Source organism: Phascolarctos cinereus, unplaced genomic scaffold (assembly GCF_003287225.1).
Source record: "Phascolarctos cinereus isolate Bilbo 61053 unplaced genomic scaffold, phaCin_HiC Scaffold_2;HRSCAF=192, whole genome shotgun sequence".
Classification (NCBI taxonomy): domain Eukaryota; kingdom Metazoa; phylum Chordata; class Mammalia; order Diprotodontia; family Phascolarctidae; genus Phascolarctos; species Phascolarctos cinereus.
Window position 1 is genome coordinate 105657692 of NW_027555625.1, and position 72089 is coordinate 105729780.

The following is a 72089-nucleotide window of genomic DNA, read 5'->3' on the forward strand; positions in this document are numbered from 1 at the left end:
AACAATTCAGGAAAAGGTAAAGAAAATTCAAAAATGGCAACTTGATTTTAAAGAATTATGGAATTTAAAAGTAGTGAAGGTTCTGGAAGGTTATCTGCAATAGGTACATTTAGCAAGTGCCTGAGGAAGGAAGTGTAACTAGTTCTCTTCTCCGCAAGTGTAAGACTCTATCCATCATGCCATGTTGCCTTAGCTGTTGACAGCAGAGGTTAGTTGCATTGGGAAGAAGAAAGATAAGTAAGATATGAACTAGACAATTTTTCATTGCTCCAACATTTCCCTTTAATCTTAGTTTAGTTGACTAGATTTGAGTCCAGAGTCAGGGGTTTGAATCAGACTCTGAAAGTCATTAGCCTGTAATTTCAGGCAATTCAATTTAACAAACATTAATTAAATGCCTAATGCATGTAAGATATTATTCCAGATATGACTAAGCATAGTCAATTAACTGGCCAAGACAATCTGAATTGTTAGCACTCCAAAACATTCTCCCATTCCTCCAACTGAGAAAGGAATTAGCATTTTAAACCAATATAGTGCAGTGCATGATTTAGACTGTATTGACAGGAAATTCCTCAAATTACTGAGTATTTTCCCATTGGGATTTTTATATGAAATACTTCTGTTATTTTACTTCAATAAACTTTCCCAGAAACAATTAAAAGGTATAAAAATCAAATAATCATAGAATTTTAGAGCTTGAAGAAACCTATGGTTTACTCACCAGGTCTAGTTGGCTTTGAACATTTTTTTTAATAAAACACCCTTTCCTTCCAGCAAACAAACAAAAAGAACTTACATCTCAATATATCTATTGGATATGTGTATTTATGATTGCATGAATATTTGTATGTATGTAGATAGATAGCTATAACAATAAAATGTTTTATATATGTATATGTAGTACTGTACAAATATATTTGATAAAACTTTTGAAGTAAAATGTAAAAGGATTCAAATGAGATAAAATAATATATTATTAATTTTTATTACTTACGTATACTCTTCTGTGTTAATAAAAAGTACTTAAAATTATTGGAAAGAGTAATATGATTTACTATCCTTTTAAAAAACTCTGTTCATCACTTTGTGAAATAGCAATTCAAAGTCTGGTTCTAAATTTAGAAGATGCAGGAGCTTGAAGAAGCTTGCAAGAAGTTGGCCCAGATCCAGAAGCAGCCTGACAAATTCCTGCCTTCAGAGCTGTGGTGTGAGGGATAATGCTAAGAGCAGGAATTCCTATTTAGATTACACCTAGGCTGGACACTGTACTCACAAGAGCCCACGTCCCAAAGCCTCTTGTGGCAAGAGGGGTTTGTCTTTAGTGCTCCTAAAGATCCTCTAGAGGTGGGCCTTGCTTTGGACCTCTGCATGTGTCCTTACACCTTTCCTGTTCAAGCACCTTCTTGGTTTACCCCTTTGATCTTCTAAATGTCTACCTATTTTCATAGCAATTAACATTTTCTCTAAGAGTATTAACACTGATGGGCCTAGCACTACTGGAGGCTGCAATATGGTCTAACCTTCAGCCTCAGGGGCTCTCATGCATTTCCTATCAGTCTGGGCTCCAGTCACATTTTTTTTTTCATCCTGTCCCCTTTATCCTAAGCCATGTGGTGGTGGTGGGGGAGATGCAGCAGGGGTCACCACCTTCCCATCTGCCACAAAACAGTTAACTCCCCAATAAAGATGATCTGCCCAAACAAAATGGTAAAAACAGATTCAAGAGAAGCATGATTAGAATCAGTTTTTCTGACTCTCATCTCAGTATTCTTGCATCAATTAACTTGAAAATAATAGTCTACTAGAAGATAATTGACAATTCAGAGTGAGAATATAGTTACAAACTCTTCATACCTACACCAGTTTTATTTATCTAAAGATAAAGTCAAAGAAAACGGGGGTTGCTGGTGGTGGCACTGGTAGTGGTGGTAGTGATGCTTGTGGCAGTGATGGTCATGATCACAAAAGAAAATCTCTGGGTGATCTCAACATCATAACTACAAATTTGGTATTTCTGGGTTTGAAACAGAATAGTAGATTTAGAGCCAACAATGAATGTTAAGATGATGTAGTTATGTAAGGAAATCTAGAAATGTGAATGAGGTAGTATAATGGTATAGAATGTTTGAGGAAATCATTGGAGGCTGGCTTCCACTTGCCCAATTCTGATTTTCATGGAGTCATTTTCTTCCCTAAGATTCTGGATCTCTTTTTCTAATTGGTGGAATTTCTTTTCATAATCTTACTTTTCTTGGATTATTCTTATTTTTCTTTTTAGTTTTTCCTCAATCCCTCTCATTTGATTTTTTTAACATCTTTTTAAAGTTCTTCAATGAATTCTTTTTAGGCAGGTGATCATTCAAATTACTCTTTGGAGGTAGGAGAGGGTTTCTTTGCTTCAGTATCTTCCTCTGAAGATGAAACCTGGTCTTCTCTATTCCCATAGTAGCTCTCTGTGGTTGGATTCTCTGCACATTTTTTGTAATAGTTTAGTTTTTATAATCATCTCTACTTCTAGGCATATGGGGGATTGTATATCTGGCTCAGATTCTCTTTACTTCTCCCCTCTGACCTTGAACTAAAACCAAGACTTCCAGCCTCCTGTAAGTGACGACAGCCAGTGGCATCCAGCCCCACTGCTTCTGCACCCACTGGGCATGTGTTGGTTTCCTCTCACCCCTCCTCTCATATCTGTGCAGCACAGCTAGGTCTGGTGCTCCTTATCAGCAGAGGCTTCCCTAGATCTTCCCCAGCTCAGATGCCCAACTCCCCTCACTGTCCCAGTGGTAAAAAGTTACTATGACTGAGGCTGAGGCAGTCTTCCAACCCAGCTAAACCCAGGGCTTGCTGCTTGTTGTTTAATCAGTCCCTAACCTGGAGGTATTTACTCTTCACAGGGACAAAACTTCTTCCTGGGATTTTTCTTCAGATCTTCAATTGTCTCAGGAGGACCCTATTTTGCTTCTACTCTTATTTATTTTCAACACTTTATGTTTGCCCTGAGGCATTATTTTATCTCTTTTGTTAAGGAAAATTATTGAGAGCTTGAAATTTTCTGACCCACTCTGCCATCTTCCCAGAATCCTCTCCCTCACTAGATATTTACAAGGCATGTTTTCAGTTCCAGAAATTTTGGAAAATATTGGGGAGAAAGAAAGAAAGAAAGAAAGAAAGAAAGAAAGAAAGAAAGAAAGAAAGAAAGAAAGAAAGAAAGAAAGAAAGAAAGAAAGAAAGAAAGAAAGAAAGAAAGAAAGAAAGAAAGAAAGAAAGAAAGAAAGAAAGAAAGAAAGAAAATGTCCCTGCTCTTAAGCAGCACCAAATGGGGTCATGAACAGTCAAACATGACTGAAATTACTGAACAACGACAAAGGAACTTACAGTCTACTGATGGAGAGAAACTATCCATGCATAATTATATGTAAAATAACCATGAAATAAATACAACGTAGTTTAAAGATAGAAGTCACTAACATTTAAGAGAATGGGGGAAAAACACACAGTTGCATGAATTGAATATTGAAAAAATAAGAGATTCTGTCAGGCAGAGGTACAGGGGAATACATCCCAGGCATGCAAGACAGACTGATGTGAAGACACAGAGATGGAAGATGGAGAGCTGTGTGTACAGAAGAGTAAAGACAGGTTAACAGACTATAGGGTAAAGTAAGCTAAGAATAATAGCATAGAAAATTATGATAGGGTCAGTTTATTCAGGGTTTTAAAAGCAAAACTGATGATTTGATATTAAATTCTAAAACAAAAAGAATATATTTGGATGTATTGAGTATGGGAGTTAAGGGTGTAAATTGGTCAGATCTATGTTTTAAAAACATCACTTTCCCCCTCCTTAAATAATAGACTTAAATTGTTTTTTTTTTTTTCCCTTTTAAGCTCTCCCCCCTTCATACTCTTCATTCCAGTGTTGGGGCTTTGGCTGATAATGACCAATTCCTTACTGATTTTCTCATCTCTCTTACTCCCCACTAGATTCTCTCCCTGACCCTCTTATTTCCTAGTTGAATTTAATATATTTCTATGTTAAATATTTAGTGTCTATATGTATGCTCCACCCTTCTTTGGTTCAAATTAAAATTCATGAGATGCCTACCCCCCACCTCTAGCTTCATATTTGTATATTTTTCATCTTAGGCAAATCTATTACATGATTTAGTAAGTTCCTTTCTATACTTCTTTTAATTTTGAGTGTATTCTTTTTTTCCTTCCATTTTCTTTTATTTTCTCTTAAAAAGTACTAAAATATTAAATGATATCAACCTGTGGCCAACTTGGTGATTGGTCATCTCTTGCGTAGAAGTGTAGCCATGCTGCTCATTTACATGCTGTCTCACATTCCACAGTGGTTTACTCCACTCCCCAATATCCAAGGATGACTTCACTCTGAGAACAACTCTATTATTGAGAAGTTCTTGCTCAGAACTACTGTATTATGAGAAGTCGCAATCCTGCTACTCACTGTCCACACTAGATGCTTTATCCCCATGTGAATACTTCCATCTACCTCTTCTTTCCAGTTCTCTTTTATTATCTTTCCAAATTAAAATGTAAATTCCATGAGAGTAAAGATTATTTTCTTATTCTTGCACCCCTGGAATTTAATACATTACCTGGCACATAATAAGCCTGAATAAATCTCTAGCTATGTATGTATGTATGTATGTATGTATGTATGTATGTATGTATCTATCTATCTATCTATCTATCTATCTATAATTAAATCATTACCAATCATGAAATCATCATAAATCATCAAAGCAGAATGAATCCAGCCCTAACCATCATATAGCCCCTTTGCAATAGTCAAATTTGTTTGCCTTTCTGGTTTTCTTTTGACTCCTATGTTCCCAATTAAGAACTTCTGTTTATTTCTGGAATTTTCATTGAAAATTTGAAAATCCTCCCTTCTGTTAAATTCCACTTCCCCAATGGAATTAGACTTAAATTTTCAGGGTGATTTATTTTTGTTTTTAAAGAACATATTATCTGTGTATGTATGTATGTATATGTGTGTGTGTGTGTGTGTGTGTGTGTGTGTGTGTGTGTATTTCCTTTTTGAATATCACTCCAAGATTTCCTTTTCCTTAGGTGGTAACTGTCAAGTTTTGTTGGATCCTGGCCATGAATCCTGTATAACAGAACTCCTTCTTCTGGTAGCTTGTAGTATTAAAATATTTTTATTGTCCTGGAAGCTCTGAATTTTTGTTGTAATGTTGCTAAGGGCGTTTATTTTGGAGTTCCTTTCAAGTAGACAGTAGCGGATTCTTTCTATTTTCATTTTTCCTTCTGGTTCTAAAAGACATAGACAATTATCATTTGCTGTTTCTTGGAATACACTATCCATGTTCATTCACTTATTTGTGTATTCATTCATTTACCTTTTTCACTTGTTTATTTACTTACACATATTCTTTTTTAAATTAACTTATTTTTAGCTTTCAACACTTGCTTTTATAAGATTTTGAGTAATAAAATTTCCTGCTTCTACTCCTTCCCCCTTCCCAAGATGGCATTCAATCTAACATAGGGTATACATATATGATATTATTAAATATATTTCCACATTAGTCATGTTCCGAAAGAATAATCAGAACAAATGAGAAAAAAAATGAGAAAAAAAGAAGAAAAATAGTATGCTTCTATCTGCATTCATACTCCATAGTTCTTTCTCTGCATGTGTATAGCATTTTCTATCATGAGTCTTTTGGAATTGTCTTAGATAATTGTATTGCTCAGAAGAGGTAAGTCTAACAAAGTTGGTCATTGCACAATTTTGCCCTTACTGTGTACTATGTTCTCCTGGTTCTGCTCATTTCACTCAGAGTCAGACCATACAAGTCTTTCCAGGTTTTTCTGAAGTCTGCCAAGTCATCATTTCTTATGGAACTATAGTATTCCATTACATTCATATACCACAACTTGTTCAGCTGTTCATCATTTGATGGGGATCCCCTCAATTTCCAATTCTTGGCTACCACAAAAAGATCTTCTATAAATACCTTTGTACAAGTGTGTCCTTCTCCCACTTTTATGATCTCTTTGGGATACAGACCTAGAAATGGTATTGCTGAATCAAAGGTTATGCACAGTTTTATAGCCCTTTGGGCATAGTTCCAAATCATTTTCCAGAATCATTGGATCACTTCCCAATACCACCAATAATTCATTAGTGTTCTAATTTTCCCACATCTTCTCCAACATTTATCATTTTCTTGTTTTGTCATGTTACCGATCTGATAGGTATGATGTGGTAGCTCAGAGCTGTTTTAATTTCCATTTCTCAAATCAATATTAAATGATCAAATATAGCTTTTTTTCATATGACTACAGATACCTTAAATTTCTTCATTAAAAAAACTACCTGTTCATATCCTTTGACCATTTATCAATTGGGGAAACTTACATATTTAATTATTAGTCATAGTCATCACATGGTTGGATTCTTAGATTCCTCTTCTTCATCTTTGCTCCAGGTTAGTTCTTTTTTATAGCATATCATTTGTAATTTTTTGCTGTTTTTTTAACAATATTTTTTATTTTGTTTTGGTACTTTTTTTTGCTCATGAAGTAAATGCTTTCTCTGTGGCTATTTCCAAATATTAGAATTCAATTCTTTGTGTGTGTGTGCCTTCTCTGATTTTATTTTTTTATTTTTTAATCAATTTATTTTGAATTATCAACAATCACTTCCATAAGCTTTTGAGTTTTAAATTTTCCTCCCACTCCCTCACCAAGATGGTGTGCAATCTCATATATACTATACATATATATTTCTATTAAACATATTTTCACATTAGTGGTGTTGTAAGTAAGAATTAGAACCAATAGGAGAAACCACCAGAAAGAGGAAACAAAACACAACAGAAGAGGGAAAAAATAGCAAATAGTATGCTTTGATCTGCATTCAAACTCCATAGTTCTTTCTTTGGATGAGGATAGCAATTTCCATCATGAGGTCTTTGGAGATGTCTTCCATCCTTGTACTGCTGATAAGGGTTAATTCTATTAATATTAGTCATCACACAACATGGCTGTTACTGTGTACAATGTTCTCCTGGTTCTGCTCATTTCATCAGAGGCAGACCATACAAGTCTTTCCAGGTTTTTCTGAAGTCAGCCAGCTCATCATTTCTTATTCCACAATAGTATTCCATTACATTCATATACCACAACTTGTTCAGCCATTCCCCAATTGACGTCATGCTCTCAATTTCCAATTCTTTGCCACCACAGAAAGAGCTGCTATAAATATTTTTGTACATGTGGGTCCTTTTCCCATTTGTATGATCTCTTTGGGATACAGCCCTAGAAGTGCTGATGCTGGGTCAAAGGGTATGCACATTTTTATAGCCCTTTGGGCAGAGTTCCAAATTGCTCTCCAAAATGGTTGGATCATTTCACGACTCCACCAACAACATTTTAGTGTTCTAATTTTCCCACATCTTCTCTAACATTCGTCATTTTCCATTTTGGTCATGTTTGCAAACTTGATAGGTATGATGTGGTACCTCAGAGTTGTTTTGATTGCATTTCTCTAATCAGTAGTGATTTAGAGCATTTTTTCATATGAGGATAGATGTCTTTAATTTCTTCGTCTGGGAACTGACTGTTCATATCCTTTGACCATTTATCAATTGGGCAATAAATCGTATTCTTATAAATTTGACTTAATTCTGTATATATTTTAGAAATGAGGCTCTTTTAAGAGACACTGATTTATAAAAATTCTTTCCCAATTTTCTACCTTCCTTCTAATCTTTGCATTGGCCTTGTTTATGCAAAAAAATCTTTTCAATTTAATGTAATCAAAGTTATCCATTTTGCTTTTTGTAATGTTCTCTATCTCCTGTTTGGTCATGAATTCTTCTGTTCTCCATAAATCTGATAGGTAAACTATGCCTTGCTGTCCCAATTATCAGCCTTTATATCTAAATCATGAAGTCATTTTGACTTTATTTTGGTATATGGTGTGAGATTTTGATCTATGCCTAGTTTCTGCCATATTCTTTTCCAGTTTTCCCAGCAGTTTTTGTCAAAGAGTGAGTTCTTATCCCAGAAGCTGGGGTCTTTGGGTTTTTCAAATATTACTACAGTCATTGACTACTGTGACTTGCATACTTAACCTGTTCCACTCATCCACCACTCTATTTGTTAGCCCGTACCAAGAAATTTTGATGATTACTGCTTTATAATACAGTTTAAGATCTGGAATGGCTAGGCCACTTTCCCCCTCCATTTCTTTTCATTAGTTCCCTTGATATTCTGGACCTTTTTCTTCTAAATGTATCTTGTTATTATTTTTTCTATCTCTATAAAATAATTTTTTGGTGGTTTGATTGGTATATCACTGAATAAGTAAATTAGCTTTGGTAGAATTGTCATTTTTACTGTATTAGCTTGGCCTACCCATGAGCAACTGATGATTTTTTTCAATTATTTACATCCGACTTTATTTGTGTGAAAAGTGTTTTGTAATTGTGTTCATAGATTTCCTTTTTTTTTTCCAGAGGTAGACTCCTAAATAATTTATAATGTCTACAGTAAGTTTCAATGGAATTTCTCCTACTATATCTTGCTATTGGGCATTGTTGGTAATATAAAGAAATGCTGATGATTTTTGTGGGTTTATTTTATAGTCCACAACTTTGCTAAAGTTATTTGTTATTTTAAGTAATTCTTTTTTACTTGATTCTCTAGGATTCTCTATCATCATATCATATGCAAAGAGTGATAATTTTGTTCCTTCTTTGCCCATTCTAATATCTTCAATTTTTTCTTCCTTTATTGCTAAAGCTAATGTTTCCAGTACAATATTGAACAAGAGTGGTGTTAATGGAAATCCTTGTTTCACCCCTGATCTTGTTGGAAATACTTCTAGCTTGTTCCTGTTACATATGATTCTCGCTACAGGTTTTAGGTAGATGCTATTTATTATTTTAAGGTGGACTTCATTTATTCCTGTGCTCTCTAGTGGTTTTAATAGGAATGGGTGTTGTATTTTGTCAAAAGCTTTTTTCTGCATCTATTGAAATTATCATGTGGTTTTTGTTAGTTTTGTTGATATAATCAATTATGCTGATAGTTTTCCTAATATTGGACCAGCTCTGCATTCGTGCTATAAATCCCACCTGATCATAGTGTATTATTTTTGTGATACACTGATGTAACCTATTTGCTAATACTTTATTTAAAATTTTTGCATCTATATTCATTAGAGAAATTGGTCTAAAATTTTCTTTCTCTGTTTTGATTCTTCCTGATTTGGATATCAGCACCATATTTGTATCATAAAAAGAATTTGGGAAGACTCCTTCTTTACATATTTTCGCAAATTATACAGTATTGGAATTAATTGTTCTTTAAGTGTTTGATAGAATTCACTTGTAAATTCATCTGGCCCTGGAGATTTTTTCCTAGGGAGTTCATAAATGGCTTGTTCAATTTCTTTTTCTGAGATGGCGTTATTTAAGCATTTTACTTCCTCTTTGGTTAATCTGGGCAATTTATATTTTTGCAAATATTTATCCATTTCACTAAGATTGTCAAATTTGTTGGCATATAGTTGGACAAAATAATTCCTAATTACTGTTTTAATTTCCTTTTCCTTGGCAGTGGATTCACCTTTTTCATTTTTGATACTGGTAATTTGGTTTTCTTCTTTCTTTTTTTTTTTTTTAGTTAAATTAGCCAAAGGTTTATCTATTTTATTGGCTTTTTTTTTTTAAACCAGCTCTTAGCTTAATTCATTAGTTCAATAGCTTTCTTAATTCAATTTTCTTAATTTCTCCTTTCGTATTCAATATTTCTAATTTGGTGTTTAATTGAGCAGTTCTAATTTGTTCTTTTTCTAGTTTTTTTTAGTTGTATGTCTAATTCATTAATCTCCTCATTTTCTGTTTTATTCATGTAAGCATTTAGAGATAGAAAACTTCCCCTAAGAACTGCTTTCGCTGCATCCTGTAAGTTTTGGTATGTTGTCTCATTATTGTCATTCTCTTGAATGAAGTTATTGACTGTTTGACCCAATCATTTTTTAGGATTAGATTATTTAGTTTCCAAATATTTTTTACTATATCTTTCCATGGCCCTTTATTATGTGTAATTTTTATTACATCATGATCTGAAAAGGATGCATTCATTATTTCTGCCTTTCTACATTGGATTGTGATGTTTTTTATGACCTAGTACGTGGTCAATTTTTGTGTATGTGTCATGTATTGCTGAGAAAAAAGTATATTCCTTTTTATCCACATTCAATTTTCTCCAGAGGTCTATCATACTTAACTTTTCTAATATTCTATTCACCTCCTTAACTTCTTCCTTGTTTATTTTGTGGTTAGATTTATCTAGTTCAGAGAGGGGAAGGTTGAGGTCCCCCATATAGTTTTGCTGTCTATTTCTTCCTGTAATTCTCTGAACTTTTCCTCTAAGAATTTGGAAGCTATATCATTTGATGCATATATGTTTAGTAATGATATTACTTCTTTGTCTATGGTGCCTTTTAGCAGGATGTAGTTTCCTTCCTTATCTCTTTTGATAAAATCTATTTTTGCTTTTGCTTTGTCTGAGATCAGGATTGCTACCCCTGCTTTTTTTACTTCAGCTGAAGCATAATATATTCTGCTCCAGACTTTTACCTTTACCCTGTGTGTGTCCCTCTTTTTCAAATGTGTTTCCTTTAAACAACATATTTTAAGATTATGGTTTTTAATCCATTCTGCTATCTGCTTCCATTTTATGTGAGAGTTCATCCTATTCTCATTCATAGTTATGATTACTATCTGTGTCTTTCTCTCCATCCTTCCCCCTCCCTGTTTATGCTTTTCTTTCTCCTTTCTCCTTTTCCCTCCTCACTAGTGTTTTGCTTTGGACCACCACCTCTCTCAGTTCTGCCTCCCTTCTACTAGCCCCTTCCCTTTTCTTCTACTTTACCCTTACTACTTCTTCCCTCCTTTCTATCCTTCATCCCTTTTCTTTCCCCTTTTCCCTCCTACTGACCATAGGGCTACTTAGATTTCTATACCTAACGGATTATGTTATTCCCTTCTTGAGCCAAATCGGATGAGAATAATGTTCAAACAATTCTCATCTCCTTCCCTACTTTCCCTCTTCTGTAATAAGTTTTTGTGTCTTTACCTGTAATGTAACTTAGCCTTGTTTGTCTCCTCCTTTCCTTTTCTCTCAGTACGAATTCTTAGATCAGATTAATCCACTTACTTGGTTCCATTTAACTCACTTGATTAGATTTTTTTTTATCATTACATCAAAGCCAACCTATATCTGCTCCCTTTATACCCATTGAACATGGTGTAATAACAATACAGTTCTCCAGAGTTACTAGTGTCATCCTTCCTTCTAGGGATGTAAACAGTTTGTTCTTATTAACAACATATTGATTTTTCTGTCCCATTTACCTTTTTAATGTCTCTTTTGAGTCTTGTATTTGAAGATCAAATTTTCTGTTAGGCTCTGGTCTTTTTATCAGGAAGGTTTGGAAGTCCCCTATTTTGTTGAATATCTATCTCCTCCCCTGAAAGATCGTGCTCATTTTCACTGGGTAGTTGATCCTTGGTTGTAATGCAAGCTCCTTTGCCTTATGGAATATTATATTCCACCCCCTGTGGTCTTTAACATAAAAACTGTAAGGGCCTGTGTAATCCTGACTGTGTTTCCATGATATTTAAATTGTTTCTTTCTGGTTGCTTGCAGTATTTTCTCTTTGAGCTCATAATTTTGGAATTGGGCTACTATATTCCTTGGCGTTTTCAATTTGAGATGTCTTTCAGGTGGTGATTGGTGGATTCTTTCTATGGCTATTTTACCCTCTGGTTCTAGGACCTCAGGGCAGTTTCCTTGATGATTTTCTGAAAGATACTGTCCAGGCTTTTTTTTCATTGTGGTTTTCAGGTAGACCAAAAATTTTTAAATTATCTCTCCAGGATCAATTTTCCAGGTCAGTTGTTTTAGAAATGAGGTATTTTATGTTTTCATCTATTTTTTCATTCTTTTGTTTCTGTTTGACTGATTCTTGCTCTCTCATAGTCATTAGCTTCCATTTGCCCAATTCTAATTTTTAATAAATTATTTTCTTCCATTAGATTTCATCCCTCCTTCCCCATTTGACCAATTGTATTTTTTAAGAACTTGCTTTCTTCAGTGTACTTTTTTTCCAGTTGGCCAATTGTACTTTTTAGGGATTTCTTTTCTTCTGTGTACTTCTTTTTCTAGTTGGCCAATTGTATTATTTAAGGACTTGTTTTCTACAGTTAATTTTGTGCTTTTTTCCAAGCTATTGACTATCTCTTGTCTTCCTCTCATTTTTTCTTCTATCTCTCTCATTTGACTTTTAAAATCCTTCTTGAGCTCTTCTACAAAGGCTTTTTGGGTTTCAGATCAGTTAATATTCCCTTTTGAAGTTCCACATGTGAGTTTGTTGACAGTGTTGTCCTCTTCAGAATTTCTGCCTTGATCTTCACTGTTCTCATAATATGAATCTATTGTACATTTCTTTTTGCTCGTGGTGTTTGCTTATTTCCTGGCCTTTAAAGAGATTGAGCTCTCCTGCTGGGGAGCAGAGGGTACTGACCCAAGCTTCTTGTATTGGGAGCCTAGGGCCTGGTCACTGACTTTGTGTGCTGGGGCCTCTTATGTTGGTAGTCGGAGGTTGTAGAGTTCTGGCAGCTGGTATTAGGCTGGAATTAGCAATGCTGCAACTTTAGGGCAACTCTAGGTTTCCTGCTCTTTCTTTCCTTTCACTTTCTTCAGCTCCTTTCAGATGGATATTGCCGGGTGTTTATCCACCTGGGGCCCTTTGTAGTGCTGCTTCCCTTAGTTTTGCTGACGCACTGGGAGCCCTGGTTGTGGTAGAATGCTGAGGCACCTGGTGGTTTTCCAAGCTGGTTTCCACCAATTTCCCAGCCCTCACTGGGGCACTTATGGGTCCAGGTGTTTGTGTTTGCCTGCTCTAACACCTGGGTTTTAAGATGTCCTCCTGGTATGCTGAGGTGGGGATTTCTGCTAGTTTACTATATTGCTTCCCTTCCCCAAGGGCAAGAGGGGCCTTTCCCTTTAATCCCACAAGCTACCTGGGCTGCAGGACTGCTGCACCCTGTTTTTCTTCTGGTTCTGCTGTTCTAGGGTTTTTCCTTGCATGATATTTTCTGGGCTTTCAGAGTTTAATGAAGGAGGGTAAGAGCAACTTACTTCTTACTCCACCATCCTGCCTCCCAGAAATAGAAGTCTAGAATTCAGTTCTTGATAAGGTCACCAGCTTCTGTTCTAAACTTTTAAGTTTCTTCCCATCCTTTCTTCTCCTTCTGTTCTTTCATTTAAAATAACTTTTTGTATCTCTTTGTTCATTTATTGTGGATATTCTTGTAGTTCTTATAGTAAGGTCATTCATTTCTATGATATTCTGTGTATATTGTGAAGCTAATTTCTTTATCTAAGCTTACCTCTTGGTCTTCTTTCTATCAATCTATAATATTCAATTATTGTATTTGGCATTTTCTTCTGCTTAATATTATCTCCAGTTTGCTGACTAGGGCTTTTGGCTTGGCTTACTCTCTGCTCATTGCTATTCTCTTGGATAGTAGGAAAAGACTCTTATTTGTGCTGGATATTGTGGATAGGACTCATCTTGATCTTCAGTAGGAAGTTTGGCCTCAGGTTCCTGGCAATTGATTTGAGTTCTGACTATTTAGTTTCCTTTTCCCCTCTTATAGTCTTTAACTCAACTGTTTACAGTGGTTTGACCCTGTCTACTGTTTTGGTGGCTGGATATGCTGCTTGATGCTGATCCATCCTGGTCTTTTGCTCTGGCTTGTCAACTTCTATGTGTATACTGTGCCTTCTTCCTACCCTAACTTTTCTCTGCTTCTTAGAACATCCACATATTTCTCATAGTTTTGTGTGTGTGTGTGTGTGTGTGTGTGTGTTGTGTGTGTGCGTGTGCATGCTATATTAGACTAGATGGAGGTGCATATATCTTTGTTTATTTATAATGTTCCTTCTGGTGCATTTTTAGAGCTTTACTGATGTATTTTTTTTTTGATCCTTCAAGATCTAACTTGCCACTTTCTTTGTAGTAGGGATATTTTTTTCAAGTTTGGATTGGATAAGACAGTGGCTGAGAACAGTTTTGACTGTATTTCTGTGATTCTCAAACCCAGATATGGGCAGAACATAAGATCATAAGCAGACCACTTTTATCTTATTCTTTTGGTAAGCCTTAGTAGGTGAAAGGGGGAAAATTTCTCCAAAGTCATGTCTGTCCTTTTGTTTTTAAAATCATTCCTTCTCTTATACCAGTGCTAGACTATGCCTTATTATTTTTATAGACACTATATAATGACAGAACATTAATGTAGAGATCTTCTGAATATTCTTTTATTTTCCATTAGGAATTATTTCCCCAAATGCTATAAACTAATATCCCCTAAACTTATATGTCTGCTTTTAATAAAAGAAGCTTTGATGGCTTCAGATTTCTTTTTTATTCTTTTTTTAATAACCAGAAAACTACCCTACCTGCTTCCTCAGTAGAGAATACTATTTAGCAAGGTTAGTTCTAAATTCCATTTGAAATTGCCACCTCAGGGCACATTGTAATTTTATAGAAATGCAATAGAAGGGGAAAAAAGACTTATTAAAAGAATGTGTTTAGAGTGAGATTTTTTTTCAGCACAAGTCTAACATGGAAAATGTCATTTTTTTAGTATTATCACATATATCAGAATGTATTGCTCTGTAGCCATTCATTACTGGAGAAATAAAAATATTAGGAAAAGAATGAGATGGCCTAGCAGTAGGAAAAAAGGGATAGAAGTATTTTTTTTTATTAGAACATTGTCATATTGGTCAGACTCTTCAGGAGTCTGAACATGAGTAAGCAGTGGCTAGATTATAAGAATCTGAGCATCTTAATGGTGACAAGATGAATCTTACATACAGAATGACTGTGGGAGGGATCTAGGAGTGGCTAAGTAGTCTATGAGGTAATAGAATTCCAGGGAAATGGAGAGGGAGGCAAGATAATGGAGGGGGGATTGGGTGTAGCCTCAGTGAAAGGCCAATTGATGGGATTATAGCCTCAGGGGAATGTCAGAAATTTGGACATCTAGGAAAGTCCAGGGTTTTTCCTTTCTGGGGCCCAGATCCCAACCCCCCTCAAACAAATGGGACCCAAATTCTTTTGGAACAAAGGGCGAGGGTCTCAGCTTCTGAAACTGCTTCCTGCTAGCAAGGGGCATAGAACTGTCCCTGCTTCGAGGGGCTTCCAAAATGGAGGTTGACTAGAACCTAGCACAGGCTGCATCCAGGGAACAATGGGAAACATTGGCTGGTACTTGCTGTTTGCTACCAATTGTAGGTGAATGGCCTGTAGTCTGGAAGACACAAATCTGATAGAAAAGACTGCAGGGCCCAGCTATAAAACACAGATTAGATTTAGGGCCCAAATGAGAGAATAAAACACCTTTGTCTCTATTTGGATTCAGATAATTCAGTTTTCTAACCATGCAGTATCAAATCCACTTCATAGCCAGACTCAGAAATAACCAGGTGGGTAACATTTCTTTTCAAAGGAACATAATGGGGAAACTGAGCCAGTAGGATACCATCTTAGACTGAGGATAAAATTGTCTTCTCAGCTTTTCCCAATGCTGACTTCCCACCAGTATCACCTTTGAATAGCTTGTGGCATTTCTCTCAGATGGTGGATTATTGATTATCAATGGATTATGACCCATCAGGCAACTCAAAATAAAATCCTATGAGCTTTTACCTCAAACAGCAAGTTTTACTAATCACAACTTAGGAAAAACTTTTCCAGGATTTACATCTCAAACTTAAATTTGTCCTGGTGTAAAAAGCCAATCATTAGAGATTACTATATACTTGCAAATTCTCAGCAAGCCATACATAACCCAAACAAATTTTTTGGCAAGTTTACACATGAAACCAATAACCAATAATAGCTAAATTATTTTAGCAGTAACCAAATTATGAAAAGTTGCTTGGCATAACTGATGCAGAAAGTTCACCAATTTGAAACTTGAATCAAACACATTAACAATCAGGTGACTTCAGTTTTGTTAAATGCACTTCCAAATTACTTTACACAGAGAATCAACATCTCGTCATTAATAGTTAAAACTACAAATTTAAGAGTGTGCTTGCCCAAATTTGCAGGCTAGCTTCATTACCTTGAGCAAGATGTGCTGTACCTGGGTGATGCTTCCAGGCAAAGGTTGACCTGGGGCCCACGGCCGTTGCCAGGGGGGCCCATGCTGTAGCTGCTGCCTCTCCCCCATCCTTCCTTTCCTAGGTGGGGGAGGGCAAAATCAAAGGTGAGGGGTAAAGGGTGAAACTCTCTTCTCCTATGAGAGGGGTTAACAGATACCCTCTTGATGCAAGGGAAGGGAGTGACCAGTTTGTATAGGTGTTTCAAAACTCCTTAATGATCAGTCACAAAACCTCCAGAATATATTTTTGCCTGTTTGAACTTTCCCTGTAACCTCCATAAAGGAGGATTCAGAAGTGCAGAGGGAAGGGAGTAAGTAAGCCTCAGAGAACCAAAAAGCTATTGCAGTTTTCCCCAATTCCCTAGCACCAAGGGAATTAACAGAATTGAATATAAATTTCCAGATAGGGTATCCATCCTTGTCCTCTATGCTGTGGAAGGTGCACCCAGGTCCATGGCCTTCAACCCACCCAGTGGACCAAGAGCCAGAGAGCATCAGGTCAAGTGCGAGACAGCCTCATAACTATCAGAAAAGCACATCCAAGTCTTGGTGCTTGGAGAATGACCCCGAATGCAGCAAGAAAGGAGGGGAGGGGGAAGCTTACATAACTTCCAGTTTTGGCTGGAGAAGAACTTGGGGTTAGGCAGTTTCCCTGTACGGGACACCAAAATGATGTGGTTTAAGAGTTCAGGAGTGCTAGGGCCCCAAGATCATAACATGTGGGTCCTGAAAGAATTCAACCCAAGCCTTCTTTCAGCCAAAGACAAGGTTTATTAGAACATTGTCATATTGGGCAGACTCTTAAGGAGTCTGAACATGAGTAAGCAGTGGCTAGATTATAAGAATCTAAGCAGTGGCTAGATTATAAGAATCATAGCAATGGCTAGATTATAAGAATCTGAGCTGATAGAAGTATTTTCAAGCTGAGATTTTAATATTAGGAAATTTTCATTTACTTTGAGACTTTCATTATTTAGAGAGGTATCTTTATCTCCATGCAAAACAATTCTAATGAGTATCAGCTAGTGTGCCCAGATGAGAACATGTCTTACACAATATCATAACAATCTAAATGTTTTATGTTACTGATAGAGTGAGATGGAATGATATTGCTACTTCCATATTACATATCCATATTAGAGTTAGGACCATTAAGCACTTGATTGTATTGCAACTACATAACTATGTTAGAAAAGAGCAGTTTGGTCATTAGAATGTAGAATATGTATTTTATACTGTTCAAATATGAACCTTGGAAATATCATTTAAGTAATTAAAGAATATTGAATCAATGATATCAAGGTACATAATTTAAGGCTGATACATGATACTGTTTTTTATATATATTTGCCATGTTTTGGGAAATTTTAGAAAAATACAGATTGTGCTCTTATTCTTTTCCGTATGGCATCACATAAATATAAGAAACTTCAAGTGATTGGATAAATTCTAGGCCACTGACATGTATCTCATTCACTTGTTAACAACCCTATCAAAAAAGAAATAAAATTAGTCTGGAATTATTTTGTTTCTTATTCTAACCATTCTGGCATGCTGGAATCACTATTTCCTTATCTAGGTGTTTACTAGCCATTTTTTATGATACATTCAAGAAATTTTCTAGGACTTGTAGTCAAGATCACTTTTTTTAGATTTTATTCTCCTACTTTAAAAAAGGGATATTTGCCTTCAGTGATGCTTCTCTCATTATTTACTATCTTTCAAAAATGATTGACAGTACTTCAGCTGTCACATTTATCAGTTCTTTCAGCAGTTAAGAATATACTTGCTCTGTGACAGATGACTTGAGCTCATAACTATATTTTGGGTATCATCCAATCCCATATTAGCCATATTTGTTAATTCTTTTTAGTTTAGTGGTCATTCTCCCTGAAAATGAAAATAGAAGAGAAAATAGAAGGAAAATAAGATGTTATTAGCTCTGACTTCTTTCTGCCTTAATGGCAGTAATGTAATTTTCAGTCCTACTTCCTCTCTTTAGCTAAATCAATTCTTTGTTATTTTTAGTTTTCCTCAACATCAGTGATTCATTCTGAGATTTATTACTCCTGACAGTAATCTCACAGTACTATTTTTGCTTTTGTGTTTTTCTGTAATTTGTACTGCCTACAGTTTCAGAATATGTCTTAAAATCTAAGCTTTCTGGACTTATATGTACAAAAATATTTAATAGCATCTCTTTTAATGGTGGCAAAGAATTGGAAATTGAGGGAATGCCCATTAATTGGGAAGTGGCTGAACCAGTAGTTTTATATGATTGTGATGGAATACTATTGTGCCATAAGAAATAAGAAGCAGGATGCTCTCATTAAAAAACAAAAACAAAAACAAAAAAACCTAGGCAAACTTACGTGAACTGATGCAAAGTGAAATGAGCACAACCAGTGGAACATTACACACAGTCACACAATATTGTATGATGATCAACTGTGAATGACTTAGCTTTTCTCAGCAACACAACGATCAAAGACAATTCCAAAAGACTTATAATGGCAAATGTTATCTACCTCCAGAAAAGAATTGATGGAGCCTGCATGCAGATTGAATGATACTTTTCCTTTATTTCCTTCGTTTTTCTTGTTGTTTTTTTTCTGATCTGTATTTTTTTTGTCACAACATGACTAACATGGAAATATGTTCTGCATAACTGAACACATATAACTTTCATGAAATTTCTTACCTTCTCAATGAGAGGGAATGGGAAGGAGGGAAATGATTTGGAACTCAAAAAATGTAAAAGGATATTAAAATTATTTTAAAATATAACTGGGAAAAATAAAATATTAAATCACGGAAAAAAAAATCTAAGGTTCTTAAAAATTTTAAAGTTCACTGTGCATCCATATTGGTCCTTTCAAGAATCTTCCTTTTCAAAACTTTTTCTACTTCTATCCTCAAAAATTTCTTTCTTAAAAAATCTTCCTATCCTTATTTCATTAATTATCCCCTGAACAACTTCAGACAATGGGATCTCTGCCTATACCCCATTTTCCTTGTATTTATTTTCATTTTCTGTGCATATGTAGTTCAAGTTAAGACAGTTAATCATCAATTTCCACTTAACCATAAGCAGTGTAATCTGCAAAATATTCCTGGTCAAATTCATTGACTGTAATATCAGATGATTGGAATAGATGCTCTCTCTGGTCTCTTCTAGAAATAAATCTGAAAATCTAACATGTACCACTACTGGCTTGTGTGATTTTACTTCCCTAGGTCTCCATTTTTCTATAAAATAATGGTATTCACTTAAATAATTTATATTTCTATTCATAGCTCTAACATTCTATAATACTCTATCTACATATACCCACAACACAAAATAGAACGCAGTAAGACATAAGAGAACAATGGCATGTAAATGGCAATAGAAGAGAAGAAGACTTGGATTTAAAAGACATATATTTAAGTCCTGACTCTGCCAAATGATCATGGAAAATTAATCAAGTATCTTTGACCTTTCCTTTCTTCATCTGCAAAACAGTTATTGTTATGACAGTATATAAATTTATAGTGAACATACTAATACTATCATAGTGCTTTTAGAAAGAAAACATATAAATACAAACAATTACTACAGAGAAATAGAAATTAAGTGCTGCATTGAGAAACTCATTTTTTCACTCTGACTTCTCACTTTCCTCAGTTTCCAAGAGTGCTAATGGTCAGTAAACATTTATTCAGTGCCTAACATATGCCATGCAGTATGGGAAATTCTCAGAATATAAAAAGAGGCAAACAAAACAGTACTTGCCTTCTAGGAGCTCACAGAAAAAAAAAAGGGAGAAAATAAGCAAACACGATATGTACAAACAAGATATATACAGGATAAACAGAAAAAAATAACCAAGGAAGGCACTATCATTAAGAGAAGTTGGGAAGGGATTCCTATGGAAGATGTATTTTTAGTTGAGACTTAAAGGAAGTCAGCAGGTGGAGGGGAGGAGGTCGAACATTTCAGGCATTCAGATGAGCCAGAAAAATGCCCAAAGATGAGAGAATGAGTATCAGCTTAGATTGTTTTTTTCCTGTGTCTTCCTCCAAAACTTCCCATCTGGAACGTGGGCCTATTACTATCAATATAAACTTGAATTTCCTTTGACTCAAGGATATCTCTAATTAAATATTCTACCTCTTCAAACAGTCTATTTAAAGCAGAGCTTCTTAAACATTTTCTACTCATGACCTCTTCAGCGCTTTTTAAACTATGGATCATAACCCCATATGGGGTGTGAATTTTAAAGAATAATTTCCTACTTAATTGGCCCTATTATCTAAAACTTTGCCCATATTAAATAATATGCATTGGATTGTTTTCACCTTTGAATTTGCTTACAGTTCAACGTTATCAATTTCTTTCAACTCAATTTTTAAAAACCATTGATGTGTTTGGCAAATGGAAGAAAGAGTTCTGGGTACAAAAGAGGCAAAGGCACAAATAAAATGGTGACAGTAATCAAGAAATACTTATTTCACTGTGAAGATATAGCATACATACATAAAAAGTATAGATAAACTAATAACTAAGAACTTGTGGGATTAAGGAATATTTATCCATGTTGGTGGTACCTAACCTGAAACTTGAAGGACTCCAAGAGGAACAGTTTGGGAGACAGTACCTTTTAGGCATTGAGGTGACCTTAAGTAAAAATGTGTTAGGATAAGAAGCGAAATGTGGAATTCAGGTAAAAGCTAACATATCAGTTTGGATTGAATGTAGAAGACATGCAATAGAATGATGCAACATAAAGGCATAAAGGTGTGTTGTAGCAAGCCTTTGACGGATGTTAATTACCACATTGTGGAGCTTATAATTTACCCTAGAGGCAACAAATAGCAACTGACATTTTCTGGGCATTGAAGAGGTAATAAGGGCATGAACAGGTGTGGTAGCTGTAAATTTGGCAATGGATGTGTTTAGAAATACATTGGCTATGTAGGAAAGTGATAGAGGAGAAAGAGTCTAAGATAATTTAGAACTTATATCTCAGATGGTTCACTGGGGACAGGGAAGATTGTGGTGTCCTCAGTGGAAATAGGAAAGTTTGGAAAAGAAATGTATACATTAGAGAAGGGTGCATGCTCCATTCTAGATTTGCTAGATTGAGATGCTAACAGGATATGAAAGTAGAAAAGCCAGTAATTAGTTTATAATAAAAAAAATTGAGTTTATTTATTTAGTGAGGCAATTGGGATTAAGTGACTTGCACAGGGTCACACAACTATTAAATGTCAAGTGGCTGAAGCTGGATTTGAACTCAGGTCCCCTTGACTTCAGGACTGGTGCTATATTCACTGTGCCACATAGCTTACCTATGTAGGGGTGAGTATTAAACCCAAGTGATCTAATGAGACACTAAGGGAAGTAATGTAGAAAGGAGAAAAGTTCTAGGGGTAAACTCTTGTGGGGCACCCAAATATAATGGCTAGGATATAGATAACAAACAAAGAATACTGAGAAGGAATGCTCAGACATGAGGAAAACTCATAATGAGAAGGGAAAATATATATCTGGAGGCAGTGAGTATGAAAATTTAACATTGTATGTCCCAAGTGCCCAAGCCTCTCCTCCCTCTAAAAAAAGTATTGATTTGCTATCCTCCATTTGGTGGATGAACTTGGGGCCAGAGAGCTTTGGAGAAGTACCAAAAGCCCACCTTCCCAATCTTTTGCATATCCTGACTCATTTCACTAAGGCAGATGATTTGGGAGATGCAGTATCTTAAAGTAAACCATCATTATGTCACCGAAGACCAGATTTAAGAAATCTAAAAATTGACTGAGAGTGGAAGGAGTCAGACTGGCTAGTTTTATTCTATTCTGTGCTCTGACAATAATCCCAGGTCTTCATTTCCACCACTATAAAATGATTCAGTTGAACATAGTAGTCTCCAAGATCACTTCCAACTCCAATAATGTGTGAATATATTAGGGTTATATTAGCATGTTTGGACTCCATTTTACTTCTATCTCAGCTCTACTTCAATTTCAGTTCAGTTGAATGGGGATTCTCTCCTCCCTGTGACCTTGGACAAAGCACTACCCTCAGACTAGCTGTGGCCCTAGTCAAGTCACTTAACCTCCCACAGGTTCAGTATCATCAACTTTCAAATAGGAATAATAATAGCCTACCTCAGAGGGTTGCTATGAGAATAAAATATTTTTAAAGCACTTAGCATAGTGCTTGGCACACAGTAGGCACTTACTAAGTGCTTGTTTTCTTCCTTCTTTCCTTATCTTTATTCCCCTCCTTTGTAAAATGAAGTAGGTGACTAGATTGCTAAGTTCTCTCATAACTCTAACATTCTGTTACAGAATGAGGTTTATGAAGTGAGTGAAAGAGCAGGAAGAAGAAATTAAATTGGTATCAAGCACTTCACTAGCTTCTTACCTAAAATATCTAACTTTATATTATAAAAGTTACCACTATGCTACAGTCCCCTAGGAATCAGGCTTCTTGGATGGCAAGTATTAAGGAACAGCCAACTTTGGAATTTAGTCATCAATGATAAAGTCGGAAGATACAAAAAAGGTCAATGTCCTCTTCTCAATGTATCCTCCAATAGGTAATGGTATCCTGGAACATTTATCCCTGTCTAGGCTGATATCTACACTACCCATTAACTCCCAGTGATTTTATACCATTTGGCCCAAGCCAAAATTTTCTTAAAGCAGATGACCAAGTCATCCCTTCCATCCTTAATTGTCTCCAATGACTCCCTGTTATCTCCGACTTTTAAATTCTTTACAGCTTGTCCCTTTCTTACCTTTCTAATCTTCTTACATGGAAGTAGTATATGTTTTTCTTTGTATACAATGCTCCATTTCTCTTCTCTCTTCCTTTGCACTGACTGTTCCACATGCCTGGAATTCTCTCCCTTCAGGGCCTTTGCCTCATTATTTCCTTTAGGAGGGCTTTCCTGGTCCCCCAACTTCTAGAGTTTTTCCTTCCATTCTATGTGTATTTGGTACATTTTGATTCATGTTTATTCTTCAATATTTAAATGTGAGCTGCCTGAGAACAGGTGCTCATTTTTATTTTTCTCTATCCCAAGTGCTAAGTCCACTGCCTAGAATATAGTAATTACTTAATAAAAAAACATGTTGATTATTGATTGCTTGCCTCCGATGCAAAACTTCTTAATCTCAGCTGTGATATCTACGAAGAAAAGGCTTTTCAATAGAATCAAAACTTGAGACTGGGTTAAGGAGGACAAATGTTGGAAAACATAATTCAATTGTTCACAGAAGAGAGAATCAACAACCTTTGAGAGAGTAGTGGTGGGGTGAAAATACAAATTGAAAGGGTTATAGAGGCAATTTGGTCATGAGAAATGAATCAAAGAATGGTGTAATAGCTTAAGGATATGGAAGAATGAAGTGAAAGAGAGGGAAGATGTCAAAATTGTGTGTACACAGCATTTTCAAACAATATTAATGGTCATTTCCTCCAGGAAATCTTCCCCAAATAAATGTTCTATCAATTTTCTATTTTTTTAATGTCAGCTAGAATTAAAAGTGGGTTTAGGAAACATTGTGGGTAGTAAAAGTTTTGTTTTAGGTATCCCAAAGTTTCAATATGTGGCCCTCATCTCTGTTCTCTTCGGTACACTCTCTTCTCCTAGATGATCTCCCACTCATGGCTGGCCTTCCTTTTCCTCAGTTATCCTTATTCTATCCAGGGTTCCTTATTGTACTGCTAGGTTTATACCTTTTGTGTCTGTTTGGCATCCATTTTTCCTAAAAAGTCCTTCACTCTTTATTATCAATACCTTCCTCTTATGTCTGATTCCCTCAGGACCATGATGTGATTTGGTCATGTAATGCAGAACATTATTTTACCATTTAGGTAGTAGAACCCTTTAGGCCATGGCAAACTCCAAATTCCTTAGCAAGACCCTTATCTGGCTGCTCAGGCTCCAGCCCTCAGATCATATCTCTGGAAACCTCCAAATTCCTTAGCAAGACCCTTATCTGGCTGCTCAGGCCACAGCCCACAGATCATATCTCTGGAAGCCTCCATTGTGAGAAAGTTTGCACAGCATTATCATATCCACACAGAGGGAGAAGGGTGTCCTTGACCAGCCCCCCAAAAAACCTCTTCCTCTTGCCAGACTTCAAAGATCCATCCCCCTCCCTGTCCTATATACTCCCTATATAAACCCTAGCTCAACCCCTGATGGGGGCTGCTTGATTTGGATGTGAATATCCCTGGCAGCTGTGCGCTAATAAAGTCCACAATTTAAAATTAACCTGGGTGGTCAACTCGCTAATTTCTCGGTATAACAGTCACTTGTGTAGATAAATTAATTTCTGATAAAATATTGAATACTTTCGTGTGTTATCTTTCCACGAGAAAATTTCAGGCTCTCTTTCAGACCTAAGATTGTATTATATTGTGTGTGTGTGGGTGTGGGGGTAGCTTCCTTCTCTGGCTATTCCCTGGACCAGCTCCCCACCAATTCTTTGACCCTTCAGTTACTTAAATGGCTCTTGAAATCACAAAATCTGCGTGTTGATTATATATTTGTTTTTTGTTACTTTATTATATTGAAAATTCCGTTAAAGAAAGTACTATGCCCCTTCTAAAGAGGTAATATGCTTTTAATGACATTACTTAAGTCCCTCAACAAACATTAGAATTGTTTTGCCAAAAGGATAACACATACTAACAGTAGAGAGAGATGTAAAGGTATATTTGAGATATAAGAGTCCTTCCTTGGACACTAAGTTCTAAGGTATCCTGGACACTATATATTGTTTTGATGCCTAACTTAACAAAGCAACAGTGATAGAGGGGATCTTTCTGCCTCCTTTGCCTACCCCAACATATGCTAGAATGGCAGGCACATGACCTTCCTAATCATAACTCAAATTTTACTTTAAATGCTATTCACCAAGGAGTTATTTTCCAACCCAGAAATCTGACATAAGTCTTAAGACTGGGAATCAGCTTCTAATTAATCAAGGGCATAGTGAGGTTCTGGTCTTTATTACCCATAGTAATCTTTCAGAAATTAGCATTATGTTGATAATCTAGAGAAATACCAGGCTTTGATTTACTGCTGGGGCAAAGTGGAACAAAGGCAAGAGACTGCTGGAGGCAGATTGAATTGACTCAGGTGAGCAGATTGTAAAAATTTCAATTTACAATTCTGAAAGTGAAAAATGCTACAAAACAAGATTTGATTTATTGTTTTATTTTGTTTTGGTTTTGGCCTAGGCTTAAGAAAGTGATATAGAAAAAGGAAATAATTCAGATTAAACTTAAAGTGTTATGAATACATTTTTCAGATTGCCACTTGTCAAACATTGACAAGCACATCATTAGACAAAGACTACAAATGTCTTCAGTCTTTTCCAGGATAACTTAGAAGAGTCCAAGGAAGAACTCCGTTATGTCTCAAACATACATTTAAATCCCTCTTCATTAGTATTTGTTAACCCTTTATCAGTCTTCTCCAGTAATTTTCATTTACATAAAATAGAGAATGATGGGAAATTTTTGAAAGCATTTTACTTACTATAGGTACACTAAACTCATTTTTCACCTGAAGAAATATAAACCTGAGAATTGCAATTTAGCACAGTGCCTAGATTAGCACAGAAGATACTTAATATGCTGTTTTAGTTGATTAGTTAATTGATAAACTGAAGAGAATCAAAAGGAAGGTAACAAGTATAATGAAGGACTATGAGTCTATGGTATACAAAGATTGGTTAAAGGAATTAGAGAATTTTTAGACTCAAAGAGAGAAGAGTCAGTGGGATACGATGGCTGTCAGAGTATATGGACTGTCATGTGGTAGAGGTATTAGACTTGTTCTGTATGAAAACAGAAGACTGATATAGGAGCAATAGGCATAAATTGCAAAGAGGAAAATGTATGCTTTATTTCAGGAAAAAAAAATCCTAAAAGGCTATACATAACTGGAATAGGTTACTTCAAGATGTGGCAAATTACCCCTCTTCAGGGTAATGATAGCAATCTCTAGGGTAAGGAAGAGGGGAGGAGGGAAAAAAGTGAGAAAAAAAGAAATTTACATGATAACTTCATAATATATTTAAAAGGAACAGCAAGTTGTACATAATAGATTTACAGATTAATATGCAATCATCTTTTTTTTTTTTTAAATTATACTATGTTGGAGCAGCTAGGTGGTACAGTGGATAGAGCTCTGGCCTTGGAGTCAGGAGGACCTAAGTTCAAATCCAGCCTCAGACACTTGACACTTACTAGCTGTGTGACCCTGGGCAAGTCATTTAACCCTGATTGCCTCACCAAAGGCAATACACACACACACACACACACATTATGTTATGGAAATGTTTTACTCCATACATTTTTTTTATTTGAATTTATTGTATTCCATAAATTAAAAAAAACAAATAAATAAAAATTTAAAAAAACAAAGTCTGGGTGATCATTTGTTAGATATATGTCATACTGGGGATTCCTTTTTGTGTATGGGTAGGACTAGATTTCTGTTGAGGCCAAATCTGTGAATCCAGTAGAGAGGAGATCAAGAGAAACAAACCATTAAAGATGAATGCACAAACCTATCTATCTTACCTGGTACTTTCTGTGATCAACTGGACTAAATTAAACAGTTTAATTGTGATTTAGAGAAAGAGTATTTCATAGTCATTGGCTAAAAGTTTGGGCTGGAAGAAATGTAGCCCTCCTCTTCTGGGGTGAGTCTGATAAAAGATGATGCATCCCTAAGCAGATGGTGGATAGGATAGCAGAACTTAAAGATGCCACTTTGTCTGAAGAAAATAATTGAGGTCCAGTGGATGAGTTCAAAAAGCGGAAAAATCATGAAAACTTGTTCTGACAAGATATGTTTTTATGAAGAGAGGAGGGGAGCTACACTCAAACAAGCTAAATGCTGATGTATTCTTCATTGCATATCCCTGTTGTATTAGGGCAAAATAAACCTTCATTTGACAGCTGTTCAATGAATTATGAGGACCTAATTTTATTGTGACATTGAATTCAACTGAATTCTCAAGACTGACTAATATATGCTCTATATACATCCAACTTTCTCACTAAGTAGTTGCATATTTGAGGTAAAATAGGTACAGATTTAGAGAGGGGGGTTCTGTTGTTACTTCTATTAGTATGTTATGTTATTAAATGTCTTTGCCTCATATTGTGGATCCACTAGAATGCTCAATGATAAGAATATTGGGTGTGGTGTTAAGAGGAAGTCATTTCAAACCCTGCCTCAGATGACTAACAGCATCAACCTGGACAAGTTACTTTTAGCTATTTTAGCCTGAAGATACTCATCTATAGAATGAAAATAACCGTAGAACATATTGCATAGACTTACTGTAAGGATCAAAGGAGATAGTATTTGCAAATGTTTTACAAACCTTAAAATGCAATATAAATGATAGCTAGTGTCATTATTGTTGGTTTGTTGTTGTTGCCGTCATCCTATGGCTAACTATTAAGAATAAACATGATAAATTTTTGAGTTAAGGTTGTCAATGGCTTTTGCCTCACAAAGTACCTAGAGCCTGGGAAAGTTTCCTTTGGGCTTGTAGGTAAGGGTGAGCCTTGGTACTTCAAGCACTACTCAATCACTACCAGAATGACAAGAATAAAGACATGTAGGTAGCAATGGAGCATGTGAGTTTTACTTGAAGTATCCCTTGCTCTTACCATGTATTGCCCTATCTCTTTTACTGGACATACATTTCTATGATGATGACCTTTACTCTATGTCTTCCTTGTAATTCCCTATTTGTAATGTGCCATAGACAATATTCAAAGAAAAATGTTTTATAATAATTACTATTGCGATCCCTGATAGTGTTATTATCTCCTCATATTTCTTTAGGGTAGCAAAGAACTTCCTTACAATCCTCTTATGGGATAGACAGTAAAGTGTTTATAATTTTCATTTCACACATGAAGAAACCAAGCTTTATAGAAAGTAAGATTTTTTCCCAAAAAATTGTATCAGAAGTAAATCTCAGGGCCAGGACTGAATCCCAATTATTGATACAATTTGTTGCCAAATCTTGTTATTTTTCCTTCATGACATAACTCACATGTGTCACCTTATCTTGTCTTATATTTCCACAATCCTAGTTTAGACCCTCATTATCTCTTGCCTAAAATATTGCAATAGCCTTCTAACTGGTGTTTCTACCTCAAGGCTATCTTACTTTACAATTCGTCCTCCACTCAGTCACCAAGGTGATTTTTCTAAAGTGTAGTTCTGACCATGGCACATTCCTCCCCAATTCCATTTCCACTACCAGTGAGCTGCAAAGAAGCTCTAGGATCAAATATAAACTTCTCTTTTTGCTTTTAAAACTCTTTATAACCTGGTAACTTCTTATCTTTCCAGACATTTTTACACTTCACTACTTTCCATGCACTTTGTGATCCAGCTACACTGGTCTGCTTGCCATTTGGGGAACATGATATTCTGTCTCTGCTCTCCATTCTTTTCACTCACTCTGCCTTATGTCTGGAATGTTCTGCCAGCTATGCCCTGACATCCCTAATATTTTTCAACATTCAATTCAAGGTCCACATTCTGCAAGAGGTTTTTCTTAAAGACTGAAAATTATAGCACCTTCCCCTTTCAGATCATTGTCATCTCTTCCTCAGCCCTTCATTTTTATTCTGTAGATAGCTTTTATTGTTTTCTTTAAGTAATTAATTATAGAATTTTTTTATCTAAATCTGTCACTCCTTTTACAAATAATTAGATTATTTATGAGAGTTTTATGTTTTCCTCCATTTGTTTCTGATAATTGTCTTTTTTCAAACTAGGATTTTCCCTTTTTCATTATAAATACCATATCATAACTGTTTAGTCATTTTAGCTCTATGTATTTTAAGGCATCCTTATTCCCACTGGCTCTCTTTGCCTCGCACTCAAGTCCTTTTTTATCCAACCTATTTATTACCCTTTCCATGGTTTTGAAGTTTTGCTGATTCATTTTTTTGTAGTTGCTTTAATCTAATTATTTTTTTCTTCGCAGTAATCAAGTAGCTTCCTTTTCCTTTGTTCCTCTTTAATTCATATTATTAATTAACTTTTAAAATTTTGTTTTTTGCTCCTTTTTCTAAAAAAAGTATTTATTCCTCTCATTGTCTTCATTATTTATCCTCCTTTTCGGTCTGTTCTAGACTTTTATTCTTTGATTCATTTAGTCTGTCTTTATTATTTTCATTCCCCACTAAATTAAAAATTTTGAAGTACCTATTTTGAGATTTCTTTTCCAAACTATTTCTATCAATAGCCTTGTAAATCTTGTCCCATGTCCTCTTTGCTACTGCCACCTAAGGAGCATAAAACCTTTTCATCTGACATATAGCTGAAACCTTTCATATACACTGTCTCCCCATTTTCAATGTGTGCTCCTTGAGAGATGATGTAGTCTTCCTTCACTATTTGTACCATAGTACTTAAAGTAGTTCCTTGAGTATAGTAAGCATTTAATAACTGATTCATTTAATCATTCATTCTGCATTTTTTCTTATGAATCCATTCTAATGCTTAATATAAAAATGTTTCTATATAAAATCTTTTTCTTAATTTCTTTTTTCCCAGGGAAAAAGAGCTACTAAATTTAATTGACTCTAACAGGCTGTTGCTTCAGAAAAGTTACACTCCATTACCTTTTAATGGCATAAAATTTGCCCTAGGACATATAAGCCTATGTCAGCCAGCACAACTTCAGATATTAATCTTACCAAGCTGGAAAAACTTTAGCTATGAAACCAGTGATTGAATGTGATGACCATCTAATTAAGTTAAATCTTGTTCAAGTTGGCCATAAAAGAATAAATATTTTAGACATAACAACTATTGAAAACCATCTATTAAATTTGGGGCTTGTGATTTCTTTTGGCAGTAGGATAGGGATGCAATTCAGTTCCTTGAAGTACTGAACAAATTGATTCCATATAGAAACCTTCTTTCAATCTTTGAAAAGTTTTAGAATATTCTTGTACCCTTTAAAGTCACTTAATTATGTTGGAGGGCATCTGGTTAGAAAGGCACTGAAGTGCATTCTTCATGGAGTTCTGAATTGATACAAACATCTGGAGAGTAATTTGTAATTATGCAACTAAAATGACTAAAATGCCCATACATTTTAACCTAGAAATACTATTTTTAGGAGTCTACTATAAAATGGATTAGTAATGTAACTTGATAAGAAAAATGTCCTTTTGCTTGAAGTCTATGCCCTTTTCCTGGGCCCTCATGTAGTTTTCTATCATTTTTATATAGCTTTGTACTGGGCTGATTACAGACAATTGAAATAGATTTTTCCACATTGCATCTAGGTTGTCTTTGGTTCACAATACAGATACTGCCTCATGATACTGAAGTTCCAGGAACACTGCATAGATGGCAAAGAGAAGTCCAAAATCTCTGAATGTTCAAAAATTAGAAAGTCTTCTGTTGATAGGTGGTTGCAGGGGGTGGATGTTTGCCTGTCAAGTGACTCTCTTTCATTAGCTTGGCTAGAATATCTCACCTCTAGCTTGTTAAACATTTAAATACCATTTTCTGTACTAGCTTGCCATTTTATATAAGACCCACAGCATATAGCACAATCTCTTCAGTCAGTTCCAATATGATTCATGTAAATTGTGGCTCTATTTCATCCAATAACTTTCACTCTTTCCAATTAATCAAGGACATTTTGTTCCTTACCCTTGATTGACAACTTAATTCAATAAACCTTTTCTCACCTGGTTAAGGTAATTACTTTAAATTTGGTAGAGTGATTGATTAAACTACTTACAAATATAAACACTGCACATGGTCAGAACATAGTTCAGTTTAATGTACCAATTTAATAATATGGTACTCAAGAGAATACTTTATGAGGAAGAAATATTAACCGTGCTATATTTTGAAATAAGCCAATTATGATAGCAAAAATGAATTATCCAAATGCAAAAAAATCATCAGAAATTTAACTACAACAAAGCAACTTGAGTAAAAGTTGCAATTATTAAAATTAAATAAAATATCTTGAAAAATATTAAATAAAGTTCTTCTCTGATGCCTCATTATAGTATGAAGTTGAGTTTTGGTTTTACAAGTTAAATCCAACCACTCCCAGGTTTGTATCACACTGGAAAGGCCTCTTGCACACTGTTAACAACATATCTCTTCTTCCAAAGACTATACTAGCAAAGCATAGAGTAAATTTTAATGAAATATGTGGAAAAATGTGGCATAAAGAATTTATGGTGATAAATCCTTTGTCCACAGTAGATAATGAATAAAGGGAAAATAAAAACTGCCTGTGTCTTTCCACTGCTACAAATGCAGTTTCAGAGTGATGAAAATTTTCTTCTGGTCCAATGACCAAAAATCACACAAACTATTGGGGTACCTGAATCCTTTCAATCTTGATGCAAAAGAAAATAGAAGATGGAATCAAATTAGCCACTAAATGAAAGGGTAGCTAACAGGTAATCACTGGGGAAACAGATAAAAGTTTGATTTCATCATAAATCCAAAAACAATGTCATCATTTCCTTGGACATTTAAACATCTTATTTAGCCATCCCACAATAATTATTTACTAAAAAACAGACATAAAGGTAATTATATTTTATTTATCACCTTTTGTTGAAGACTATAAAATGTTAGAGTATCTTTAAAACATCAATATATGAATCTGCAGGTTAAATTGACATATACTTTAATATGAAATTACTGAAGTTCAAACAAGGGAGTAGATAAGAATAGTGACTAATGGGTTGAAAAATATGGATCATGATTAAATAATAAAATTGTAAAACACTTTTACTCCAAAACTTTACACATTTTCCTATGAATACTGACTTAGGAAAGAATAATAAAATGCTGGTAATGAGGAGAAATTGGTAACACCATAGAGCATTAAAATTAGTTTTTTTCTGCAGAAATGAAACAAAATATTGATGTGAGATCTATGCCTGACTCAACTTTCTATGTTCATTATGACCACTAAATTTTAGAACAAAAATAAAAATCAATAGAAAGCTAGAAAAAATAATCTGAATAGGTAAAGTTTTAAAATAAGACAACTCCAATGTATCCTGTTTAAAAAAGTTTGAAACAAACATGGATATGGATGAATAAGATGACATTGATGCTGACTATAATAATTTCATGTGGAGGCTTAACAGTGTACATTAACTAACAGAAAGAAGAAAGAAAAAAAGCTTTTTTAAAGCACCTTAATCCTCAACTTTTGATTTGCATGCCAAGAGAATATGTGTGATACCCTACAGTAATACATGATAAGGATAGAAACTTGATTCCACAATTTTAGGGAGGAGAAAATGTTTATGTGCAGTATTGCCTTACAAAATTAAAGTTTAGCAGTAAAGGATGAAAAGTAATTGAAGGAAATCTTACTGGGAGATCAGAGTAACTATAGTCATCCTGAAGTCATTTATGAATAAAGCTAGAAGCAGGAAAATATGGAAAACATCTATGAACACCTTACAACATACACTATATCACCATAAAGTGTGGTAGAACCACAACAGTTGGGCAGAAATATCATTAACTCAGATGTGCTCATAAAAAAAAAATAGAGAGAAGAAACTAAAAAGAACTAATATGATTAAATGAATGACTGAATTAATGAAAACATGAATGAATTAATTAAAAAGCATTTAAAACAGGCCTGCACAACTTATAACTCTTGCTTATGACCCTTGGGCCAATTGTGGGCATTCCAAACAATTTCAGGCAGTCCCACCAAAAATGTAGATGAAAACATCCTTTGTATGTAGAGGAAATCCTGTGATCCTTGACATGTGGCAAACTGTCTGAGGGCTATAAGTGGCCAAAGGACCTCAAGTGCAGGCCTAATTTAAAGTATGGTTACATGTGCTCAAGCTCTAGGAATTAAAATACAAAAGTAAAGAGAGTCCTTGCACTCAAGGAGCTTTTGTTCTAATGGAAGAAATTACATACACAAAGAGTGGTGGTCAATGAGGGACACTCTGTTAGGAAGGTTACTGGAACAGTAACTTGGAACAATGAAAGAGTTGATGTGATCTTTGTTAAGATGCCAGAATTGGAGAAATGGGGGACTGTGGCAAACCCAATAGCACATGGAAAAGGGTAGCAGGGAAGTTGATGAGGTTGGGGAGGAGATGATAAGAGAGTAAGAGGGCAAAATGAGACATGGCTGAGCTTTTCTGAAATAGTGGTTTGAGAGATAGTCAATAAGAAGGAAACAGGGGACCCAAGGAAAGATTTGTCTTAGAGAATTGGGGTTCCAAATCTTAAATTCACAAACCCCCAAGAAATTGGTGGAGAGAATGTCAGGATATCTATGAAATTGGATGGGAAAAAACACATCTTTGTTTTCACTAACCTCCAATTTAAATTTACCATTTCCTTTGTTTAGAGGTTTAGTCACCAATACATCATTTTGACAAGAGGTCTAAAGGCCTGACCAGATTGACAAAGGGGTCCACAACACAAAAAATCTTATAAGCCTTCATTCTAAGGCATGATTACTGGCAAAGGCATTAAGGTGTTTGGTGAAGCTGTTGCTGTTACTCAGTTGTTCAGTCATGTCCAAGTCTTCATGACCAAATAGACCTTAGCACTCCAGGTCTGTCCACATTCATGTTCATTGTTTCATGATAGTATCTATCCATCTAATCCTCTGTCCCCTTTTGTTTTTGCCTTCAATCTTTCCCAAAATCAGGATCTGTTCCAATGAGTCCTATCTTCTCATTATGTGGACAAAGTATTGAAGCTTCAGCTTTAGCATTTGACCTTCTAGTGAATAATCTGAATTAATTCATTTAAGTATTGACTTATTTCATCTCTTTGATTTGCAAGGGACTCTCAAAAGTCTTCTCCGCTAAAATTGAAAAATGACTTTTCTGCAGCACTCACTGTCTAGATTTTCCATAGCTTTCCTTCAAAGAAGTGTCTTAATTTCTCAGTTGAAATTGTCATCTGCAGTGATCTTTCAGCCCAAGAATATAAAATGTAACACAGCTTCCATTTCTTCTCCCTGCATTTGTCAGGAAGTTATGGGACCAGTTGTCAAGATTATAGATAGATAGATAGATAGATAGATAGATAGCTAGATAGATAGATAGATATCTATCTATCTATCTATCTATCTATCTATCTATCTATCTATCTATATCTTCAAGCTAAGTTTTACACTTTCTTCTTTCACCTTCATCAAGCGGTATCTTTATTCTTCACTTTCTTCCTTCAGAATAGTGTTGTCTGCATATCTGAGATTGTTGATATTTCTCCAGCCTGGTATTTTGCATGATGTACTCTACATATAAATTAAACAAATAAGGTGACAAGATACAGCCTAGTTGTACTCCTTTCCCAATCTTAAATTAATCAGTTGTTCCATGTTTGGTTGCAACTGTTGCTTGTGGACCTGCAAACAGGTTCCTTAGCAGACAAGTAAGATGATCTGGTCTCCCACCTCTTTGAGGACTTGCTGCATTTTGTTGTGATCCATAGTCAAAGGCTTTAATGTAGTCAATGAAGAAGAAGCAGGGTTTTTTGTAGTATTTCTATGCCTTCTCCAAAATCCAGTGAATATTGACAATTTGGTCTCTGGTTCCTCTGTCTCTGAAAACCAGTCTCTTCTGCTGGCAATTATTGGTTTACATATTACTGAAGGCTAACTTCCAGTATCTTAAGACTAGCCTTGCTGATGTGTGAAATGAGTTCAATTGTTCAATAATTTAAAAAAAAAGATTAATTTGTGTTTCAACATTTTACAATCCAGTGGCCACTATTAAGTTTTCCAAATAAATATCATCTTTTAAGATTTTAAATAACTCACCTTATTGTTAGCAATGCTTCCTAAAGCCCACTTGACTTCATTCTCCAGGATGTCTGACTCTATATCAGAAACCACACAATTGTGGATATTGGTAATGTTAAGATCTTTCTTGTATAGTTCTGTGTATTCTAGTAATCTCTTCTTAATCTACCTTTTAAGGTTAAGTCCCTAACTTTTAAAGCTATTATCATGTTCATTTTTTGCATAAAACATTCTCTTGATATCTTTAATTTTCTTGAAGAGATCTCTTGTTTTTCCCATTCCTTTTTTTTCTTCTATTTCTTTACATTGCTCATTTATGAAAACATTCATGTCTCTTGCTACTCTCTGGAATTCTACATTCAGTTGGGTATATCTTTCCTTTTCACTTTTTCCTTTCACTTTCCTTCGTTCCTTAGCTATTTGTAAAGCCTCATCAGAAAGCCATTCTGCTTTCTTACTCTTCTTTTTCTTTGGAATATTTTGTTGTTGATGCCACATTTACAATGTTGCAAATCTCTGTCCTTAGCTTTTAGGCAATATCTAACAAATCTATTCATCACTTCCACTTTATAATCATAAAAAATGTTGTCATACATTTATGAGCTGATGGTTTCCTCTACTTTCTTCAATTTAACTCTGAACCTTGTAATACAAAGCTGTTGACCTGAGCAACAGTTACTCCAGGTCTTATTTTAACTGACTGTATAGAGCTTCTCCACCTTTGGTCACAAAGCATGTAATCAATATGACTTTTATATTGACCTTCTGATCATGTCCATGTGTAGAGTCACCTTTTTGGTTGTTGAAAAGGAGTGTTTGCTGTGACCAGATAGTTTTTTTGACAAAATTCTATTAGTCTCTCCCCTGTTTCATTGTGTAATCCAAGGTTAAAATTGCTTGTTGTTCCAATTATCTTTTTTGTTTTTTTTTTTAGTGAGGTAATTGGGGTTAAGTGACTTGCCCAGGGTCACACAGCTAGTAAGTTTCAAGTGCCTGAGGTCAAATTTGAACTTAAGTCCTTCTGATTCCCAGGCTAGAGCTCTATCCACTGTGCTACCTAGCTGCCCTTCCAATTATCTTTTTATTTCCTACTGTAGCATTCCAGTCTCATATGATGAGTATGATACCTTTTTGTGGTGATATTGTAAGTCTTCATAGAACTGATCAGCATTAGTGGTTTGAGTGTAGACTTGTATTACTGTGATGTTGAATGACGTGCCTTGGGCAGATAGCATTCTGTCATTTTTGAGATTAGACCTCAATACTTTTCTCATTTTTTCTCACTTTTCTCATTCTTCTATTTACTATGAAGTCTACCCTATTTCTTCTAAAGGATTCTTACCCACAGTAGTATTTTTATTAATCATCTGATTTAAATTCACCCATTCCTTTCCATTTACGTTCACTGACCCCCAAGATATTCATGTTTAATCTTTCCAGTTTCTGTTTGACCACATCTAGCTTACCTTTATTTATAGATCTTACATTCCAAGTTCCTATGCAATATTGTTCTTTATAACATAGGACTTTCCTTTTATCACCAGAGACATCTGCAACTTGGCTTTTATTCAGCTTTGGTTCAACTGATTGATTAGTACTGGAGCTACTTGCAATTCTCCCGTGCCCCCTTTTTCAAGGTAGTGTATTAGACACCTTCTGACCTGACGCATTCATCTTCTGATGTCATGTTTTTTTATCATTTTGGTACCTCCCAAGGGACAATTTTTTTTTTGGCAGATACTGGAATGGTTTCTCATTTTCTTCTTTAGTGCATCATCTTTTGTCATAACACTCTACCATCTTGGGTAACTCTGCATGGTGTAGACTATAGTTTTCATTGATTGACACAAGCCCCTCTGCCACAACAAGGCAGTAATGCAGGAAATGGCTAAGGAATAGGGAGAGATGTGGAAAGCAGATGAACTAGACCAAGTGTACACAAAAAGGTTAATGCTAGGGGCAAAACAACCATAAGCATGATTTGGGATTGGTTCCTCAAAATATCTGAATGGTGATACATAGGGGAAAAATAAATCTGAGATCTAAAAAAAGTTCAAGGAAAAAGAAATAACTACTTACATAGATGCCTGCTTCTCTATATCTTTAAAAATGTTATGAGAATACACAGACATGAAAAGCATCATTAATGAAGATATTAGAAATATTTCTGAGTGATATAGTAAACTGAATATTAAATTTGGCATTTGGAAATGACTGAGAGCCATAGTAAAAAATTTTGTTGGCATAGACCAACATTTGTACACCAAAATACTGCATTAAAAATTCTCCTCAAAAAAAGGTTACTCTCACATACAAGTCAAAATTATATCTTGAATTATATAATGATACAGATGACCTCTTATCATTGGTATTATGTAAGGTATAACAAAAGTAGATAAATGTGTACTCACTGTAGATGTATACTCAATATATACTCCCAATTATCATACTTGTGATATAGACTCAAATGCAAAGATGTGAGATAATTTTAATTGTCCTGCTTGCAAGTGGTATTATGCTGATCACAGAAAGCCAAAGAACACTAAAGACTCACTTAGATGAGATTGATGATGATTCAAAAATGTTTAGGCCCACTATTCTCTCATCTAAGTGAATGAAAAATTATTGTGATATGCAGATGGAGGGTCATCCTACAGAGTCAGATCCCATCACGTCAAAAAGTATGTATTAAGTACTTACTAAGTGTCAGACACTGTGATAAGTTCTGAGAATTAAAGTACAACCAAAGACTTCTGCTTCTGGGAGCCAAGATGGCGGAGTGAAAAGGTAGTCGTTCTCACTCTCCCCTATCAACCTCTGAAAACCCGGAAAATATCACCCCAGAAAAAAAAAAAGAAACCTGGAACAACTGAACTAGAAGAAAGACAGGGAGCAGCAGTGCAGCAGCCCAGCAAACGGGTCTCCCAGTGCCTCAGCAAAAATAAAGGAGGCAGAACTACAAGGGGCCCCAGGCAGACAAGTACCCTGTGGCATTCATCTGAAAGGATGTGAAGAAAACAAGCCAAAGGCTTCCTAAAGCCCCGGCCTTGCTGATTCCAACCCAACAACAGGTGAGCTATCAGAGCTCTGTAGCCTCCAATTGTGAAGAAATCCTGAAGCCCAGGTGGTAGAGCAGGCAAACACCAACACCTGGACCTCCAAGTGCCTCAGTGAGGGTGGAGGGGAACCAGTGGAAACCAGCTCAGAAAACCACCAGGTCCCTGGCACTCCACTGCAAAGGAATCTCCGTGCATTAGCAGAAACGAGGGAGACAACACTGCAGGGGCCCCAGGCAGATAAACACCCTGCAGCACCATCTAAAAGGAGCTGAAGAAAGCTAAAGGAAAGGAAAAGCAGGCAACCTAGAATTGCCTGAAAGTTCCAGCCTTGCTGATTCCAGCCCAACACAGGTAAGCTGCCAGAAACCTACAGCCTCCAATGCCAGCATAAGAGGCCCCAGCACACAAACCAGTGACCAAGACCTAGGCTCCCAACACAAGAAGCTTGGGTCAGTACCCTCTGTTCCCCAGCAGGAGAGCTCAATCTCTTTAAAGGCCAGGGAATAAAGAAACACCATGAGTAAAAAGAAACGTACCATAGATTCATATTATGAGAAGAGTGAAGATCAAGACAGAAATTCTGAAGAGGACAACATTGTCAACAAACCCACATCTGCAACAACAAAAGGGAATATGAACTGGTCTGAAGCCCAAAAAGCCTTCTTAGAAGAGCTCAAGAAGGATTTTAATAGTCAAATGAGAGAGGTAGAAGAGTCCTTCAAAAATACAATTGGCCAATTGGAAAAAAATACACTGAAGAAAACAAGTCCCTAAAAAACACAATTGGCCAATTGAAGAAGGAAGGACAAAAACTAACAGAAGAGTACACTGAAGAAAACAAGTCCCTAAAAAACACAATTGGCCAGTTGAAGAAGGAAGTACAAAAACTAACAGAAGAAAACAATCTGTTAAAAACTAGAATTGGACAAATGGAAACTAATGTCTCTATGAGAGAGCAAGAATCAGTCAAACAGAAACAAAAAAATGAAAAAATAGATGAAAATGTAAAATACCTCATCAGTAAAACAACGACCTGGAAAATCGACTCAGGAGAGACAATTTAAAAATTATTGGACTACCTGAAAATCATGATGAAAAAAAGAGCCTGGACAGTATCTTTCAGGAAATCATAAAGGAAAACTGCCCAGAAGTCCTAGAACCAGAAGGGAAAATAACCATAGAAAGAATCCACTCACACCACCTGAAAGAGATCCCAAATTGACAATGCCAAGAATATAATAGCAAAATTCCAAAATTACCAGATGAAAGAGAAGGTGCTGCAAGCAGCCAGAAAGAAAGAATTTAAATATCATGGAACCACAGTCAGGATTACACAGGACCTTGCAGCTTCTACATTAAAAGACTGCAGGGCATGGAACATGATATTCTGTAAGGCAAAGGAGCTTGGAATGCAGCCAAGGATCAATTACCCAGCAAAAATGAGCATCATTTTTCAAGGGAGGAGGTGGATATTCAATGAAATAGGAGACTTCCAAACTTTCCTGATAAAAAGACCAGAGCTCAACAAAAAATTTGATCTTCAAGTACAGGACTCAAGAAGGACTTAAAAAGGTAAATGGGACAGAAGGATACAATATGCTGTTAATGGGGGGGGGCTGTTTAAACCCCTACAAGGGAATATGAGACTTGCAACCCTTGAGAACTGTATTGTTATTACACCTTGTTAAAGGAGTATACATAAAGAGGGTGGATATTAGTTGACTTTGATGTAATGATAAAAAAAAATCTAATCAAGTGGGTTAAATGGATCCAAATAAGTGGATCGGTCTGATCTTAGAAAATGTACTGAGAAAGGAGGAGGCAGACAAGGGTAAATTACTTTACAGGAAAAGACACAAAGTCCTGTTACAGCAGGCGGAAAGAAGGGAGGGGGGGAGCATTGTTTGAACCTTACTGTCATCAAATTGGCTCAACAAGGGAATAATGTGATCAGTTAGGTATAGAAATCTTACTTGCCCTATAGGCAGTAGGATGGAAAAGGGGAAAAAAAGGGAGGGGGGAAAAGAAGGGAGGAAAGAAGCAGTAAGACAAAAGGGGAAGAAAAGAGAAAGTGATAATAATAGGGGGAGGGGACTGAAGGAGGCGGTGGTCAAAAGCAAAACAGTAGTGAAGGGGGAAAAGGAAAAAGGAAAAAGAAAAGCATAAATGGGGGGGAAAGGATGGAGAAAAAGACACAGATAGTAATCATAACTGTGAATGTGAATGGGATGAACTCTCCTATAAAATGGAAATGCATTGCAGAATGGATTAAAAACCATAATCCTACAATATGTTGTTCACAGGAAACACATTCGAAAAAGAGTGACACATATGGGTAAAGGTAAAAGGCTGGAGCAGAATATACTATGCGTCAGCTGAAGTGAAAAAAGCAGGGGTAGCAATCCTGATCTAAGACAAAGCAAAAGCAAAAATACATCTAATCAAAAGAGATAAGGAAGGAAACTACATCCCGCTAAAAGGCACCGTAGACAATGAAGTAATATCATTACTAAACATATATGCACCAAATGGTATAGCATCCAGATTCTTACAGGAGAAGTTCAGGGAGTTACAGGAAGAAATAGACAACAAAACTGTACTTGTGGGTGACCTGAACCTCCCCCTCTCGGCACTAGATAAATCCAACCACAAAATAAACAAGAAAGGAGTTAAGGAGGTGAATAGAACATTAGAAAAGTCAGGTATGATAGACCCCTGGAAAAAAGTGAATGGAGATAGAAAGGAATATACTTTTTTCTCAGCAATACATGACACATACACAAAAACTGACCATGTACTAGGGCATAAAAACCTCGCGGTCCAGTGCAGAAAGGTAGAAATATTAAATGCATCCTTTTCAGATCATGATGCAATAAAAATTATATGTAATAAAGGGCCATGGAAAGACAGACTAAAAAATAATTGGAAACTAAATAATCTAATCCTAAAAAATGATTGTGTCAAACAACAAATCATAGAAACAGCCCATAATTTCATTCAAGAGAATGACAATAATGAGACAACATACCAAAACTTATGGGATGCAGTGAAAGCAGTTCTTAGGGGAAGTTTTATATCTGTAAATGGTTACATAAATAAAATAGAAAAAGAGGAGATTAATGAATTGGGCATACAACTAAAAAAAAACAGAAAAAGAACAAATTAAAAATCCTCAATTAAACACCAAATAAGAAATATTGAAAACCAAAGGAAAAATTAATAAAGTTGAACTTTAAAGTTCAACTATCAGCATCATTGAGCATATTAACAACAAAACCAACAGAAACTACATGATCATCTCAATAGATGCAGAAAAAGCTTTTGATAAAATACAACACCCATTCCTATTAAAAACACTAGAAAGCATAGGTATAAATGGAGTCTTCCTTAAAATAATACATAGCATTTATCTAAAATCTTCAACAAGTATTATATGTAATGGGGACAGGCTAGAAGCATGTCCAATAAGACCGGGGGTGAAACAAGGATGTCCATTATCACCACTGTTATTCAATATTGTACTGGAAATCTTAGCTTTAGCAATAAGAGAAGAAAAAGAAATTGAAGGCATTAGAATAGGCAAAGAAGAAACAAAGCTATCACTCTTTGCAGATGACATGATGATATACTTAGAGAATCCTAGAGAATCAAGTAAAAAAACTACTTGAAATAATAAACAACTTTAGCAAAGTTGCAGGCTATAAAATAAACCCACATAAATCATCAGCATTTCTATATATTACCAACAAAGCCCAACAGCAAGAGATAGAAAGAGAAATCCCATTTAAACTTACTGTAGACATTATAAAATATTTAGGAGTCTACCTACTGAAAACCCAGGAACTCTATGAACACAATCACAAAACACTTTTCACACAAAAAAATCAGATCTAAATAATTGGAAAAACATCAGTTGCTCATGGGTAGGCCGAGCTAATATAATAAAAATGACAATCCTACCTAAGCTAATTTACTTATTCAGTGCCATACCAATCAAACTACCAAAAATTATTTTATAGAGTTAGAAAAATAATAACAAGATTCATTTGGAAAAACAAAAGGTCCAGAATATCAAAGGAACTAATGAAAAGAAATGCAGGGGAAGGTGGCCTAGCAATTCCAGATCTTAAATTGTATTATAAAGCAGCAATCATCAAAACTGCTTGGTACTGGCTAAGAAAAGGGAGGTGATCAGTGGAATAGGTTAAATATAAAGACACAGTAGTCAATGACTATAGTAATCTATTATTTGATAAACCCAAAGACCCCAGCTTCTGGATAAGAACCCACTCTTTGAAAAAAACTGCTGGGAAAACTGGAAAAGAGTATGGCAGAAACTAGGCATAGACCCAAATCTCACACCATATACCAAAATAAAGTCAAAATGGGTTCAGGACTTAGATATAAAGGCTGATACATAAGTAAACTGGGAGAACAAGGAATGTTTACCTATCAGATCTATGGAGAACAGAAAAATTCATCACCAAACAGGAGATAGAAAACATGAAAAGCAAAATGGATATTTTGATTACATCCAATTGAAAAGTTTTTGCACAAACAAAGCCAATGCAACTAAGATTTGAAGGAAAGTAGAAAATTGGGAAAGAATTTTTACAGCCAGTCTCTCTGATAAAGGCTTCATTTCTAAAATATATAGAAAATTAAGACAAATGTATAAGACAGCAAGCCATTCCCCAATTGATAAATGGTCAAAGGATATGAACAGATAGTTCTCAGATGAGGAAATTAAAGCCATCTATAGAATCATATGAAAAAATGCTCTAAATCTTTATTGATTAGAGAAATGCAAATCAAAATAACTCTGAGGTACCACATCACGTCTATCAGATTGTCCAACATGACAAAACAGGAAAATGATAAATGTTGGAGAAGATGTGGCAAAATTGGAACACTAATGCATTACTGGTGGAGTTGTGAAATGATCCAACCATTTTGGAGAGTAATTTGGAACTATGCCCAAAGGGCTATAAAAATGTGTATATCCTTTGATGCAGCAATAGCACTTCTAGGGCTATATCCCAAAGAGATCAAACAAGTGGGAAAAGGACCCACATGTACAAAAATATTTATAGCAGCTGTTTTTATGGTGGCAAAAAAATTGGAAATTGAGAGGATGCCCATCAAATGGGGAATGGCTAAGCAAGTTGTGGTATATCAATGTAATGGAATACTATTGTGGTATAAGAAATGATGGACAGGCTGACTTCAGAAAAACCTGGAAATACTTATATGGTCTGATGCTGAGTGAAGTGAGCAGAACCAAGAGGACTCTGTACACAATAACAGCCATGTTATGCAATGACTAATATTGTTAAATTGAACCCTTCTCAGAATTAAAAAAATCTAAGACACCTCCAGAGGCCTCCTGATGGAAAATGCTGTCCACATCCAAAGAAAGAACTACGGAAGTCGAATCACTATCACTTATTTTTACCTTCTGTTGAGTTTTGTTTCATCTTTCTGATGGTTCCTCCTATTGGTTTTAATTTTTACTTACAACTTCACTAATGTGAAAACATGTTTAATGGGTATGTAAATTTAAAGCCTATATCAGATTGTGTGCCATCTTGGGGAGGGTGGGGGGGGAAGAAGGGGGAGAAAAATTTTCAATTCAAAAGCATATGGAAGTGATTGTTGGTAAATCAAAATAAATTAATTAAATTTTTAAAAAAGAAGCAAAAAAAAAATACAAGCAAAAATGAAAATAGACCCTGCCTTTAAGGAGCTTCCATTTTAATGAGGCATGACAAAATGTAAAAGAGTATACACCTCATTCATTATGTATCTTGCGCATATGTAATAGGCAAGCACTACTGGATTGTTTGAGAAAATTGAGAATTTATTTTAATATATTTGAATTTTATCTTATGAGGAAAGACTGTTTTAATGTCATTACTATGCTGAATTCACATGATTGTGAGATATTGTACACTACAGTCTCTGGATAACTGAAAACAAATATCACCAGAAGGCCTGCTGGTTGTGTGAGTAGCCTGTAATACATAAACAGAGAATTATTTAGAAGTAAAGAAGGTCATTAATGAAATGCATGACTTAAAAATAAATGGCAGTTATGTGATGTGAGTGAAGGATAATCAAAAGAGAGTTTTAATACATCATTGATATCCTCTGAAAGTCATAGACCATCAGGTGGGTACACTGGTGAATTCATGGGAGGTCACAAAAGTCACTCTGAAAAGGCAGGTATGAATGTGTTATGATCTGCATTACAATATTTGAATACATTGTAGGGATATTTGCATAAATTTGATTTTAAACAGCCTTTTGTGTTTCAAATTTGTATGCTAAGATATCAATTTCATTTTTTTTTATTTTATGTCATACAGAAATTTATAGTAGATAATTGTTCTAACATTGAATACTTCAACATTTCCTACTTCCTCAACTTTGGCATTTGAAAGAAGGAAGGAAGGAGGAAGAAATATGTTCCATTAAGAATGTCATGGTGGAAAAAATTTCATCTTTAATACAAGGGAGACAGACATACCTCACTTAGTGTTTATCTTTGTATAGTATTATGTTTGAATAATTACAATACTTGTTCTTGATTTCAGATTAAATGTCCTTCTTATGAAATATGAAGATAAATACTGGAACACAAATCTAATCTCTCCTCATTTAGTGATTAACAGGGGCCAACATAGGCAAGAGGGTGGATGTGGAAAATAAGAGTCAAGAGCTCTCTTCAGTAACATGAGCAGCCTCTTCACACATATCAGATTTCTTTTCCACCCTCTTTCCTCAAAAAGTCTAATAATATCATCTAGGGATATATTTTGAGATGGTGAAAATTGATTAATGGATTTTCATGCAAAATATGATTGATTTTTGAGATCTACTCAATGTACATTTCTCCAATGATTTATCTTATTTTCATGGGTATTACAGTGAGTTTACAGGTACCATCCATCACTTCTGCCATAACTAGCAGCAATGGGTAAGAATTTAATGTTATTTTTCACTCTATTTTTATTTTTATAACTGTCACAGAAATAAATGATTCATTGTTGGAATATACAGATGAGTTCAAGATATTAAAATATGTTTTTTTAAAAATATCTCCACTGTTCACTTAAGTACTCTGTTCCAAATAAGTGACAACATAGTCCTTAATTCTTAAGTAGACTCAACATAGAGGACTGAAAAAAAACCTGGCAGAATGCTTTCACAGCTAACTTAAATTGCAGTGATTTTTTTAGAATTTAAACATATTAACTTAAACAAAAATATCTAGAAAGATAAAAAGACTGCTACAACATAACTAAATTTTAAAATGAATGAGATGTTAGGTTATCACTGGCTTCTTGGCCTAGACCTTTGATATCATTAGCATAAGAAACTCTTAGAATAGCAATGTCCCCAAACTAGGAAGATTTAAAACTACAATATAATTTACTTTTAAATTACTTCTCAGACACTGATAGTAGAAGTGACTTGCCCATGGTTACATGACAGAGTTTGTATAATAATCAGGCCTTGAATTCAGGTCTTCCTGACTCAAAGATAAACCATTGAAATAATATATCATGTTAATCCTCTGCATGGAGGTGTGTGCTTTTTGGAGTTAATATCCTTGTGGTAAAGGTAGTATTATTTTTCCATGCCCTCAAAGTGAGTAGAAATCTACAATGTAGTTCAATTCTATTAGCAATTGTTGCAGAACCACAAAAGACCAATGAAAGTATTTCCTTTCTCTGCAGAATGTAATTTTGTTGGGACTGAAATGATTAATATTGTTATCACTTGGATAAGAAGAATAACCCTATGTGCTTTTGTAGAAATCAAATGATAAGTATACATTGGTAATTAAAAATATATAATTATAAATGCAGTGAATTATTAATAATGAAAACTATTGGTATAATTTGGAATGTCTTATTCTTATAAATTTGAATCACACACATATGTGTATATATATGTATACATATATCTATAATTCAAATATATGTATAATTCATATATATGTATTATATATATATATATATATATATATATATATATATATATATATATTTGGGGAGAGAGAGAGATACCACTTTATCAGAGACATGGAGAAATTTGCTGTAAATATTTATTTTTGCTGCTTACCTATTTCTTTTCTAAGTTTAGCTCCATTGCTTTGGGTAAAAAAATCTTTCCAGTTTTGTATAATAAATACTATACTTCGGATCTGATGAAGTCCTTTCTAATATTTGTTTTGTCCTAAATTCTTCTCGTATCCAGAAATCTGAAAGGTAATTTCTTCCTTATTTTTTTCTATTTTTTTAATTGATGTTATCCATTATATCTAAGTCACAAAGCCATTTAGAACTTATCTTGGTATATTCTTATATACTCAGATATTGGCTTAGTTCTAACTTCTACCTACAACTTTGAGGTCTCTCAAAAGTTTTTGTCAAATAATGAGTTTTTGCTGCAGTATTTAGAATCCATGGTTTTATCAAAAACTAGTCTACTGTGCTCATTTGCTTTTGTATGTGATATGCTTAATCTATTCCATTTATTAATCTTTCTATTTATTAGTGAGTACCAAATCATTCTGATTACCACTTTATCGCAAATATTGAGATTTGATGCTGCCAAATGCCCTTTCTTGCCCTCCCTTCTTTTTCTTATTTCCCTTGAGTTTTTCACTTTTGTGGAAATTCATATAGTTCTTAAATATATATTGGCAGCTAGATGTCCAAGAATTTTGTATATTCTGTAGTTATTGTAAATGGAATTTTTATTTCTATCTTTTTCTTAAGAATTTGTTGGTAATGCTGATAACATATAGATTATTTGATATCTTGTTTATTTACTAAATTTATTAGTTATTATTATTATTAGCTACTATTTTTTAACTCTCCAGTAAGTCTACCATAATATCTGCAAAACTGAAAAATATGTTTCTTCTTGGCCTATGCTTATTCCCTCAATTTCTTTTTCTTGTATTATTGCCTGAGGTAGCATTTCTAGTGCCATATAAAATGGTTATTGTAATAACGGACATTCATGTTTTACTCCTAATATTACTAGAAAGGCCTCTCTGTTTACTCTCATGATACCATCCTTTGGTTTTAGATAGATACTACTTACTGTATTAAGGTAATATATATATGTATGTTCCTATGTTTTATAGTAGTTTTTTTATAGGAATGCTGTTCTATTTTCTCAAAAGCTTTTCTGCATCTAATGATAAAAAGATATGATTTTTGTTGTTTTTATTGTAAACCTAGCCTTTTTTAGAATTATTTTCCTAATAATGCATCAACCATTATTTCCTAGAAAAAATTACAAACTGGTAATATTATGTAATCTATTGATATCTTGATGTAGTCTCTTTGCAAATAATTTATTTAAAATTTTTCCTAAATATATATTAGCAATATAGTTCTATAATTTTGTCTCCATTTTGATTGTCCCTGGTTTAGGTAACTGCCATATTAAAATATGATAAGGAATTCATTAGAACCACTTCTTTTTTAAAAACAGTATATGTATTAATGTAATTTATTATTCTTCAAATGATTTATATAATTTACTTATAAATTAATGTATTTCTGGGGATTTTTGTCTTTGGGAACTCATTGATGGTTTGTTTAATACTTCTTCACAGATTAGGGTAACTTTCTACTTCTCATTATATTATTTTTGGCATTTTACATTTTGTAACTGCACATTTAAATCACCAGATTTAATTGATTGAAATAGCTTCTAAAATTTCCTTAGTTTCCTACTTACTACATATGAATTTAGATTTTTTCAATAATGAAATTCAATAACGTGTATATTTTTATGTTTTAAAGCTTAGCTATTATTTGTTTCACTGTTTTCTTTAACAAATCAGAATTAAAGTTTATTAATTTTGTGTGTATCTTTTGTTTTGACAGAATTTAAAAATTAATATCTTCCTCAATTTTCAGGATTCCTATTTCCCTATTTAATATTTTTTTTGAATCATTTTCAAACTTCTTCCATTGGATCCCTGATTTACTGCTCTGTTCTGTCTTCCTGTTATTGATAAAAGTGTTTAGAGATATAAATGTTCATCTAAAGCCTGATTTGGCTATATTTCCCAAATTTTGGACTACTATCTCATTGATGCCACTGTGTTTAAAGACTTTTTTTTCTTGCTTACATGAATTATTCCTTGACTCAGCCATCCTTTAGGACTAAATTATTTAGTCTTCAATTTAGTTGAATTCTTTCTTCCCTAGACTTTAATGAATATAACTTTTACTGCATTTTAGTACTTAAAAGCTGTGGCTAACATTTCTGCATTTTTGTGAGGTTTTATGCCCTAATACATGGAAAAATTTTTAAAGGTGTCAGGCACAGCTGACAAATTTGCATATTCATTATTCTTATTCAATAATCACCAAAAATCTATCATATCTTATTGTTTTTCAAATTCAATACAGATTTATAATTCCTTGTTTAGTTTTTCATTAGACTTGTCTAGGCTCCCCATTATTATGTATTTACTGTTTATTTCTCCTTTACAATTCCTTTAATTTTTGATTTTAGTATTTAGTTACTATTCCATTTGGTGTAGATAGATAGGTAGATATCATTTCATAGTCTATGGTGGCTTTCCACAAAATGTATTTTCTAATTTATCTTTTTATCAAGCATATTTTTACAATTGCCTTATCTGATATCATGATTGCTACCCCTTCCTCTTTTACTTTAACCTGAGCCTAATCAATTTTGCTTCAACTTACTACTTTACCTGGTATTAATCTTTATGTTTCTAGTATGTATCTTGTAAACAAGGTTGTGCTCTGTTTTCTAATGCATTATGCTATCCTCTACCTTTTTTTAGGTGATTTTATGTCATTCACAATTATAACATTTAAATTTATTTTCACATGCTAATCTTAGTTTTCTTTCTTTTTATGTGTATGTATGTGTGTGTGCATATATATAGAAATGTATATAGAGATATACACGTATATACACATATGCATTACATATGCATACATACAGAGATGATAGATAGATAGATAGAAAGGTAGATAGATAGATAGATGATAGATAGATAGATGATAGATAGATAGATAGATAGATAGATAGATAGATAGATAGATAGATAGATAGATAGATGGATGGAAGGTGAGGAGTTTGCTTAGAGAATGATTAAGGTATGAGCATTAATTCTGTTTTCCTACCCTTCTGTTTCCATCACTAAGAGCCAATCAAGGATCTTATTTTGTTTTTCTTTTAAAAAAACCTTTTCATCATGTATCTTCTGTGGTAATAATTTATGACTAATCCTTCCCTGAATCTACTCTCTGTTTTATTATACACTCTCTTTTCTAATTTTTTCCTCCTCTTTCCATGTGGAGGGAAATGCATTTCTTTACCCATTTGTGTGTATTCTTCCAACTTTTGATTAATTCTACAGAAAGTAAGCTTCAATCATTGCCCTCTCTCTCCATTCCTTCTTCCTTCCCCACATGAACTTTTGCCTGTGTAACTTGATTATGTGAGAACTTCTCTCACTCCTCATTTTCCATTTCCCCCTAATGTATTCCTTTCCTTATACCTTTTATTTTTTTCTATTTTTAACAGAATCAAAGCATGAAAAATAAATCATCCTCCGGTTCTGTGTTATTTGACTCACTATCTGACCCCTAATTATATTAGAGTTATGAGAGGACATTTGCATTATTTATCCTTTTTTATTTATTTATCTACTTATTTATTTGTTTGTTCATTTATTTATTTATTAACTTATCATTTGTTTATTTATCTATTCATTCATTCATTCATTCATTCATTTTTAGGCAATTGGGGTTAAGTGACTTGCCCAGGGTCACTCAGCTAATAAGTGTCAAGTGTTTGGTCTGAGACCGGATTGGAACTCAGATCCTCCTGACTTCAGGGCTGGTGCTCTATCCATTGCACCATCTAGCTGCCCCCTATTATTTCTCTTGAAAGTATGTACTTCCTCTTTGTTGAATCTTCTATAATTGTTTGTATATACCTTTTTATGTTTCTCTTGATTGCAGAGTCAATATTTCAAGAATTTTCTTCAAATTAGGTTTTTTAATTATGAACATTTTAAGTCATCTATTCCACTAAAGGAAAATTTTACCTCCTATAGATAATCCTCAGTTTTGCTAGGACAAGCATTCTAGACTGTAAGACTACATGTTTTTTGTTTTGAATTATCATATTTAAATTTTCCACTTCTTTGTGGTAGTGGCTGCTAAATCTTGTGTGATCCTAACTGGGACCCCTACATTCTTGAATCCTTTCTCTCTGATTACCTGCAGTTTTGTTTTTCTTTGTGTGTTTGTTTGTTGTTGTTGTTTTTACCTAGAAGCTCTAAATTGTTGCTATTATGTTTCTTAGAGTTTTCAATTTGTAGTTTATTTCAGCAGTTGAGTAATGGATTCTTTTTATTTCCACTTGTCCTCTGATTCAAAGAGATATTGACATACTTCTTTTGTGATTTCTCGAACTTTTATGTTAACTTTTTTTTGTTGTCACTTCCAGATAGTCTAATGATTCTTAAATTATCTGTTTTAGGTCATATTTTTAAATATGATTCTTTTTATTTTCTATCTTTTTCTTCTTTTGACTTTTTAACATTTCTTGTATCATACAGTCATTAATGTCTATTTGATACATTGTAATTTTCAGGAAGTATACTGCTTGGGCAAGATTTTCTGGCTCTCGTGCTAAGCTCTTCACTGTGTTTCAAGTCTTTCCTACATAACTATCATTATTTTTCATATTATTCTTTATAGCTTTTTATTTCCTCTATAAAAACATTTCTAACCCCCAGCTTCATTTCTTCTAGGAATGCAATTTGAACTCATGTGCTTCCAATGTTTTCTTTTAGATTTTGTTATTTGGACTTTTTACAGTCAATTCTGAGCTGTTCTCATCAATACAATGATCCAGGACAATCTCAAAGGACTTGTGATGAAGTATGCTATCTACCTCCCAAGGGAAGAAAAAAAAAACAATAACTGATACAATCCAAATGCAGATTAAAGAATACTATTTTTAATTTTCTTTATCTTTTTGTGCTGTTTATTTTTTGGTCTGTGTTTTCTTTACAACATGAGTAAGATGGAAATATGTTTGCATGATTACATATGTATAACCTATATAAAATTGGCAGTCATCTTGGGAAAAGGAAAGCAACAAGTGAAGGAGAGATTTTGGAACTCCTTTTTTTTTAAATGAATGTTACAATTATTTTACACATAACTTGGAAATATATAATTCTATTTAATAATAAACATATAAAAATAAAGTTGTCTATCATCCAATTTGTTAGAGGAAAAGTTAAATGAGTTACAATAGTAAAAACGCACTAGAAGGGGACCTCAACTTTACCATCTCAGAAAAAGATAAATCTAACCAAAAAATAAGCAGAAAGAAGTTAAGGAGATAAATAGAATCTTATAAAAGTTAGATGTGATAGACTTCAGGATTACATTGAATATGAATGGAAAGGAATTTACATTTTCTCAGTGATACATAGGACCTGTACAAAATTAAGTATGTAGTAGGACAAAAAAAAAAATACAACCCTTACAATCAAATGCAGAAAAGCATAAATATTAAAGGAATTCTTTTCAGATCATAATACAATAAGATTATATTCAATAAAGAGCTCTCTAAAGAGATTAAAATTAATTGGAAACTAAATAATCTAACCCTAAAGAAGGTTTGGGTTAAAGAGCTAATCATAGAAACAATCAATAATTTCATTAAAGAGAATGACAACAATGATTCAACTTACCAAAATTTATGAGATGTAGTCAAAGCAGTAGTTAGAGGAGAATGTATATCTCTAAACACTTACATTAATAAAATAGAGAAAGAACATATTAATGAATTGGGAATTTAACTTAAAAATAGGAAAAGAACAAATTTTAAATCCCTAATTAAACACCAAATTTGAAATCCTGAAAATTAAATGAGAGATTAATATAAAACTGAAAGTAAGAAAGCCATTAAACTAAGTAAAACAAGGAGCTGGTTTTATTTTAAAAAATAGATAAAACATAGTCAATTTGATTTTTAAAAAAAAGGAAAGAAGAAAATCAATTACCACTGTCAAAAATTAAAAGGGTGAATTCACCACCAATGGGCAAGAAATTATTATTTTGTCCAATTATATGTTAGTAAATCTAACAATTTAAGTGAAATGAATGAATATTTATAATTTGTTTTTAAAATTACTCATATTAATAGAAGAGGAAATATAATCCTTTAATAATCCTATCTTAGAAAAAGATACTGAACAAGAAATCAATGTGCTCCATTAAGAAAAAAATTATATGGATTCAGAAGGGAATTCCACCAAATTTTTAAAGAATAATGAATTCAAATACTGTATAAACTCTTTAGAAAAATAGGCAAAGAAGCTGTCCTACCAATTTCCTCTTACATCACAAATTTAGCACCTACGCCAGGAAGAGCAAAAACAAAGAATGAAAAATATGGGGCAATTTTCCTAATGAATATTGATGTGAAATTTTTAAAGAATATTAGCAGGGAGGTTACTGTAATATATCACCAAGAAGACACACTATGACCAGGTGGGATTCATATGGGAAATGCAAGGTTCATTCATTATTAGGAAAACTATCAGCAAATTTGACTATATCAATAATATAACCAACAGAAATTATATAATTATGTCAATAGTAGCAGGAAAAAAGCTTTTGATGTAATAGAAAACCTATTTCTATTAAAAAATGAAACAAAACCCTAGATAGCATAGAAACAAATGGAGCTTTCCTTTCAATGATAAGGAGTATCTGTCTAAAACTATCAACAAGCTTTATCTGTAATGAGGATAAGCTAGAAACCTTCCCAATAAGGTTAGGGTGAAGGAAGAATGTCCACTATCACCATTATTATTCAATATTGTAATAGAAATGTTAGCTGTATCAATTAGAGAAGAGAAAGAAATTCAAGGAATTAAACAATGAGCAAACCAAACTATTACACTTTACAGATAGTGTCATAGAATCATGGGAAAATCCAAGAGAATCAACTAAAAAATTAGTCGAAATAATTAACAACTTCAGCAAAGTTGTATGATACAAAATAAACCTGAATAAAGTATAAGTGTTTCTTTATATTAGCAAGAAAGTTCAGCAGTAAGAAACAGAGAAATTCCATTTAAAATAACCATAACTGGTATGAAATACTTGGAATTCTATCTGCCAAAATAAACTCAGGAACTATATGGATATAATTACAAAACACTTTGCACATAAATTAAGTTAGAACTGAACAATTGAAAAATATTAATTGCTCATGAGTAGGCGGAGCCAATATCATAACATGATAATTCTACCTAAATTGATTTACTTATTCAGTGCCATGCCAATTAAATTATCAAAAAATATCTATTTTGTAGAGCTAGAAAAAGTAAGAATAATAGTTATCCGGAAGAACAAAAGTTCAAGAATATAAAGGGAGGAAGGAAAATGTTGAGAAAAGTAGCTTAGCTGTACTAGATCTCAAAGTGTACTACAAAGTGGTTATCCTCAAAACAATCTGCTACCACAAAATAGATTGGTGGATCAATGGAATAGATTAACTACACAATAAATGGTAATATGTGACCATAGCAGTCTAGTGCTTGATAAACCCAAAGTTGAAAGCTTTTGAGACAAAACCTCACTATTTGACAAAAGCTATTGAAGGTATTGGGGAAACTGAAAAGCAGTTTGTCAGATACTAGGTGAAGACCAACATCTAATGCTGTATGACAAGATAAGGTTGAAATGGGTACATGATTTAGATATTAAGAGCAATACTATAAGCAAATTAGGGAAACATGGAATAGTTTGTCTGATCTACGGCTAAGGGAAGAATGTATAACCAGAGAAAAGCTAGAGAACATTGCAGGATGTAAAATGCTTAATTTTAATTACATTAAATTAAAAGGTTTTGTAATAGCAAAGCCAATGCAGCCAAGATTAGAAGGAAAGCAGAAAACTAGGGGAAAACTTTGTATCCGGTTTTTTTTTCTGATAAAGGCCTCATTTCTCAACTATCTAGAAAAACTGAGTGAAATTTGTAAAAAATCAAGTCATTTCCCAATTGATAAATGGTCAAAGGATCTGAACAGGCAATTTTCAGACTAATATATCAAAGGTACTTATAGTCATGTAAAAAAAATTTCTAAGTCACTACTGATTAGAGAAATGCAAATTAAAATAACATGGAGATACCAATTCATATGTATCTGATTGGCTAATATGACAGAAAAGAAAAATTACAAGTATTAAAGAGGATATGGGAAAATTGGAACACTAATGCACTTTGGTGGAGTTGGAAGTGTGGCCAAAGGCTTTAAAACCGAACACAGAATTTGACCCAGCAAGACACCTACTAAGTCTGCATTCCAAAGAGATAAAAAAAAATGGGGGATGGGAGAATTTCTATGTACAAAAAAAAATTCATAGGAGCTTTTTCTTGTAGTAGCAAAGAATTGAAAATTCAGGGAATATCCATCAAGTGGGGAATGGCTGAACAAGTTGTGGTATATAGTTGTGATGGAACACAATTATGCTATAAGAAATGATGAGCAGGATGCTTTCAGAAAGCCTGGACTTATATGAACTTAAGCAAAGTGATATGAGCAGAACCAGGAGCACATTTTATACAACAATAACAATATGGTATAATGACCAAATGTGAATGACCAAGCCTTTTTGAGCAATGCAATGATCTAAGACAATTCCAAAGAACTCATGATGACAAATGCTATCTACCTCCAGAGAAATAACTGATAGGATTTTAATGAAGATTGAAGCATACTTTTTTTTTACTTTATTTTTCCATGAGTGTGTGTGTGTGTGTGTGTGCGTGTGTGTGTGTGTGTGTGTGTGTGTAACGGTGTTCTCTGTTTTTTCGTTTTTCACATGACTAAAATGGAAATATGTTTTGGAGAATTGCACACACATAGACCATATTAAATTGCCTGCCTTCTCAATGAGAGGGTAGGCAAAGAGAGTAGGAGAGAATTTGAAACTCAAAATTTTTAATGTTAAAAATCATTTTATATGTAATTTGAAAAAAAGAAAATATTAAAATAAAAATAATATTGGAAAAGGAAATAAGGTACCTTTTCTAATTATGACTATGGGGAGAATTTTTAAATGAATATAGAACTGAGATGACTACAATGTACAAAATAGATAATTTCAATTACTCACAAGTGAAAATTTTTTGCAACAGTAATGCAGCTTAAAACAAGGAAGCAGTTGATAAAGGAAATAATTAGATTAAATATTTCAGATTACAAATTAAAAATCTAAGATGTATATGGAATTAGCAAAGATATATAATGAAGTATTCCCCAACAGATGAGTGATAAAAAGATATTAACAAATTTTCCCTAAAGGACTGAGAAATGTTAAATTCCATATAAAACATTGTTCCAGATAGCTGGAATAAGAAAAATGTTTAGCAAAGGTTTTATCTCCCACTTTTCAAATGGTAGAATGATAAATATTACAAATGATAAGTATTAAAGGACTTACATAAAAGGAGTCACACTATCACAGTGTCGTTTGAATGTGCTGTTACTTTTATTGATTGTCATATTTTCTTCTCGTATAATACTGTGATGTCACAAGTGAACTAAGAAGGCTTCAACCAGCTATAAATAAAGAGCACTTATGTTAGAAAACTCAGTTAGAAGCTGATAAATCCAACTGAACTTCAGTAAAATGTAGCTCCCTGACCTCCCATAATCTGTGGCCTCTTGCTAATGAGCACTAAGATACACTAAATATAACTCTTACTCTGCTTTACTCCAACTTGGTGAGGCTCAGGATTTTTTAGTAATAACCTCTTAATCTCTTCATTCACCTATCTCAACTTTGAACGTGAACTACTTACTGTCAGGCCTACCTCTCCCCAACCCCAGATTGGTACCTTTATTAAATTGCATGCCTTCCTTCATAAGAATATTAAAGTAGGTGTAATATTGTGCAATGACATCCTTCTGTTTTGTTTGCTGTCTCTTCAAATTAGTCTTTTTATTGAGACCTGAAAATCTGGATTTCATTACAGCATTCAAAATAATTAGCATTAACCACCAGTGAGCAGTGTGTCACCTTTTTCTACACTGTATAGACACAGTCTTCTTTACTATATTATGAATATTTTATCTCTTGTTTTTTTATTGGATGTTTGGCTTCTTAATTGTTTATTAAAGATACACTTATTACTTAGTAGAAATATTCTCCTGAGATAATAGTTATAAAGCTTTTAACTCACTGCTTGGCACATAGTAGGCAAGCACTATATAAAAATTTATTTCCTCCCTCCCCAAAGATAAATTTATTACAATGCAAAGAAAATAATGTATACGTAGATATAAAATCAAGATTTATTATGGATTGAATTTTGTAATGGTATAGCCTTATTCCACAGCCTCCTACCAGTGTTCTAGTTTACATTCTCTTGACCTTGCAAAATTTCATTAGCCCAACTGTATGTTCCTTTTAATTAATAGAACATTTTGGTTCACTGGAAATCATTATCACTTTTACCTTTCTTTCAACATCATTTCCTTTGAAGCCTATAATTTCACAGTAACACTGTGTACTACCTCATGTTTTCTTAAATGAAATAATCTTGTTTTCCCAAGAGGTGTTAAAAGTGAATCACCTTAAATGTTCTGCTTTTCTACTACATATCAAATCTCTTCTGATAAATATATTGTGAGATGGCCTACTTGGTATACCACACCAAAGGGAGTGATTATTTTCTAGCAAAACAATTTCTGGTTTCTCCTTTAGCTTTTTCTGACTAATAAATTAAGTTGAGACCTTACTAATGCCTCTTTGTCCTGAGTCAACATTCAGTCTACTGAGAGTTGTCTTTTTTATGTCCCTATCCTTCAGAAACAAAGTTCAGATATAGGAGAGACTGAATTTGGCTATGTGAGCAACCAGCTGCTGATCCAGTCATATCATATTTCATGGATTACTATTTAGGGCCTAAAGTAGCTTAATGGATGCCATCCAACTCATAAAGTGAGATAACAAATTTGATACCCTTCAGAAAAATGAGTACTTTTTCTAAACATTTATTAGACTGTGGCAAATTCACTAGACATCGGGAAACATGGACTGTGATTCGAGATTCAAGCAGTGTAACAATCCTGCACTTAATTAATATAGAAGTTAGCCATAATTAGACATCTTTTGCTTGGCAAATTTGCATTATTGCTTATAATTGGCATCAATCTATTCTACTATAGGTAAAATCTTGAGATTAAATAGAGGAAAATAAAAAAAAGCAGAGATAATTCGAAGAGCATAAAATAATCTAGTAAAGAAAGTATATTTTCCTCCATGCCAAAATAAAAGTATGGAATAAGAATGCTTCAAATCTTGATCAGTTGTTACTGGAATTTTTGTTGCAATTGTCATTTTATTTTGGTTTTAGTACACAGGAACATAGATAGATAGACAGGTAGATAGATAGATAGATAGATAGATAGATAGATAGATAGATAGATAGATAGATAGATAGATACATACATACATACATACATACATACATACATACATACATACATACATTGATACATAGATACATATATAGATAGATATAAATATCTATGTCTACATAGATATAGATATACATGAGATGCTAAAGAAAAGATAATGGAGTTGGTAGTACCAGAATAGCTCAGATAGTAATAAGCATAAACAGAGGATTCAGATTGATTGTTCAACAAATCATTGTTTTTGGAATTAAAGAAAGCTTAATATAATTGTGCTATAGCTAGTTCCTGATTAGGGATATCTAGGTGATACAATGGATAGAGTACTGGGCCTGGAGGCAGGAAGACCTGGGCTCACATCCAGATAGAGATACTAGCTATATAACCCTAGGCAAGTAACTCAATCCTGTTTGCCTCAGTTATTTAATCTGTAAAATTTGCTGGAGAAAAAAAAAAGACAAGCCATTCATCATCTTTGCCAAGAAAACCCCGACTGGGTTCATGAAGATTGGACATGACTGAAATTATAGAACAACAATGGCTGAAATCCCATTTAGTGCAAATAAGGAATCCCCTGAAGTGGTCACTTTCTTTGAATTGGCACTGCATATTTCTATTGATCTTGAAAAAAGTTGTAGTATCTTGCATAATTCTGACTTCAAATATTGTAAGTTCAAACACATGAGACCACTTCAAGGGATTTGCATTTATACATCAGGACAAAATTGTGGATGGTGAACTTGACACTCACATCCTAATAACCAATGTTTATATAGCTAATGATTCTATACCTAGGTTTCAATTTTTTTCTAAAAATTATGACTGCAATTTTATCCTGTCCTTCTTCCTGTAATTTGGATTTAAGTTTTGCATTATCAAAAAAAGCAATATGAATTTATTAAGCACCTACTTTATTAATTGCTGAGGGTACAAATATAAAGAATGGAACAATCTCACAAACAGCTTAAATTCTGTTGGGGAAGATAGGACATTTCTAAGTATATACAGTGTGCACGTGATAACAAATCAACCCATTTATTATTGAACAAAATTCTCACATTTAGAATCACAGCCAATAAATTAATGTTTATAGAAAGTCAAATAACCGGGATTCTATACTCTTTTGCCCCATTTCTACCACTCTATCATTATGAAAATTGAAGGGATCTCATATGACTGGAGGCCATTTTATACTTCTTTTTTTGTTGATCACCAAGACTTTATCATGTGGTGTCCCACCTGTGGGAAATGATCCTTTCTATATTTAGACAGACAAACCCCAAAACAATGGAAAAAAAGCCTTCTTCTGACAAAATGTAAGTTCCTATGGAATAGGCATTACACCATTCTATTTATTTGTTTACCCAGGAAAGAAAGGAAATAAGCATTTAATCTCTAGCACTTAGCAAAGTGCCCATAGTGTTTCTTAAATGCTTATTGATTGATTGTTTTCTTTTGATGATGGTTAAAATTTTCAAGCTTGTTAGAACCCAAAATTTGTTCTCCATTGGCCTTTGAGAAGCTACCCATAATAGCATTCTGAAGTATATTTTTGTTGTTGTTATGACACTTGTAATCACAAAAACATGATGATGTTGATAATAATGGTGATGTTAATAATAATTACTATACTACTAGTATATCCATAGCCCTTTATAGTTTGCAAATCATTACAAATATTATCTCATTTTATCCTCACAACAATCCTGTGAAGTTGATATTATTATTATCCCCATTTAACAGATTAAGATACTTGCCTAGGGTCACACAACTATAAGTGTCTAATGCTGATTTGAATTCAGGTCTTTCTGACTCAAGGACCAGTTTTCTCTCTATTACACCTTTTAGCCACCCATTAAAAGAATTCAAAGAAAGCCTCTGATATATGGGTTAAATTCCTTATGTGGGTATTTATGGAAGGAAATACACAAGAGTCACATTGGATAAAAATATTTTGGTAGGTTGCTATCTGCACTCATGGAAGAAGTCCCCATATCACTGGGATCACAGAACCATCAAAGTAATAGAAATTAAAGAAGGAAGATATAAAAAGGGTGTAAGTGACAAAAGTCATATGAGTTTGTTATTATTGCTATAATAAAAATTCTTAATCTCATATAGGAAAACTGACTGTATATCTCATGTAAATAATGGCTAAATAACAAAAAACAAAATTTATTTCCATGAAAAAAATCTTTCTATCTGAAAGTAGAAAATCTACTTTCTCTCCATCCCAGTTCTTATGCAACTGAAAAAAAAATACAAATGAAACCTTTGTTACAAATATGAATAGTTAAAAAAAAGAAATTTATGTAATTATTTTTAAACTAAGCTTTATGCCAAGATAATTCATTTCTCATTTTCACAGGATCTTATTGAAAGTCATAAGACAAAAAAAACTATGCTGATTCTAGCTTCCTGACAGCCCTGAAATCATAGCTGATTGATATTTCTGAATAACAGTGCCAAAAAGGCTAGTAATAATTCATTTACGTGGCTAGATATAGAAAAACTGTCTAACTAGAATGTTAAATCACTATTAATTCCCAATTCATAACGTTTAAGTAGGGAACATGAAGAAATTTTTTTTTCTATTAGATACTAAAATTTTTAAAAGAGCAAGTTGGGATTCAGAAGTGGTTGTCAGATAGAATTCAGGAGGGTTTAGTATACTTAAGAAATAAATTATCAGTCACTTTTGAAGAAACTTAGGAATCACTCATCCACATATAATCTACATGTTAATTTTGAATGCCTCTTGTCCCTATAAATTACCTTGTATTTATTCTCTGTTATGTACATACCTATATATGTATTTGTTTCTCTTTGTAGATAATAGAAGCTTCTTGAAGGCATGGAGCTCTTTTATATTTGTCTTTGTATTCCCAATAATTTTCATGATGATTAGAATATAATAAGCACTACATAAATCTTGATTGATTGGATGGAAGATAACACTTTTAGCTACAGCAACATTTGGGAAGAATATTTGAATTCCATATATACATAAAATGTTCTCCAACTTTCCTTTCTTTGGATCATTAACTATGTAGAGACCTTTATTTAAACATGAAATTAATGAACAGGAAGAGTTGTTCTGTTTAACTTTGGGAAGACTTCTTTTTATAGTTTTCTACAATATGATGAAGAGAAAAGAATCCTGGATTTGGAATCACAGGCATCCTGGTTCATAAGTTTGAATTCCTGAAGCTTATTAGCTATGTTACTGTAGGTAAGTGATTTGGGTTTTCTAATCTTCAATTTCCTCATCTGTAAAATGGAAGTGAAAGTAGCACATAACTCTCTTGGATCTTATGAGTTTCAGTTGAGATAAATACGTGGCAAAACTTAAATCTTTTTATAGAAATTAGCAATTATGTTTTCATCTGTAAACTTGACTAATTATGAAAAAGAAAGAAGAAAATACTTAAAATGAAATCAATTTGTTATAAGCATCTGAAAAAGGAAAGACCAATTGTAAATAAATAGGTGCACAACTCTGAGCTTTCTATCTTTAATTATTTTATTCCATTTAAAAATAACTTAATGTACTTTGCAAACTATGAATTTGTTAAGGCAGATTCCCTAAAAACTGCTGGGTTAATTATGCTATGGCTGAAATGTTTCTACAATCCATAATTGGGCTCCCTGGTATTTAACATCATCTATATTATTCACTGAAACTGACAGCTTATAACCAATTCTAATAGTCTTAATCTTCCATTCTGGGTATTCTTTAACCCTGCAGATAGCTGGTTAGCTTTTATCCGCAAAATGTTGACCCTGAAAAATCAAGAGCTTGGATATTCTTTGACTAATTGTTCAGATTTTCATAGAGTTGACCTTTGCTAGTGCAGTGTAGAGCGTCTTGCATATGTGTCCTTCAGCAGTTGCCAATAGCAAGACACAGGTAAAGTGCAGGCCTAAATTACAAAGAATCTGGGACCTTTGGGGAAAGCTGCTTCCAAAATAGAATCAAGAAATACAAACCCCCAGGTCTCCAAACCCAGAGCATAAATAAATGAAGAACCACCCTTACAAAGTGAAGCTTATTTCTTCTTCTACAAAGTTATGAGGTGTTTGTGTTCCTAAAATTGCATCTAAATGTGGATGGAGTTGTCAACTAAATTAAGTCTTTTTTTTCCCCTTTTCTTTTTAATACTCTACTTGAGAGGCTAAGTGATGATATAGCTTAGTTCAGAAAAGTTATTTACCTAATTATATTTTCCATCTGGCTTTCCCTCTCTCTAGTTAATTATGCATTTACATCAAAAGCAGCAATAGTTTCAAGTCAAAGAAGGAGAGAGGAAAAGCTTCTACTTTTTCCTGGGCATCCAATTGCCAAAAATAAAGTTTGCTTTGACTTCTATTCTAAGATTCCTTTTCCCTATCATGTTCTAAAATCTATAAATAATTTTTTTTTTGGTAATCTTTTCTTCCCTTCTCTTCTTGCTGTAGAACTAAACTATCTGGGTAACACTGAAGTTGAGATAAGTCATGTCAACAAGCTTTTGTTAAGTGTATGCTATGTGCTAGGCATTGTGCAGTGATGGGATTACAAGTAGAAGCAATAAAAAAGACAGTTCCCACCCTCAAGGAGCTTACATTCTAATGGGGAAGACAATAAATAAAGGAAACCGAAAAGCAGGGGCAGGAAGCAGAAAAGGTTAAAGTGGCTGCACAGGGTCATGGTCAGTGTTAAAAGAATGGAAGCAAGATTCAGAACGGTCAATAAAGCTAAGAGCACAAAATTTATGAACCTTTCGATTTATCTCAAAACAAAAGAAAACAAAAAAGTCCAAACCAAAAACATTAACATATCTATCCTCTGTATCTGTGCCTGAGATACTCATGACACAAATGGTCCATGTTAGAGGAATTTGATCATACTCTTCTGTCCTTCTCCCCACTAAGAGCATCTGGCAAAGTATATTCAGATTATTAACAAATATACTGAGACTGATTCCACATTTGCAAGCACATTGTTCACAATATTATAGAAGAAAGTTTGATTAAAATAAGAAAAAAATAAACAACAATGATATAGCCATTACTAAAGGTACAGCTATTGTTTCTAAAGATGTATTTGAATACTCACAGGGGCTTACATATCCAAATATGAGGATCCTTCAGAATATTCTTCCCCCTGGTGTATTTTTATTTGTTCTTTACTCTCTTCTGTTTAAAGTGGAAATTGTGTGACAGTTACTGTCTCTGTCTCTGTCTTTCTCTGTCTGTCTCTCTCCCCAAACAATTTTGAATGCCACTTTCAGCTCCTTAGAATTGCCAGTTAGGCAACTAGTTTCTCAGAAAAGGTGAGTCCCATCTTTATTTGTCATTTCTCTCATTTAATGTAAGTGCATAATTGTCCTTGGTTCCTATGGGCTCATCTTTTATTCTTCAGTCTCTCCTGGTTATCAGTTCTACCCCATCATCTTGCATACTTTGAAGCAGACACATTTTATTTCCTACAGTTATTCAAATGGGAGTGGGAAGGGTAAAAATATCACAGCATGTATTACATTATTCTTGCCAATTATAAAAAATGTGGTTCTTGAAACACATGCCAAATTCTATCTAAAATATTCATATAAAATACATTTGGCAAAATACATATGGAATTATCATAAATTTTACCTGACCTCCATCATTTGCTTACCACCCAAGGTAAGATTCAATATACTTTTCTGTATCAGCAAGTATTTATATAGATTCCTTTTCTGGCCAAACCCATTTACCAGATACTTTGCTCCATCCATGCCCCAAGTCTCTCTTGTATAACTGCTCATATCATGAGAGACACAACTATCATAGTATTAATAGTAAGAAGAAGAAAAGCAATAAATGCAGGTCCAGAAGACAGTTCTCTTCACAACCATGCCATAATGTTTCCTTTTGCATCTTCTGCCAAATTTCATCCACTGGCTCTCCCAAAACCATGTGTTTCCCATCTCTTTGGCTCTTTTCATATCATTTTAAGATTAATGAGTATGCCACCTGGAGAAGGTATATGACTAAGACCGGCCCAAAGCATAGGACCAGATCATGGCATAGATAAACTGGAGTCCAGTGGAAATCTCTTTCCTCTCCATTTCCACACAATGAATTTCTTTATATATATTTTTAAAGAACAACTCAGTTGACTCTTTGTTTGAGAAACTTCTCTGTTCCCCAGTGGGTAACATTTTCTATCTTTGCACTTCAGGTAGTACTTGATTCTACATCTCTCTAATGCACTTGACATTTAATATTGTACAATATAGATTTTTTTTCTCAACTCTTTATCTGTAAACTCTTTGGAAGTGGGAGTCATGGCTAATCTAAGTGATATGTCTCTACTTCTACACCCATGTCATATTCTATGTTCTGAATAGAGTTAACAAAGCAGACTTTTATTAAGTGTTTATTGGTTTGATTTGCTATTGACATTTAAAATCCCATTCCTCCGGTCCACATGTTGGAAGTTTCCAAACCACCAGGGTTCACAACAAAGTGTAGCTCAAAGTAATCACCAAAACACCTTAAACAAGAGTTACTAAGACATAGAATAGAATCTTTGAAAAACATGGTCTACAGAATGCACTTTGACTATGTGCTGAATTCATCAGCTCCATCAACATTGATGAGGAAGAGTGCCTATAGTGTAGATGTATAGACTGCTATTACACCTACTCCTTTATCTTTGCAGAGGAACAGCAGCAGAGCAAGCTTGAAAGAGAACACAGTTTCAACACAGACCATAATTGAAGTATCATACCCTATCATCTTTTAAAATTCTAATAGATATCTTCATTAGGTATCAAATACTCATTGCCTAAGATGGACTTCTATAGGAAATACTACTCATCAATGGTAAAAGGTATCAGTGAGGACTGCCAAAAGGGTGTAGAATTTGAAAGCAATAGCTTTGATTCAAATCTTACCTTAGATATCTAAATATTGTGTAACCCTGGTAAAGTATTTGACTCCTCTTTTCCTTTCATTTCTACATCAGCAAAATGAGAGGAGGACCTGAGGACCTTTATGGTCCCAAGGCTCTATATGTGAGCCTGTGATATTATTATCTAAGGATGTGCTCAGTGATGGTTATTATGCCTACTTTTTGAGCTGTAACATAAAGTGAGAGAGTCTCATCACCACATTGGCTACATAATGATGAAAGTTTTAACTATGACAACTCTCAAATAGCATTAAATAACTTATATAGAAGTTATTATCAATTTTGGTGATGAGAGTTCCTCCACCAGTTAAATCCCTAAACTATTAAAATAGATCTTGCCCAGAAGAAATTGAGGAAGTAAATAGGGAGAGTGAGAAATCATCAAGGGAATTCAACCTGAAAAAAAAATGATGAAAAAAAGTCAGGCAAAGGAAGAAATGCTGGGTATTAAAATTATTTGTATTAACATTTTCTGGACCCTTTGGGTTTTTTTTCTAATTTAATAATTTCCTAAATATCCCTTCTATCTCTTTTCTAATTTATGTTTCCCCTACTCGTGCCCATTCTCACATGGACAGGCAATTTTATGGGCTAAAAATTTAAGATTTGGAAGTCACTATTCTTAAAGCTAACACCAAATCACTACATAATGATCAAATCACTTGATGGTAAAATACACACACACAAACACACACACACTTGGGGGAGGGGAAAGAATTCAGAGTAATGGCATTGAACTGAGCCTCAGAAGATATAAATACCTGTTCTGTGTTCACTACTTAATAGCTCCATGAGGTTAAATTCATCTTCTCCCCTCTCTGGGCCTCATCTTAAAGATTTCTCATCTGTAAAATTAGCAGATTGGACTAGGTGATTTCTTAGGTTCCTTCCAGCTCTAAAATGTTTATGTTTCTATAAATAACTCCAGGACAATCATTTCCATTCTCCAAACCACACATTATTTCACAAGTTATTGTGATAAGAAATCTACGTGCATCTTAAATTTAAGAGGTAAAATGAACAAATGGGGCCTCAAAGAGCCAACGATTATATTGAATTTCAGCTATATGACTTGGCTACCTTTAAAATGGCAATAATTCAACATTTTATGTTTTGATATAGTTCTATTTATCTAATAAAATATGATGGATAGGAGACCACCAATGAAGAGTGCACTTACAAAAAAATGCATGTTTTTATTCTGTTCATAAAATACCCATAACAACTCTGTGGCTGCTAATGGGAACTTTTAGTGTGCAGCTGCATAGCACTGGCTTATATTCTCTCTGAGAACCTCTATGCTCATTTTCATTCATTAATCTGCAAAGAAGACCTCATTATTTGGTTTACATAATTGAGGAAACTGTGCAGTCAAACTAAAATTATTAAAATATTATTTTCAATTTTATGGCCTGGATGTGGCATTGAGTTAGAATATTATGGGTTTCTGCCTTTCATAATGGAAAGACTTCCAGAGTGTTGTGTCAGATTTTATTTATTTATCGGTTCTCTATAGAACTAGAGAATTTGGAGAAATACAGATTTAAAGAAAGGAAATATGTTTGCACATCCTAAAATTCATTTCATGTTCTATATAAAATTTCAAAGTAAGGGCAGCAGAGCTTTTAGACAGCATGTTGCAGATAGTAAGTACTGGAATTTCAGATTCCATTTGTGTTTTTTCCCTTCCTTCAGTAAAAATAGATAACTAATCTGGACAACATCAAATCAACAAATATACTTTAAACTTAAGTTGTGCTTCTAACTCCCCCACTTTATCAACAAGATTCATCTGTTTTCTCTCCCTGTAACTTCCTTCAGTGCCTGAAATCTTCTCACAATGGAATTTCTCACCACCATACCAGTCCCTTTCTCCCACTGGTGGGTTACTTTTGGGTTTCTCCATATTGGAGGATGGTCCCAGGCCAGCCATGCTTCATTACCCTCCTACTTGTGTGTTTAATTCTCTACACTTCGGAAGTCTACTCCCTCCTAGCCCATCCCTTTTCCAGATTCATTTTATGCCTTGCCTTCTCTATTAGAATATTAGCTTCCTGAGAGCAGGACAACCATTCTTTAGTTTATGTTTGTATCACCAGCATTTAGCACTGTATCTGGCAAATAGTAAGTACTTAATAAATACTTGTAGTATGCCTAAACAGAAAAGCTATTTTTTCCCCCAAAGCAGAGGTTAAATCATTTCATCTCCCTTGTTCTTCTCAGCAAATTCCAGTGGTTGTCTTTTATACCTAGGACTAAATATAATCTCCTTCCTCTGTTTGGAACTTGCATTTCTTCCTACCTTTCCAGTCTCCTTATACATTACTTCCTTCTACATAATCTTTTGTCCAGTTATGACTAAGTTCTCACTGTTTCACATATACACCACTTCATCTCTCATCTCTGTGCTTTTGTACTGGCTGTCCTTCATTCTTAGAATGTTCTCCTTCATCTCTCCTATCTCTTGGAATCCCCTGTTTTCTTCAAAACTGAGCTCAAAAACTACTTCTAATGTATCCTTGGCAAACACTCAGCCTGTGGTGTGAGGGCCATACTAATCAAACCAGTTTTCACTGGTCAACATATACCTGTATGTATCTGTAAACTTTTTTTTTTTAACATTAGAGACAATTGAGATGAGCCCCTATGACCAGTGAAAGTTAAACCCAGGAAATAACAACCTCTTATACGGTACCATTTCCTCTCCTAGATGTGAGTGTAGGAGCTCCCCTCCAACTACATGTTCTTCAAAAAATGCTCTCCACCACACAGGGAAATTATATATTACACATTTAGGGGCACTCTTTCCCATACTTCAAGTAAATAGGCCTTCAAATATTTTATATACGTGTGTATGTATATAGACAGATATGTACATATGTGCATATATGTATATAAATGTGTGCATATGTAAAAAACACTTTAAGGAATGTATACATATATAATACACATATTATACACATGCACATATAACATAGACATGCAGGTGTGTATATGTGTGTATAAACATGCACATATATACATATATATGTATACATGTGTATATATGCATGTGTGCATACATGTATGTAGTTTCCCCCCAAAGAATGTAAGCATTTTCAGGTCAGAGACTGTGACGGTTTTGTTTTGTGTCTCCACTCCCTATCATAGTTACCAATACACAGTAGACATTTGATGATTTTGATTTATTAATAAGATTGATTAAACTGTTATTCTTAATATTATGTAAGCGTCCCAAGGGTAGATATGGATATACTTTAATTTACAAACCAGGTGCTAAATTATTTTATGATCCATAGCTCCCTTCTTCAGTTCTGTCTAATTTCCATGATCTTCACTCTTTGAGTATGACATAAAGCCATCAGGTAAATACAATGGTCTCAATTGCCTGTTAATTCAAATCTATGTTCTTCTTCAATTTAAAATACTTAATTTTCTCAACTCTACACTTTGTTCTGTATGCACAGACACAGCCTGGGTGGGTGGGTGGGTGGTGGCAACTCTTGGGGACAGAGTTGTTAAGGAAGATCCAAAAAGAGACCCTATTCATGTGTGGTCTTCCTAACCTTAATAGGCCATGAGAAAGCTATATTTCTACCACTCTGTCTTGGAGTTGCAAAAAGGATTTTGCAGCTTTATTTGCCATGGAAACAGGCACTAGGTTCTTAAAAGTGGTCAGCAGCTTGATGGAAAGTAATAACTTTACAAGATGTCTGAAATGTGCCTCAGTATATGTTTTCACATATGTAGCAAAGAGAATTCTCACTTCTAGGAACACTGGCTTCTTTTCTTGTTGTATCTTTACTTCAGTGTCCATTGATTTCTGCACAGGAGGGACCTAAAGCTACAGAAAATACATTTGCATGGTTTCCCTTTGCTCCTTTCCACCTGCCTGTGTGAAAGACACTCACACAATCTGGGTGAAACACAGTGATTAGTTTTAAATAACCTTCCTTGTTTTCAGAAATCGAATGTTATGTTTCCATGGCAGCAGACAAAGTGGCCAGAAGTAGAAAAGCCAGGAATCTGGTACATTTCAGAGGAAGGCCACTGGAGATTTTAGCAACTATACGTTTAAAAGATTTCTGGTTTCAGGCTGGTACCTATCTTTTCGTGTCTCCATTTTCCCTTTGCAAGTTTATCTGAATCCTCTCCTATTCCAAATTATTCATGAAAAGTTCATTTAGTTTGGCCAAAATTTTTGACCTTATATGGTATGCTAAAATGAGTTCAGGAATATTCTCAAGCAATTTATACTTGCTTTTTTTTTTATTATAGTCTATTATCTATAAAAAAAGGTTTTTTTTAAAGCAACAATCTTTTCCGTGTTTTGACCATTCAGTTCAATAAATTACTAGATAATTGTGTATGTGGTCAGTAAACATACAAGAATTTTGAAAAGTCCAATCTTTTTAACAAACCCTAAGAGATTTCCTTCCTTTCTTCCTTCTTTCCTTCCTTCTTTCCTTCTTCCTTCCTTCCTTCCTTCCTTCCTTCCTTCCTTCCTTCCTTCCTTCCTTCCTTCCTGTCTTTGAGTTTTTATTACTTCTTTTATTTATTTCCTCTGTGTTCTTTGTGGAGTCAAGAAGTAATAATTAAGTGCTTAATATAGCCAGCCACTTTATTGGAGATGCAAAGATATTAAAAAGATAGTCCATAGCCTCAAGGAGCTCACAGTCTAATGAGGGAGACAATATGAAAACAACAATATATACACAAAATATACAAAGAATAACCTAGAATAATCAACAGAGGAAAGATGCCAACATTGGGAGACATCAGGGAAGGTTAGTAGGTGAAATTTGGGTGGACGGTGAAGGAATGTGGGAAAACCAGAAGGTAGAGATTTGGGAGAGAGTGGCAGCATAAAGAACATGCAGTGAAAATGACTGGAACTGGAAGATCCAATAAGAATAACAAGGAAGCCAGTGTCACTGATCACTGGGTAATAGGGGATGAGTAAGGAATAAGAGATCCAGAAATGTAAAAGAGGACAGGTTGTAAAGGGGTTTAAAAGGTCAACAGAGGAATTATATGTGGATGTGGATGTATATATATATATAAAAATAAAAGAGGATAGTTTCCAAAAAAACCTAGAAAGACTTATATGAACTAATTCAAATTGAAGTGAGCATAATCAAGGGATTAATTTACACAATAATAACAATATTTTAAAGATAATCAACTACGAAATATTTAATAACTCATCAACACAATGACCTACCACAGTACAAAGGACTCATAATGAAAAAATACTATCTGCCTCCAGATAGAGAACTAATGAATTTAGAATGCAGATTAAAACATATTTGATTCATTCTTTCTTTTTTTTTTTTAACAGAGCTACTGAGGAAATTTGTTTGCATGACTTCATATTTTTTACAGGTTTTCTATCTCTTCCCTTCTCAATGGATGGGGTGGGACAAAATCTAAAACTAAAACTAAAATAAAATGGGATAATAAAAATACCAAATACCATTAAAAAAGAAACGGTCGTTAGATTTGAAAACTAAGAACTCATTGGTAACTTTAAAAAGAACAGTTTTAGTTGAATGTGTTGGAAGCTATACTATAGAAAGTTAAGAAAAGAAGGAGAGGAAAGGCATTAGACTAGAGGCATTGATTATAAACTGCCTTCTCAAGATTAGCCATACAAAGGAAGATAGACAGGGAACATTAAGCAAGAGTCGGTGGATCAAATGAAAGCTGCTTTGTTTTTTTGATGGTGAAGCAAGCATGCTTATAAGCGATAGGAAATTAGTCAGTAGTCAGGGAGAGATTGAAGACAAGTGACAGTAAGGTGAAGATAGAGGGAGCAATGTCCTAGAGAAGATAGGAGGGAACGGGATCCATTGTGTATGTAGAGGAGTTTGACTCATTGAAGCAAAGAGCTACTTCTTCATGTGAGACAGTGGTGAAGGAAGAGAAGGTGATAAAAGACATCTGAGCAATGTGAGATGAGGAGGAGGGTAGAAAAGGGAGTTCTCCAAAAATGCCATCTTTTTATTCAGTGAAATATAAGGCCAGTTTCTCAGTTGACAGAATAATGGGAGGGGGAGCCGTGAGAGGTCTGAAGAAGGATGAAAAGGTTTTGAAAAGGGGATATTGAGTTAATTAGGGGTGCCTTGACACAGTGAGGACCTCGATAAGATTATGTAACATAAGTTTACGGTGCTGTAAGTCAGTACAGCTTGGTTATTTTCTCCAGGATCTTTCAGCAACACACAGTTGGGACCAAAGGCAGCAGATGGTGTGAACAATCCCAAGCTGAGATCTGGTAAAGCTAGATGAGCAAATCTTCAGGGGGTATGGGATAAGAGCAAAGAGGACAGTGTGAAGCTAAACTGGTTCATCAAGAGATCAAAATGTGGAAGGCCAGGAACATAGAATCAATGTGGAGTAATGACTTGGGTAAAAAGTGAAGGGTGGCTAGACTACAGGTCACAGTAAGAGCAAAAAATAGCTCTGGGGTTGCAGTGAAGATGGAGATGTGAAATGACAACAAATTGTTATTAGATAGGAGAATTTAAGAGTTCATAACCACAGAACTGTTTCATTTTAGAGTGGGAACGATCAGGGATATAAACATCTCTTTGCATATAATTGAGGTGGGATGGAGAAGTAGGTCACTGAAAGTAAATACATTGAGAAACTGGGATGATAGGATATTTGAGGGAGTATCAATATGTATTTTGTAGTCCTCTAGAATGAGAGCAGGAGTTAGGGAGGAGAAAAACACTGTGAACCAGGCATTGAATTGATTGAGGAAAGAAGGGTAGTGTGTGTGTGTGTGTGTGTGTGTGTGTGTGTGTGTGTGTGTGTGTGTGTGTGTTGTGTTTATCTTTGTATGTGTGCCTGGGAGCAATGTAAAGTGTGGTTGACCAAAATCCAACTTCTGATTTTAGAAACTAAACTTAGAAGGGGAGGAAAAAAGGGGAGTGGGAGAGGAAGAGGCAAGTAAATAATGTCTTTTTTTTTCTTTACTTCATATGAAAATAGGAAGGGTAGAGTACTGGGTAAATAGAGGACTTGGTCTCCTCCTCCCTGCCTTTTTTGCAGGGAAACTTCCATAAAGAATCTACCTAAAGCATTAAGGGCATTTTTTACATCCTTCACTATTTTGAGGACATCAGTGTAGCACTAATTATCTTGTCCTTCCTTTTTTTTTTTCCAAATGAACAACCAATTTATTTTTATGGTTATATATCTATATACGTGTGTGTGTGTGTGTGTGTGTGTGTGTGTGTGTGTGTGATTTATATCCCTTCAACCATTGCTGCTACTTGGTTATTCTTAATAGTTATATGGCAACCTATTTGTACCCTCTTTCAAATGTTTCATTACTTTAAGTCAAATAAAATGCAAGTGTTGATTATTTAAATAATGCAATGGCTTAAGATTTCTAACAATATATAATTGATGGAAAGACATTTGTATTAAAACTATTGAATTCTGTT